General features: G+C 41.1%; 4 protein-coding genes across 5 annotated transcripts in view; all 4 read right to left on the reverse strand.

The window, feature by feature from the left end:
• Positions 1-11,688, reverse strand: part of LOC130076138 (receptor-type tyrosine-protein phosphatase beta-like) — a gene marked incomplete at its 5' end in the record, with an annotated part of 203,089 nt that extends 191,401 nt beyond the window's left edge. Inside the window, 2 exons of the mRNA XM_056241109.1 lie at positions 10,229-10,489; positions 11,409-11,688. Coding sequence (XP_056097084.1) covers positions 10,229-10,489; positions 11,409-11,688 — 541 coding nt within the window. The remainder of the gene's footprint in view (positions 1-10,228; positions 10,490-11,408) is intronic.
• Positions 11,689-12,068: 380 nt separating this feature from the next.
• Positions 12,069-23,891, reverse strand: LOC130076148 (receptor-type tyrosine-protein phosphatase beta-like). The gene is made up of 2 exons (XM_056241122.1): positions 23,635-23,891; positions 12,069-12,524 (listed from the first exon to the last, which is right to left on the reverse strand). The coding sequence occupies exons 1-2, from the start codon at positions 23,843-23,845 to the stop codon at positions 12,148-12,150; spliced, it is 588 nt and encodes a 195-aa protein (XP_056097097.1). The 5' UTR covers positions 23,846-23,891; the 3' UTR covers positions 12,069-12,147.
• A 4,400-nt stretch (positions 23,892-28,291) lies between these two features.
• LOC130076139 (mucin-2-like) lies at positions 28,292-55,392 on the reverse strand. The gene is made up of 4 exons (XM_056241110.1): positions 55,253-55,392; positions 34,095-34,496; positions 29,341-30,749; positions 28,292-28,771 (listed from the first exon to the last, which is right to left on the reverse strand). The coding sequence occupies exons 1-4, from the start codon at positions 55,362-55,364 to the stop codon at positions 28,292-28,294; spliced, it is 2,403 nt and encodes an 800-aa protein (XP_056097085.1). The 5' UTR covers positions 55,365-55,392.
• Positions 55,393-61,469: 6,077 nt separating this feature from the next.
• The window catches only part of LOC130076147 (zinc finger C3H1 domain-containing protein-like), a 63,672-nt gene continuing 53,052 nt past the window's right edge, over positions 61,470-72,089 (reverse strand). For both annotated transcript variants that reach the window (XM_056241121.1, XM_056241120.1), the window contains 6 exons: positions 69,196-69,361; positions 68,965-69,065; positions 68,544-68,645; positions 62,733-62,772; positions 62,449-62,511; positions 61,470-62,371 (listed from right to left, as the gene is read on the reverse strand). In XM_056241121.1, coding sequence (XP_056097096.1) covers positions 62,246-62,371; positions 62,449-62,511; positions 62,733-62,772; positions 68,544-68,645; positions 68,965-69,065; positions 69,196-69,361 — 598 coding nt within the window. In that variant the 3' untranslated portion in view covers positions 61,470-62,245. The remainder of the gene's footprint in view (positions 62,372-62,448; positions 62,512-62,732; positions 62,773-68,543; positions 68,646-68,964; positions 69,066-69,195; positions 69,362-72,089) is intronic.

Here is a 72,089-nt window from a genome sequence, read left to right on the forward strand (position 1 = left end):
CTTTCTAACTAATCTATCTATCTTTTTTCTTTCTAACTAATCTATCTTTCTTTCTAACTAACTAATCATTCTTTTTTTCTAACTAATCTACCTTTTTTCTTTCTGACTAATCTATCCATTTTTCTTTCTTTCTAACTAATCTATCATTTTTTCTTTCTAATTTATCTATCTTTCTTTCTTTCTAACTAATCTATCTATCTTTCTTTCTAACTAATCTATCTTTCTTTCTAACTAATCTATCTTTCTTTCTTTCTAACTAATCTATCTTTCTTTCTTACTAATCTATCTATCTTTCTTTCTAACTAATCTATCTTTCTTTCTTTCAAAATAATCTATTGTTCTTTCTTTCTAACTAATCTATCTTTTTTCTTTATTACTAATCTATCTTTCTTTCTTTCTAACTAATTTATCTATATTTCTTTATTTCTAACTAATCTATCTTTTTCTTTCTGACTAATCTATCCATATTTCTTTATTTCTAACTAATCTATCTTTTTTCTTTCTATTTAACTTATCTATCTTTCTTTCTTTCTAACTAATCTATATTTCTTTCTTTCTTTCTAACTAATCTATCTTTCTTTCTTTCTTTCTTTCTTTCTTTCTTTCTTTCTTTCTTTCTTTCTTTCTTTCTTTCATTCTTTCTTTCTTTCTAACTAATCAATCTTTCTTTCTAACTAATCAATCTTTTTTCTTTCTGACTAATCTATCCATATTTCTTTCTTTCTAACTAAACTATCTTTCTTTCTTTCTAACTAATCTATCTTTCTTTCTTTCTAACTAATCTATCTATCTTTTTTCTTTCTAAGTAATCTATCTTTCTTTCTAACTAATTTATCTTTCTTTCTTTCTAACTAATCTATCTTTTTTCTTTCTAACTAATCTATCTTTCTTTCTTTCTAACTAATCTATCTATTTTTTTCTTTCTAAGTAATCTATCTTTCTTTCTAACTAATCTATCTTTCTTTCTTTCTAACTAATCTATCTATCTTTTTTCTTTCTAAGTAATCTATCTTTCTTTCTAACTAATTTATCTTTCTTTCTTTCTAACTAATCTATCTTTCTTTCTTTCTAAATAATCTATCTATCTATCTATCTATCTATCTATCTATCTATCTATCTATCTATCTATCTATCTATCTATCTATCTATCTAATCTATCTCTCTTTCTTTCTAACTTATCTATCTATATTTCTTTCTTTCTAACTAATCTGTATTTCTTTTTAACTAATCTGTCTATCTTTTTTCTTTCTAACTAATCTATCTTTCTTTCTAACTAACTAATCTATTTTTCTTTCTAACTAATCTATCTTTCTTTCTTTCTAACTACTCTATCTTTCTTTCATTCTAACTAATCTATCTTTCTTTCTAACTAATCTATCTTTCTTTCTAACTAATCTATCTTTCATTCTAACTAATCTATCTTTCTTTCTAACTAATCTATCTTTCTTTCTAACTAATCTATCTTTCATTCTAACTAATCTATCTTTCTAACTACTCTATCTTTCTTTCATTCTAACTAATCTATCTTTCATTCTTTCTAACTAATCTTTCTTTCTTTCTAACTAATCCATCTTTCTTTCTTTCTAACTAATCTTTCTTTCATTCTTTCTAACTAATCTTTATTTCTTTCTAACTAATCCATCTTTCTTTCTTTCTAACTAATCTATCTATCTTTCTTTTTAACTAATCTATCTATCTTTCTTTCTAACTAATCCTTTCTTTCTTACTAATATTTCTTTCTTTCTTTCTTTCTTACTGATCTATCTTTCTAACTAATCTTTCTTTCTTTTGGAACTAATTTTTCTTTCTTTCTAACTAATCTTTCTTTCTTTCTTTCTTACTGATCTATCTTTCTTTCTAACTAATCTTTCTTTCTTTTGTTTCTTACTGATCTATCTTTCTTTCTAACTAATATTTCTTTCTTACTAATCTATCTTTCTTTCTAACTAACTAATCATTCTTTCTAACTGATCATCTTTTCTTTCTTTCTTTCTTTCTTTCTTTCTTTCTTTCTTTCTTTCTTTCTTTCTTTCTTTCTTTCTTTCTTTCTTTCTTTCTTTCTTTCTAAATAATTATCTTTCTTTCTTTCTAACTAATCTTTCTGTCTTTCTTTCTAACTAATCTTTCTTTTTTTCTTTCTAACTAATCTTTCTTTTTTCTTTATAACTAATCTAACTAATCTTTCTTTTTTTCTAACTAATCTTTCTTTCTTTCTTTCTTTCTTTCTTTCTTTCTTTCTAATTATCTTTCTTTCTTTCTTTCTAACTAATCTTTCTTTCTTTTTACCTAATCTTTCTTTTTTCTTTCTTTCTTTCCAACTAATCTCTTTCTTTCTTTCTTTCTTTCTAACTAATCGTTCTTCTGTCTTTCTTTCTTTCTTTCTTTCTTTCTTTCTTTCTTTCTTTCTTTCTTTCTTTCTTTCTTTCTAATTATCTTTCTTTCTTTCTTTCTAACTAATCTTTCTTTCTTTTTACCTAATCTTTCTTTTTTCTTTCTTTCTTTCCAACTAATCTCTTTCTTTCTTTCTTTCTTTCTTTCTTTCTTTCTAACTAATCTTTCTTCTTTCTTTCTTTCTTTCTTTCTTTCTTTCTTTCTTTCTTTCTTTCTTTCTTTCTTTCTAACTAATCTTTCTTCTTTCTTTCTTTCTTTCTTTCTTTCTTTCTTTCTTTCTAACTAATCTTTCTTCTTTCTTTCTTTCTTTCTTTCTTTCTTTCTTTCTTTCTTTCTTTCTAACTAATCTTTCTTCTTTCTTTCTTTCTTTCTTTCTTTCTAACTAATCTTTCTTCTTTCTTTCTTTCTTTCTTTCTTTCTTTCTTTCTTTCTTTCTTTCTTTCTTTCTTTCTTTCTTTCTGTCTTTCTAACTAATCTTTCTTCTTTCTTTCTAACTAATCTTTCTTCTTTCTTTCTAGCTAATCTTTCTTCTTTCTTTCTTTCTTACTGATCTATCTTTCTTTCTAACTAATCTTTCTTTCTTTTGTTTCTTACTGATCTATCTTTCTTTCTAACTAATATTTCTTTCTTACTAATCTATCTTTCTTTCTAACTAACTAATCATTCTTTCTAACTGATCATCTTTTCTTTCTTTCTTTCTTTCTTTCTTTCTTTCTTTCTTTCTTTCTTTCTTTCTTTCTTTCTTTCTTTCTAAATAATTATCTTTCTTTCTTTCTAACTAATCTTTCTGTCTTTCTTTCTAACTAATCTTTCTTTTTTTCTTTCTAACTAATCTTTCTTTTTTCTTTATAACTAATCTAACTAATCTTTCTTTTTTTCTAACTAATCTTTCTTTCTTTCTTTCTTTCTTTCTTTCTTTCTAATTATCTTTCTTTCTTTCTTTCTAACTAATCTTTCTTTCTTTTTACCTAATCTTTCTTTTTTCTTTCTTTCTTTCCAACTAATCTCTTTCTTTCTTTCTTTCTTTCTAACTAATCGTTCTTCTGTCTTTCTTTCTTTCTTTCTTTCTTTCTTTCTTTCTTTCTTTCTTTCTTTCTTTCTTTCTTTCTAATTATCTTTCTTTCTTTCTTTCTAACTAATCTTTCTTTCTTTTTACCTAATCTTTCTTTTTTCTTTCTTTCTTTGCAACTAATCTCTTTCTTTCTTTCTTTCTTTCTTTCTTTCTAACTAATCTTTCTTCTTTCTTTCTTTCTTTCTTTCTTTCTTTCTTTCTTTCTTTCTTTCTTTCTTTCTTTCTAACTAATCTTTCTTCTTTCTTTCTTTCTTTCTTTCTTTCTTTCTTTCTTTCTAACTAATCTTTCTTCTTTCTTTCTTTCTTTCTTTCTTTCTTTCTAACTAATCTTTCTTCTTTCTTTCTTTCTTTCTTTCTTTCTTTCTTTCTTTCTTTCTTTCTTTCTTTCTTTCTTTCTTTCTTTCTAACTAATCTTTCTTCTTTCTTTCTTTCTTTCTTTCTTTCTTTCTTTCTGTCTTTCTAACTAATCTTTCTTCTTTCTTTCTAACTAATCTTTCTTCTTTTTTTCTAGCTAATCTTTCTTCTTTCTTTCTTTCTTACTGATCTATCTTTCTTTCTAACTAATCTTTCTTTCTTTTGTTTCTTACTGATCTATCTTTCTTTCTAACTAATATTTCTTTCTTACTAATCTATCTTTCTTTCTAACTAACTAATCATTCTTTCTAACTGATCATCTTTTCTTTCTTTCTTTCTTTCTTTCTTTCTTTCTTTCTTTCTTTCTTTCTTTCTAAATAATTATCTTTCTTTCTTTCTAACTAATCTTTCTGTCTTTCTTTCTAACTAATCTTTCTTTTTTTCTTTCTAACTAATCTTTCTTTTTTCTTTATAACTAATCTAACTAATCTTTCTTTTTTCTAACTAATCTTTCTTTCTTTCTTTCTTTCTTTCTATCTTTCTTTCTTTCTTTCTAATTATCTTTCTTTCTTTCTTTCTAACTAATCTTTCTTTCTTTCTTTCTAACTAATCTTTCTTTCTTTTTACCTAATCTTTCTTTTTTCTTTCTTTCTTTCCAACTAATCTCTTTCTTTCTTTCTTTCTTTCTAACTAATCGTTCTTCTGTCTTTCTTTCTTTCTTTCTTTCTTTCTTTCTTTCTTTCTTTCTTTCTTTCTTTCTTTCTAATTATCTTTCTTTCTTTCTTTCTAACTAATCTTTCTTTCTTTTTACCTAATCTTTCTTTTTTCTTTCTTTCTTTCCAACTAATCTCTTTCTTTCTTTCTTTCTTTCTTTCTTTCTTTCTTTCTTTCTTTCTAACTAATCTTTCTTCTTTCTTTCTTTCTTTCTTTCTTTCTTTCTTTCTTTCTTTCTTTCTTTCTTTCTTTCTTTCTAACTAATCTTTCTTCTTTCTTTCTTTCTTTCTTTCTTTCTTTCTTTCTAACTAATCTTTCTTCTTTCTTTCTTTCTTTCTTTCTTTCTTTCTTTCTTTCTTTCTTTCTTTCTGTCTTTCTAACTAATCTTTCTTCTTTCTTTCTAACTAATCTTTCTTCTTTCTTTCTAGCTAATCTTTCTTCTTTCTTTCTTTTTTTCTAACTAATCTTTCTTCTTTCTTTCTTTCTTTCTTTCTTTCTTTCTTTCTTTCTTTCTTTCTTTCTAACTAATCTTTCTTCTTTCTTTCTTTCTTTCTTTCTTTCTTTCTAACTAATCTTTCTTCTTTCTTTCTTTCTTTCTTTCTTTCTTTCTTTCTTTCTTTCTTTCTTTCTAACTAATCTTTCTTCTTTCTTTCTTTCTTTCTTTCTTTCTAACTAATCTTTCTTCTTTCTTTCTTTCTTTCTTTCTTTCTTTCTTTCTTTCTTTCTTTCTTTCTTTCTGTCTTTCTAACTAATCTTTCTTCTTTCTTTCTAACTAATCTTTCTTCTTTCTTTCTAGCTAATCTTTCTTCTTTCTTTCTTTCTTTCTTTCTTTCTTTCTTTCTTTCTTTCTTTCTTTCTAACTAATCTGTCTTCTTTCTTTCTTTCTAACTAACTAATCTTTCTTCTTTCTTTCTTTTTTTCTTTCTTACTAATATTTCTTCTTTCTTTCTTTCTTTCTTTCTTTCTTTCTTTCTTTCTTTCTTTCTTTCTTTCTTTCTTTCTTTCTTTCTAACTAATCTGTCTTCTTTCTTTCTTTCTTTCTAACTAACTAATCTTTCTTTCTTTCTTTCTTTCTTTCTTTCTTTCTTTCTAAATAATTATCTTTCTTTCTTTCTAACTAATCTTTCTGTCTTTCTTTCTAACTAATCTTTCTTTTTTTCTTTCTAACTAATCTTTCTTTTTTCTTTATAACTAATCTAACTAATCTTTCTTTTTTTCTAACTAATCTTTCTTTCTTTCTTTCTTTCTTTCTTTCTTTCTTTCTTTCTTTCTTTCTTTCTTTCTAATTATCTTTCTTTCTTTCTTTCTTTCTTTCTAACTAATCTTTCTTTCTTTTTACCTAATCTTTCTTTTTTCTTTCTTTCTTTCCAACTAATCTCTTTCTTTCTTTCTTTCTTTCTTTCTAACTAATCGTTCTTCTTTCTTTCTTTCTTTCTTTCTTTCTTTCTTTCTTTCTTTCTAATTATCTTTCTTTCTTTCTTTCTAACTAATCTTTCTTTCTTTTTACCTAATCTTTCTTTTTTCTTTCTTTCTTTCCAACTAATCTCTTTCTTTCTTTCTTTCTTTCTTTCTTTCTTTCTTTCTTTCTTTCTTTCTTTCTTTCTAACTAATCTTTCTTCTTTCTTTCTTTCTTTCTTTCTTTCTTTCTTTCTAACTAATCTTTCTTCTTTCTTTCTTTCTTTCTTTCTTTCTTTCTTTCTTTCTTTCTTTCTGTATTTCTAACTAATCTTTCTTCTTTCTTTCTAACTAATCTTTCTTCTTTCTTTCTAGCTAATCTTTCTTCTTTCTTTCTTTTTTTCTTTCTAACTAATCTTTCTTCTTTCTTTCTTTCTTTCCTTCTTTCTTTCTTTCTAGCTAATCTTTCTTCTTTCTTTCTTTTTTTCTTTCTAACTAATCTTTCTTCTTTCTTTCTAACTAATCTTTCTTCTTTCTTTCTAGCTAATCTTTATTCTTTCTTTCTTTTTTTCTTTCTAACTAATCTTTCTTCTTTCTTTCTTTCTTTCCTTCTTTCTTTCTTTCTTTCTTTCTTTCTTTCTTTCTAACTAATCTGTCTTCTTTCTTTCTTTCTAACTAACTAATCTTTCTTCTTTCTTTCTTTCTTTCTTTCTTACTAATATTTCTTCTTTCTTTCTTTCTTTCTTTCTTTCTTTCTTTCTTTCTTTCTTTCTAACTAATCTGTCTTCTTTCTTTCTTTCTTTCTAACTAACTAACTAACTAACTAACTAACTAACTAACTAACTAACTAACTAACTAACTAACTAACTAATCTTTCTTTCTTTCTTTCTTTCTTTCTTTCTTTCTTTCTTTCTTTCTTTCTTTCTTTCTTTCTTTCTTTCTTTCTTTCTTTCTAACTAACTAATCTTTCTTTCTTCCTTTCTTTCTTTCTTTCTTTCTAACTAATCTTTCTTTCTTTCTTTCTTTCTAACTAATCTTTCTTTCTTTCTTTCTAACTAATCTTTCTTCTTTCTTTCTTTCTAGCTAATCTTACTTCTTTATTTCTTTCTAACTAATCTTTCTTCTTTCTTTCTAACTAATCTTTCTTCTTTCTTTCTAGCTAATCTTTCTTCTTTCTTTCTTTTTTTCTTTCTAACTAATCTTTCTTCTTTCTTTCTAACTAATCTTTCTTCTTTCTTTCTAGCTAATCTTTCTTCTTTCTTTCTTTTTTTCTTTCTAACTAATCTTTCTTCTTTCTTTCTTTCTTTCCTTCTTTCTTTCTTTCCAGCTAATCTTTCTTCTTTCTTTCTTTTTTTCTTTCTAACTAATCTTTCTTCTTTCTTTCTAACTAATCTTTCTTCTTTCTTTCTAGCTAATCTTTATTCTTTCTTTCTTTTTTTCTTTCTAACTAATCTTTCTTCTTTCTTTCTTTCTTTCCTTCTTTCTTTCTTTCTTTCTAACTAATCTGTCTTCTTTCTTTCTTTCTAACTAACTAATCTTTCTTCTTTCTTTCTTTCTTTCTTTCTTACTAATATTTCTTCTTTCTTTCTTTCTTTCTTTCTTTCTTTCTAACTAATCTGTCTTCTTTCTTTCTAACTAACTAACTAACTAACTAACTAACTAACTAACTAACTAACTAACTAACTAACTAATCTTTCTTTCTTTCTTTCTTTCTTTCTTTCTTTCTAACTAACTAATCTTTCTTTCTTCCTTTCTTTCTTTCTTTCTTTCTAACTAATCTTTCTTTCTTTCTTTCCTTCTAACTAATCTTTCTTTCTTTCTTTCTAACTAATCTTTCTTCTTTCTTTCTTTCTAGCTAATCTTACTTCTTTATTTCTTTCTAACTAATCTTTCTTTCTTTCTTTCTAACTAATCTTTCTTTCTTTCTAACTAATCTTCCTTTCTTTATCTCTTTTTAAACTAATCTTTCTTTCTTTCTTTCTTTCTAACTAATCTTTCTTCTTTCTTTCTTTCTTTCTAACTAATCTTTTTTTTCAGTGAAACCAATCTTTCTGTATATCTATCTAATCTTTCTTCTTTCTTTCTTTCTTTTTTTCTTTCTTTCTAACTAATCTTTCTTCTTTCTTTCTTTCTAACTAATCTTTCTTTCTTTCTTTTTAACTAATCTTTCTTTCTTTCTTTCTTTCTTTCTTTCTTTCTAACTAATCTTTCTTCTTTATTTCTTTCTTTCTTTCTTTCTAACTAATCTTTCTTTCTTTCTAACTTTTCTTTCTTCTTTCTTTCTTTCTTTCTAGCTAATCTTTCTTCTTTCTTTCTTTCTTACTAATCTTTCTTTCTTTCTAACTATTCTTTCTTCTTTCTTTCTTTCTTACTAATATTTCTTTCTTTATCTCTTTTTTAAACTAATCTTTCTTTCTTTCTTTCTAACTAATCTTTCTTTCTTTCTTTCTAACTAATCTTTCTTTCAGTGAAACCAATCCTTCTGTCTATCTAAACAATCTTTTCTTTTCTTTTCTTTTCTTTTCTTTTCTAACTAATCCATCTATCCGACTTCAAACTACTTTAAACTTCTTCAAACTCTCTGGTCCGGCTTTCTCAAGCCAACTTAAAGTTTGTCTCATCAAACTTTTTTTCTAGTTCCTATTTTGCACCCGCGCAAAGCGGACTTTTCCCTCCACAGACGCACGTCGGTTAACTAAGAAATACACTTGCGCTCCCCGGGCGGTTCAGCGCAAAGAGGAGGCGTGTTCCGGCGCAAACTTTCCCTCATGCTATTTTGCTGTTCTATAAAACAATTGCGCCACTGACCAGAAAAAGCCTAGTCTAAAGTCAGTGGCGCGTTGTTCATTATGCTATTTTAAGCGCGCATGCTTGGCCATAATGTAGCGGGTGCACAACGCGCATACACTTTGATTCTCTCATCAACACAGATGCAGCAGTTTTTATTTTTGCAAATCATACATTATAACAAGGAAAAATATTAACACATGAGGGAAATCATTGTGGTGTCCCTGAAAATTTTGTTTTTTTCCTCCCACGCCTGTTTAACCGACGCTGATTTGTATGGGGATGGGAGAAACCCACCCACGATAGATAGATACATATATAGATAGATAGATAGATAGATAGATAGATAGATAGATAGATAGATAGATAGATAGATAGATAGATAGATAGATAGATAGATAGATAGATAAGTCTGATTTGAACGTTGAATTTCTTGTTATTTCTGCATGCATTCTCAGACAGTCAATAAACAGTGCCGTCTGAGGGTGTTACTGCATGAGGGTTTATGCCATAGTTTACAGGTGCACGCAAAACACGCAATACAACGTCACTTCTCTGTCTTTCACGGCCCTGACGAGAACGTTGCTCTCCTCGGCTGTGAACGCTCCTGGCGCGCGCCTGGTAAATCCGCCGTTATAATAGCAATCCGCTATGCAACATGCGCACCTGCTCTTAAAGGGAATGTGAGATGACGCTCTGATTGGTTTATTCCACGTTACGCCCAAACCACACCTATGAATAATGAAGCTACTTCAGACCAACCTCTTTTAGATTTGCGCCAGGCGCAAGAGGCATTTATCCCGCCGGGAAAATAGCAACAGCGCCGGGATCCGCCCACAAAGTTACTTGCGCTTTGCGCTTTGACACTTGCGTTTCAGATCGTTAAAATAGGGCCCCATGTCTGCTAGCACACTCAAGGCGGACATGTTGACAATTTTTGTGTGAATTTGTCCATTAAAGCGCAAGACTTAAAAGAGAACTCAATACTTGAATATTTGAGACCTGTTTCGGATGAGTGTGTACACACACACACACACACACACACACAAAGAGTTCTCTTTCGCATCTTGCTCTTGAATGTTTAAATTGGCAAAGCTTAAATGAGTTTAGTTTAACCACAGCTAGCAGCGTGTGCAGTTCAGGCCTGTGTTCGTGCGCTGACACCTGCGTGATGACGGCGTAAAGGACTGGTCGTGTTCAAGCAAACGGCACTCGCATTGAACAAAGTTTACTAAGAACTACCGGTTTGTTCACGTTTGCTTGATTATCGCTGTTGTAATGTATTGTTGGGGAGCCATGTGGATCCATCAACAGAAACATACATTAGCAGAACTAATATTAAACATTAGCAGTCTGTTTTACGCGTTGTTATTTTCAACAAAGCCGATCATAGATGCGTCATCAGATTTTAGATCAACCGCGGTGAACGTGCGTGCGAACGGTGCGGTTCGATTTTTTCCCGAGAACCGCTACACCCCTGAACCGGAGCCTGATGAAAGCGGCGGAGCGACTCACTGGTTGTTCCTGTGACGTGGGCGGAGCTACTCAGAGCTCCACTATTGGTGGTCACAGTGATGGTGTAGGAGTGTCCAGGCGTCAGGCTGCTAAAGCTGCACCGCTGCACGTCTCCAGCTAATGTCCTTCTGTCCACAGTGGAGTCTGCGTCCCTCAGCAGGACGGTGTAGTCGTCCCACTCGCCCACAGGACGGGTCCACACAGCGCTCAGAGACGTCTCGCTACTGTGACGGAGAGTCAGCGACTGGACGGGCCGGGGAGCTCAACAGAGGAACACAGAGATACATTACAATCTATCTTGCATGGTATTTAGAATACATACAAATGTCATTTACGTCTTTTAGTTTTGACAAAAGATTTAAAGCACCGTTTTTAAAGAGTGCGCATGTGCGAACGTGCTCTATGTGAGAACGAGCCGATGATTGAATCCGGAAATAAAGTTCAAATCTGAAAAAAATGAGAACTAGTCCTCAGATGTTATATCCGTATTTTATAACAAAACATCTAGCATTCATTCGATCTCAAACAGATTAATTGAAAGTAGTTATTATAACCCACACCATGCGTGACATAATTAACCAACGTGGTTGATTGACCAATTTGCGACATTACAGTTTCGGGAAACAATCGGGACTAGCTAGCTGATTTCTTCCACGATACATCGTACTATGATAGTGAAGCAGCGAGTTACAGCGGTGAACGGGGAACACACCCCGGGTCTCTAGATATGGGCACTGTTCAGTGTGATACAGTTAAATATGAGTGAATCTGTTCAGCATGTTCAGTAAGGTTGGGATTCAGCTAGAAAAATAATCTATTCTTCAGTTCTGAAGCATTGTGTGTTCATAGACCAGTCCAATTTATTTTTCCTACTATGGAAGTCAATGAGTCCAGTTAACTGGGTGATTACTGACATTCTTCAAAATATCTTCCAGAAGAAAGAAATTGAGGGTGAGTATATGATGACAGAATTTTTATTTTGAAGTGAACAATTCCTTTAAGTTCACTTAAATGGCCTTTTATTTTAATAATATTACATTATCTGCAAGTACAGTGTTTAAGAAATATACTTATAATACGTGAAGTACACTAAAAGAGCACATTCAACAGAACTAAGCACATTTCTTAGGCCCCTGTTGGCTAGTGCAGTTTCAGTGCAGTGGTTGAATCAGTCACACACCTAGTCTCCCGTGGCAGTCTGCGGTCGAGCTCAGACCTCCGCTCTCCACACTGACGGACGCCCGGTACAGCCGGCCCGGAACCAGAGTCCAGTTAGTGAAGCTGAGCTCCAGCACACTCCTGTCAGCGGTGAGGTTCGCCAGCACAGACGAGCCGTTGAACAGCAGGATCCGGTAGACATCCCAGCTGCCGTCAGGAGGAGACCAGGACAAGCGCAGGAGCTTCTCGTTCAGGGGCTCCAGCTTCAGATGAGCCGCCAGTCCAGGAGCTGATGAGCAACACACACACACACACACACACACACACACACACACACACACACAGAGTGTCTCCGTTTATTTCTGTCTACCAACCACTGGCTCTAACACGCTATGCTCTAAAAACTGTGATGTTTCTAAAACAATAAAATTGTAATTAGAATGTTTTAAACAACGTTTATTTTTAATATTCCAAGAACATTCACCTAATACCAATGACATCAAAAGGACGTTCAGAGAATGTTGTTCTAAGAACATTATGATAATATTCATCTAGTACATTCATCTCTACATTATAAGGATGTTACAAAAATGTTAGCAGAACGTTCATCAAGTAAAAACATCATAAATATATTCCAAGAACATTGTTCCAGGAGTATTTTCTCAACATCATAAGAACGCATATCAAATATTAATAATGTTATCAGAACGTTTCATCTTAACCATTACAAAATGTTTCCTGTTAGTTGACAAGGCAATAAATCATTTGTTATTCAGATATGCATATGTCATACAGTATCTATAGTGGTAAGTGGTTTTAAGTGGTTTGTGTCTGCCAGCATGTGCAATGCACAGCTCGTGCTCATGTTTCTTGCCTGTTCTTGCAGTCGTCCTGCTCTCAGCTGTTCGTTCTCCACTCTTCGTCTTCACCGACACCTGGTAAACGTGTCCGGGTGTCAAGCCTCTGAAGAGCCAGTGAGAAGCGTCTGGAGGAAGGGTGAGGGCCGGGTCAAAGGAGCCAGAGTGAGACAGAAACAGCTGGTAGCTCTCCATGTGTCCGACTGCAGGAGTCCAGACGGCTTCGAGAGAGTCCTGGCTGCCTTTGCTCTGCAGAGTCAATGATGTGACGGGAGCAGGATCTACAGGAATGACAAGAGTAAAAAATGTGACAGAAGCAGGATCTAGAGGAACGACAAGAGTCAATGATGTGACAGGAGCAGGATCTACAGGAACGACAAGAGTCAATGATGTGACGGGAGCAGGATCTACAGGAACGACAAGAGTCAATGATGTGACGGAAGCAGGATCTAGAGGAACGACAAGAGTCAATGCTGTGACGGGAGCAGGATCTACAGGAACGACAAGAGTCAATGATGTGACGGGAGCAGGATCTACAGGAACGACAAGAGTCAATGATGTGACGGGAGCAGGATCTAGAGGAACGACAAGGGTCAATGATGTGACGGGAGCAGGATCTAGAGGAACGACAAGAGTCAATGATGTGACGGGAGCAGGATCTAGAGGAACGACAAGAGTCAATGCTGTGACGGGAGCAGGATCTACAGGACGACAAGAGTCAATGATGTGACAGGAGCAGGATCTACAGGAACGACAAGAGTCAATGATGTGACAGGAGCAGGATCTACAGGACGACAAGAGTCAATGATGTGACAGGAGCAGGATCTAGAGGAACGACAAGAGTCAATGATGTGACAGGAGCAGGATCTACAGGAACGACAAGAGTCAATGATGTGACAGGAGCAGGATCTAGAGGAACGACAAGGGTCAATGATGTGACAGGAGCAGGATCTAGAGGAACGACAAGAGTCAATGATGTGACGGGAGCAGGATCTAGAGGAACGACAAGAGTCAATGATGTGACGGGAGCACGATCTAGAGGGAACGACAAGAGTCAATGATGTGACGGGAGCAGGATCTAGAGGAACGACAAGAGTCAATGCTGTGACGGGAGCAGGATCTACAGGACGACAAGAGTCAATGATGTGACGGGAGCAGGATCTAGAGGAACAACAAGGGTCAATGATGTGACGGGAGCAGGATCTAGAGGAATGACAAGAGTCAATGATGTGACAGGAGCAGGATCTAGAGGAACGACAAGAGTCAATGATGTGACAGGAGCAGGATCTAGAGGAACGACAAGAGTCAATGATGTGACAGGAGCAGGATCTAGAGGAACGACAAGGGTCAATGATGTGACGGGAGCAGGATCTAGAGGAACGACAAGAGTCAATGATGTGACAGGAGCAGGATCTAGAGGAACGACAAGAGTCAATGATGTGACGGGAGCAGGATCTAGAGGAACGACAAGAGTCAATGATGTGACGGGAGCACGATCTAGAGGGAACGACAAGAGTCAATGATGTGACGGGAGCAGGATCTAGAGGAATGACAAGAGTCAATGCTGTGACGGGAGCAGGATCTACAGGACGACAAGAGTCAATGATGTGACGGAAGCAGGATCTACAGGACGACAAGAGTCAATGATGTGACGGGAGCAGGATCTACAGGACGACAAGAGTCAATGATGTGACGGGAGCAGGATCTAGAGGAACGACAAGAGTCAATGCTGTGACGGGAGCAGGATCTACAGAACGACAAGGGTCAATGATGTGACGGGAGCAGGATCTAGAGGAACGACAAGAGTCCATGATGTGACAGGAGCAGGATCTAGAGGAACGACAAGAGTCAATGATGTGACGGGAGCAGGATCTACAGGAACGACAAGAGTCAATGATGTGACAGGAGCAGGATCTAGAGGAACGACATGAGTCAATGATGTGACGGGAGCAGGATCTAGAGGAACGACAAGAGTCAATGATGTGACAGGAGCAGGATCTACAGGAACGACAAGAGTCAGTGATGTGACGGGAGCAGGATCTAGAGGAACGACAAGGGTCAATGATGTGACGGGAGCAGGATCTAGAGGAACGACAAGAGTCAATGATGTGACAGGAACAGGATCTAGAGGAACGACAAGAGTCAATGATGTGGAGGGAGCAGGATCTAGAGGAACGACAAGAGTCAATGCTGTGACGGGAGCAGGATCTAGAGAACGACAAGAGTCAATGATGTGACGGGAGCAGGATCTACAGGACGACAAGAGTCAATGATGTGACAGGAGCAGGATCTACAGGACGACAAGAGTCAATGATGTGACGGGAGCAGGATCTACAGGACGACAAGAGTCAATGATGTGACGGGAGCAGGATCTAGAGGAACGAAAAGAGTCAATGCTGTGACGGGAGCAGGATCTACAGAACGACAAGGGTCAATGATGTGACAGGAGCAGGATCTACAGGAACGACAAGAGTCCATGATGTGGCAGGAGCAGGATCTACAGAAACGACAAGAGTCAATGATGTGACGGGAGCAGGATCTAGAGGAACGACAAGAGTCAATGATGTGGCAGGAGCAGGATCTACAGGAACGACAAGGGTCTTTGATGTGACAGGAGCAGGATCTACAGAACGACAAGGGTCAATGATGTGACAGGAGCAGGATCTACAGGAACGACAAGAGTCCATGATGTGGCTGGAGCAGGATCTACAGAAACAACAAGAGTCAATGATGTGACAGGAGCAGGATCTACAGGAGCGACAAGAGTCCATGATGTGGCAGGAGCAGGATCTACAGGAACGACAAGGGTCAATGATGTGACAGGAGCAGGATCTACAGGAACGACAAGAGTCAATGATGTGACGGGAGCAGGATCTACAGAACGACAAGGGTCAATGATGTGACAGGAGCAGGATCTACAGGAACGACAAGAGTCCATGATGTGGCAGGAGCAGGATCTACAGAAACGACAAGAGTCAATGATGTGACAGGAGCAGGATCTACAGAACGACAAGGGTCAATGATGTGACAGGAGCAGGATCTACAGGAACGACAAGAGTCAATGATGTGACAGGAGCAGGATCTACAGAATGACAAGGGTCAATGATGTGACAGGAGCAGGATCTACAGGAACGACAAGAGTCAATGATGTGACGGGAGCAGGATCTAGAGGAACGACAAGAGTCAATGATGTGGCAGGAGCAGGATCTACAGGAACGACAAGGGTCAATGATGTGACAGGAGCAGGATCTACAGGAACGGCAAGAGTCAATGATGTGACGGGAGCAGGATCTACAGGAATGACAAGAGTCAATGATGTGGCAGGAGCAGGATCTAGAGGAACGACAAGAGTCAATGATGTGGCAGGAGCAGGATCTACAGGAACGACAAAGTCAATGATGTGACGGGAGCAGGATCTAGAGGAACGACAAGAGTCAATGATGTGACGGGAGCAGGATCTAGAGGAACGACAAGAGTCAATGATGTGACAGGAGCAGGATCTACAGGAACGACAAGAGTCAATGATGTGACGGGAGCAGGATCTACAGGAATGACAAGAGTCAATGATGTGGCAGGAGCAGGATCTACAGGAACGACAAGAGTCAAGGATGTGACGGGAGCAGGATCTACAGGAACGACAAGAGTCAATGATGTGGCAGGAGCAGGATCTAGAGGAACGACAAGGGTCAATGATGTGACGGGAGCAGGATCTACAGGAACGACAAGAGTCAATTATGTGACGGGAGCAGGATCTAGAGGAACTACAAGGGTCAATGATGTGACAGGAGCAGGATCTACAGGAACGACAAGAGTCAAGGATGTGACGGGAGCAGGATCTACAGGATGACAAGGGTCAATGATGTGACTGGAGCAGGACCTACAGGACGACAAGAGTCAATGATGTGACAGGAGCAGGATCTACAGGACGACAAGAGTCAATGATGTGGCAGGAGCAGGATCTAGAGGAACGACAAGGGTCAATGATGTGACAGGAGCAGGATCTAAAGGACGACAAGAGTCAATGATGTGACAGGAGCAGGATCTAAAGGACGACAAAAGTCAATGATGTGACGGGAGCAGGATCTACAGGAACAACAAGGGTCAATGATGTGACAGGAGCAGGACCTACAGGACGACAAGGGTCAAAGATGTGACGTGAGCAGGATCTACAGGAATGACAAGAGTCAAAGATGTGACGTGAGCAGGATCTACAGGAATGACAAGAGTCAATGCTGTGACGGGAGCAGGATCTACAGGACGGCAAGGGTCAATGACGTGACGGGAGCAGGATCTACAGGACGACAAGGGTCAATGATGTGACGGGAGCAGGATCTACAGGATGACAAGGGTCAATGATGTGACGGGAGCAGGATCTACAGGACGACAAGGGTCAATGATGTGACAGGAGCAGGATCTACAGGATGACAAGAGTCAATGATGTGACAGGAGCAGGATCTACAGGACGACAAGAGTCAATGATGTGACGGGAGCAGGATCTACAGGAACAACAAGAGTCAATGATGTGACAGGAGCAGGATCTAGAGGAACGACAAGGGTAAATGATGTGGCAGGAGCAGGATCTAAAGGACGACAAGAGTCAATGATGTGACGGGAGCAGGATCTACAGGAACAACAAGGGTCAATGATGTGACAGGAGCAGGATCTACAGGACGACAAGAGTCAATGATGTGACGGGAGCAGGATCTACAGGATGACAAGGGTCAATGATGTGACTGGAGCAGGACCTACAGGACGACAAGAGTCAATGATGTGACAGGAGCAGGATCTACAGGACGACAAGAGTCAATGATGTGGCAGGAGCAGGATCTAGAGGAACGACAAGGGTCAATGATGTGACAGGAGCAGGATCTAAAGGACGACAAGAGTCAATGATGTGACAGAAGCAGGATCTAAAGGACGACAAGGGTCAATGATGTGACGGGAGCAGGATCTACAGGAACAACAAGGGTCAATGATGTGACAGGAGCAGGACCTACAGGACGACAAGAGTCAATGATGTGACTGGAGCAGGATCTACAGGACGACAAGAGTCAATGATGTGACGGGAGCAGGATCTACAGGAACAACAAGAGTCAATGATGTGACAGGAGCAGGATCTAAAGGACGACAAGAGTCAATGATGTGACGGGAGCAGGATCTACAGGAACAACAAGGGTCAATGATGTGACAGGAGCAGGACCTACAGGACGACAAGAGTCAATGATGTGACTGGAGCAGGATCTACAGGACGACAAGAGTCAATGATGTGACGGGAGCAGGATCTACAGGAACAACAAGAGTCAATGATGTGACGGGAGCAGGATCTACAGGACGACAAGGGTCAATGATGTGATGGGAGCAGGATCTACAGGACGACAAGGGTCAATGATGTGACGGGAGCAGGATCTACAGGACGACAAGGGTCAATGATGTGACGGGAGCAGGATCTACAGGAACAACAAGAGTCAATGATGTGACGGGAGCAGGATCTACAGGACGACAAGGGTCAATGATGTGATGGGAGCAGGATCTACAGGACGACAAGGGTCAATGATGTGACGGGAGCAGGATCTACAGGACGACAAGGGTCAATGATGTGACAGGAGCAGGATCTACAGGACGACAAGGGTCAATGATGTGATGGGAGCAGGATCTACAGGACGACAAGGGTCAATGATGTGACAGGAGCAGGATCTACAGGACGACAAGGGTCAATGATGTGATGGGAGCAGGATCTACAGGACGACAAGGGTCAATGATGTGACGGGAGCAGGATCTACAGGAACGACAAGAGTCAATGATGTGACAGGAGCAGGATCTAGAGGAACGACAAGAGTCAATGATGTGACAGGAGCAGGATCTAGAGGAACGACAAGAGTCAATGATGTGACGGGAGCAGGATCTACAGGACGACAAGGGTCAATGATGTGACAGGAGCAGGATCTAGAGGAACGACAAGAGTCAATGATGTGACGGGAGCAGGATCTAGAGGAACGACAAGGGTCAATGATGTGACAGGAGCAGGATCTACAGGACGACAAGAGTCAATGATGTGACGGGAGCAGGATCTACAGGAACGACAAGAGTCAATGATGTGACAGGAGCAGGATCTACAGGACGACAAGAGTCAATGATGTGACAGGAGCAGGATCTAGAGGAACGACAAGAGTCAATGATGTGACAGGAGCAGGATCTACAGGACGACAAGAGTCAATGATGTGACAGGAGCAGGATCTATAGGAATGACGAGAGAGTCATTCAAATCATTGCATTCAGTATCTGTCAGTGTCCCACTTAGTAATCATCATGGATTCGGTATAGTTAGAAAACCTAAACACTCAAAACTCATCCTGTGAAAACAGTTTTGAAATTAGACAGTGCGTTACCATGGAAAAGGTACTTTTAGCAGGCCCCTCCTTCTAGTGGGCGGAGTCATGTTTCAAATGTTGCTAATTTTACTGCACTATTTTATAATCAAATATTTGTCTAATCTTGACGAACCATATCGCCGGAAAGGTTTGATACTCAAGCTTCCATATTTAGCAAGCGGTTTCAGATAGAAGTGATGTTGATTTTACATATTTTATACCGAAAAAAGTTGACCTTTTTTAATAAATTTTTTACTCCTTCGGAATGGTACGAAACGTAAAGGTTTTGGCACATACACACACACACACATCACAGACATGATTCGAAAAGGTTAAATGGTACTGAAAAAAAATAGTCACACTTGTATTATTTGTGTTGTATTGTATTGTATTGTGTGTGTGTGAGAGAGAGAGAGAGAGAGAGAGAGAGAGAGAGAGAGAGAGAGAGAGAGAGAGAGAGAGAGAGTGTGTGTGTGAGTGTGTGTGTGTGAGTGTGTGTGTGTGAGAGAGAGAGAGAGAGAGAGAGAGAGAGAGGGAGAGTGAGTGAGTGTGAGTGTGTGTGTGTGTGTGTGTGTGTGTGTGTGTGTGTGTGTGTGTGCATCATGGGTAATAATGGGCAGTAAACAGCAGGATGTGTAGGCGGGTCGTCTGGTAAAGCAGGAAGGGAGGAGGCGAGCTGAAAATATCCTGGAAAAAGCGATAAAAGAGCTGATGGCCTTTAGGAGTAAAAGTGTGTTTCTGCGTCCTGTGGAACATGGCGACTGTACCGGTGTAAATGGAGAGCACATAAATCACAGCAGGAATTATATAACTGTTCGGTGTAAAAACATTTAAAAGGTGAGTTGTTTAGAATCTGAGTTGTTTACTACCATTTTGACCATCAGGAACGCTGTCTCTTCAAGGACAAGGACACACAGCTCTAGAAGCCTTTGCCTCTGTCTGAAAAAGCTACAGTAACTCAGCATGTGTACAAATATACAGTACAGTAACAGATTTTAAAAAGTTAAGCTCATTTGTAGTCAAATGTGACTCATATTTCATAGAGCAGTAACACTGCACAACCTACACACACCAACCTCACGGAGGACTAGTGCAACACACACGTGGAAGTTGTTGAGTGGCTAAGAATAAGATACTAAGAATATCTGAAAGACAGTCTCAGTTCCTATTGGTTTGACATCCACTCTAAACACGAGTTTGCTCAGATTACAGTCATCAGACATAGAGTCAGAGGTCAGGGGTCAGAGGTCAGGTGTCAGGCTTGACTGGAACGCGATCAGGTGTTAGTTAGTTTTGAAAGCATGTTGGTGGACTGATGAATGGATTCATCTGAGTGTAATAGGAGTAAAGCTACATTTCGCACAAACTCACGTCTTATTTTTCCAACTGACAAATTATTACAAGTTTGAAGTGAGACCAGGTTAAAAAAAGGGTAACACTTTATTTTGATAGTTCACTTTAGAGATCCTACTGACTATAAGTAACTTTGCAACTACATGTCAACGTATTATACTAACCTAACCCTAACAGTCTAATAATACTCTAACGAGAGTTACTTGACATGGAGTTGCAAAGTTACTTGTAGTTAGTAGAATGTCTAAAGTGTAACCAAAAAAAATTGTACACCCCTATATAGAATTAAAATCAGGTGCACAAATTAGTAGAATCAAGTGCAATTATGACATTCTTAAAGAGAAGTGCCACATATTATATAAACCTCAATAAATCAGTCTAGTTCGTAAGCAAAGAAGTTCATCCATCATGCCAAGATCATGTCAAGGAACGTCTCAGAAGGAAGCACTAAGCTTCGATGTTTTTTAACTGTGACTGTTGAGGGAGCTCCTCCCGAAGTCCAGGAGCCTGCAGGGGCCTCCAGAAGCCCGAGCTGTGTCCGCCAGCAGAAGCAAACGCATCCCGATACACAGGAGGACAGGAGGAGGAGGCAGGACTTCTGGAACAATGTGTCCTGGACAGATCGGGTCAAAGGTCGAGTTGTTCAGCCTCACTTCCGACGTCCAAACGTCAAGCAGATCCAGAGAGGAATCAGACGAAAGGAAGGAAATGAAGGGTCCTGATTGGCCAAGTCAAAGTCCAGGGGCCGTTTTTTTTTTTTAATAGACATGATCCGAACTTAAATGGTTGTACTTCAAGAATGATTTGTAATATAGACGGAATATAGACTTGTTTTAAAGAAGACATTTGGCAGATTTTTTTTTTTTTAAAGTGAAACTGAAGTTGAAAGTGAAAGTGAAGTTTGAGTTTATGAGTTTATGTAAAAATCGAATTATTCATATTTTATATCAAATATATATTTTCAAAACATGTTGGACTCTAAAACTACAAGAAAATGAAAGCCAAAAATCTGAACAAGTTGTGTTTCAAATTTTAGGTTGATATCTCAAAAAATGAGCTTTCAGTGAGAGTGTTTGTCTGCAGTACTGAACGCCTCCACTAGAGGACCAGCCTCCATTACTGCCCATATGAGGGCGCCTCCATTTCCAGATGTGTTTTGAGTGATCTGAACCATTATTTCCACAATTTTCATACAAATTATGAAGTAGACATCCTATTCAGAAGTAGTAGTTTGGCAGATTTTGATATGAATTCAACCACTAATAAACACATAAAAAGAACAGACATTTTTTGCTAAAGAAAAAATGTAATGGATGTTATCTTTTGAACTCTTGGCATGAAAAGAAACTGAGTTTACTACCATTCTTTCATGATTTTTCATGTTCATCGCTATTTCAAAATAAATGTGCACACTATAGAGATGCATTTCATGATGGGTTGGTATATCATAATGTATTCTCTTGAAAATGATTTATCCTCTTAGGAATTTCACCATTCAATGTGAATTTACCTGAGAATATTCTTAAATAAGGAAATCTATTCAGTGATTGGTCCATGCCAATGTCGTCATCTAAAATCCCGTTGTGGCACAGCAAGACTGACACATCTCTAAGACTGACACTTAAGATTTAGTCCTACTCTTCACTCACATTACAACTGAGATGCTTGATAACTTACTTTCAAAGCGCAGCTTTGAGTCAAGAATTGTTTTACTCTTAAGTCAATTCCTAGCAGTGTTCTTGTGGGTAATTCTCAGAGGCTTGATAAATACGGGCCCAGATCTAGAAGAAGAAGAAACCCTCCAGTAAACACAGTTCCCCTGTTCACTGTGCCCAGCCCTTCTGAGATCTGTGTGACACGCTTCATGAAGGCTTATAGACGTCTAGGTTCACTGTCAAGCAAATGTACTGAACTTTTGATTTTATACTAGATATATATTTTACAAAATGATTTGAACTACAATTGCTAGAAAATCAAAGTCGTATAGATAAAGATGAAAGCTGCTAAAATGTTTTAAAATAGACTACAATTTTAAAACTGTCTTCACAGAATGAATTTTGAGTTTAATCTTTCGAATGATACCTAATTTATGACTACTACAATATGTAAAATGGTAAAAAGGCAATAAAAAACCGTTAACCGGCTATATATAGAGGAATAGACAAAAAAAATCTTCTACTCAATGTGAGACACTGACAGACAATTATAAGAAATGCCTACATTAGGAATTCTGGTTGAAAATCCTGAAAATGTTAATGTTTTGCTTATACTATAATATACTACAGTATAATTTATATACTATGAGGACAATTGGATTTCTATTCTTGTTTATAGTATATGTATTATAAATTGAGAATTAAAACATGAGGAATATTGTAACTATTCAAAACATTAGGAACTGATTACGTTTTGAGTAACTTTTACCCACACCACGCTTCTTTAATTACCTCAGAATTTAAAAATGTTCTGATAATTTACTCTCCCCCACGTCATCCAAGATGTTCATGTCTGTCTTTCTTCAGTGGAAAAGAAATGAAGGTTTTTGAGGAACACACTCCAGGGTTTCTCCATATAGTGTCTTCAATGGGGTCCAACGGGTCGAAGGTCCAGATGTGAGTTTCAGTGCAGCTTCAAAGTCTCGACACGATCCAGCCGAGGAATAAGAGTCTGATCTAGACAAACCAGCCGACATTTATAACAAAATACACATTTATATACTTTTATCCACTAATGCTGGTCTTGCTCTCGCTGTGATGCGACACACATTACGTAATCAGGGTGAAAGGTCAAGCGGGACGTAGGCGTAAGAACAGACCTATTGTTTACAAAGCGAACGTTTGTTTGTTTGCGAAAGCCATTTACAAAAAAATATTAAATAAAAAGTAAAACAACAATGTCAGACAATTTTGAAGTTGGAGGAGAAAATGAGACCTTTTTGAATCGGAAAACATGTGAGTCGGCGTGACCTTTCAACCGGATTGCGTAATGTGTGTCGCATCACAGCTCGTGCAAGACCAGCTTTAGTGGTTAAAAGTATATAAATGTGTATTTTGTTATAAATGTCCGCTGGTTTGTCTAGATCAGACTCTTATTCCTCGGCTGGATCGTGTCGAGACTTTGAAGCTGCACTGAAACTCACATCTGGACCTTCGACCCGTTGGACCCCATTGAACTCACTATATGGAGAAACATCCTGGAGTGTGTTCCTCAAAAACCTTCATTTCTTTTCCACTGCAGAAAGAAAGACATGAACATCTTGGATGACGTGGTTGTAAATAAATTGTAATTCTGAAGTGCACTACTTTAATGACCGCTGCTCTTACTGTTAACGGGAAAGTTTACGCATAATAATATCTGTTCAGAGACAGACTCACGGGAGAGAAAAGGGTTCATTTCTGTTATCGTCTTTGCAGCTGAACATGCCTTGAGTGAGGAAACTGGAGGCAGAGAGAGAACACACTGTTCTGGGCCAGTGCCAAACGCTTAAAGCACGTCTACAGACGCTCACAGACCCTGTGTGAACGCAGGAGCTTCATCACATCTGTCAGAACAATGTGTTCCAGCGGATCAATGTCAACAAGGAAAACAACCTGAAGAGACACTTCCACACACTTCTGTTCACAGGCACCCTCTGATTCACTACAGCTCTGAAGGAATGTGAGGGTCTTACCGGTTTGAACAGTGATGTTTAAGCGAGCGCCGTCCATCTCAGAAATGATCTCAAACACATAGGTCTCACCGGGAATCAGACCCACTATCCGGCATGTGTACCGGTGCGGTCTCTCCTCGTCTTCAGAACAGCTTGTGAAGTGAGAAGCATCCGTCATGATGAAGCTGCAGGATTTTCCAGGTGTTGTGAAATTGATTACACAATAGTCCATATGAATACTGGCTGCGGTTACGTTCACCAGACACCTGACGGCCTCAATCTGCAATCAACAAACATACAGCAGAATGTTAAAGAGAAACTGATATTGACTAGTACTATGATGATCTTGATAACATTGCTGGAGCTCGAACAGAAGAGCGTGTGCTAGAAATGCCATGGGTTTGATTCCGCATGAATCGATGAAGGGTAAACCTCGAATGTGAATGTGTTGATTGATGTGACTCGTGTGAACGGCAGCACTGATTTCCTGCAGTTTCTTACGGTTACAGGAACACCTGAAGGGTTTCTATTGAAGCTACACCGCCGTTCAAAAGTTTGGGGTCGGTAAGATTTTTAATATTTTTAAAAGAAGTCTCTTCTGCTCTCCAAGGCTGCATTTGTTTGATAAAAAAAAAACAGTAATATTGTTAAATATTATGAAATTTTAAAATAACTGTTTTCAATTTGAATATATAGTAAAGTGTAATTTATTTCTGTGATCAAAGCTGTATTTTCAGCATCATTACTCCAGTCTTCAGTGTTTTTATGATTATTATCAATATTGAAAACAGTTGTGTACAATTTTTTCAGGATTTTTTTGACAAATAGAAAGTTCAAAAGAACAGCATTTATCTGGAACAGAAAGCTTTTGTAACATTAAACACTACCGTTCAAACGTTTGGGGTCAGTAAGATTTTTTTTTTTTAATTAAAAATCTTACAGATCCCAAACTTTTGAAAGGCAGTGTATCAAGCAGCCAATCAGATTACAGTTTGTGATTTTTGCCAGACAGTGTGTGAGCAGTTCGGCAACGTCGACAGATTCCAAAACTACCAATGAAATATGACATATCTATAGTGAACACATCACTGAATCACGTCAGATGCAGGAATTATTTCTTGATAGTATTAAACAAGACTATAGACCATTTTGGAGCAGACGTCACAGTTACGCCACTTGTAGCTGCAGGCACATAGTGGTGGCAGACAAACAGCGGTAACGTCTCGGGTTATTTGACTGTAACCCAGTTCCCTGAAAATGCTTGATTTAAGCGCTATGAGAATATTTGGTAACACTTTATAATAACTACACGCTAATAATCATTAGTTAAGCATGAGTAAACAGCTAATTCATCATTCATAAAGCATTAATAGACATTAATAAGCAGTTTATAAATACAGCTATAAATGCTTTCTTCTTGATTTACAAGCATATCTATAATTTATTTAATAATTGTATTTTCATCCTTTATTAATGATCAATTTATTATTTCTAAATGATTAATTGCATTTTTTATAAACCAGTTATTTAAGAGTTTTCAGTGGTTCACAAGATTACTTAGAACGTGTAAGTAAATGATTAATAAACTATTTAAATGTACATTCATACATCTTATTATTCAGACATATAGTGATGGTTACTTAGTGTGTTAATAAATGCTTTATTAACATGTATTTATGCTGTAATTCAGGGTTAATTCGGGTAGTTATAAAGCATTTAGTAGTGGTCAGTTAACTATGTTTGTGAGCTCATCTAAAGTGAGGACTATTCATGCCTTGTAAAGCATTTATAAAGGAGATTTAAAGGCTGTTAAATATTTCTATGTTCTGTATCACTGTGTTGTGTTTGTTACATTTTACTGTTTAGAAGATTGATGCGCCTTTAAATCTCCTTTATAAATGCTTTACAAGGCATGAATAGTCCTCACTTTAGATTAGCTCACAAAATAGTTAACTGACCACTACTAAATGCTTTATAACTACCTGTATTTACTACATTTACTTACACTTTCTAAGTGATCTTATGAATAACTGACAACTCTTAAATAACTGGTTTGTAAATAATGCTGTACTTCATTTAGAAATTATTAATTGATCATTAACAAAGTATGAAAATACAATTATTAAACGCATTATAGATATGCTTATAAATCAAGAAAAAAAGTGTTTATAGCTGTATTTATAAACTGCTTATTAATGTCTATTAATGCTTTATAAGTGATGAATTAACTGTTTACTCATGCTTAACAAATGATTAATAGCATGCAGTTATTATAAAGTGTTACCGAATATTTTGTGCGTGACCAGCTGTGAATATTTGTGTGCAACACGTCAATGGAATTGACTGAAGTTTAAAAGCCTCGGGCAGTGACGTCATCGGAATGCGGGTGCATCGGAGGCTATACTTAGATGTGCAACAGGTGCATCGGCATGTATAATTTTAGAGCAGTCCTGGGACATCCCTAGTGCGGCAATAAAGCGCAGCATCTCGTTCTCACTTTTTCAGGGAACAGGGTTATAGTCAAGTAACCAGAATGTGTACGAAGAGAGGGTCAGCCTGCCGCATCACAAAAATGCTGCATGGGGCCTCCTAGTAGAATGAGCCCTGATGCCAACTGGAGAAGCTTGACCGCAACATGCTGCATGGGGAAGTCTAGGCAGGATGGCGAGACCAACAGAGCCTGCAAATCCACGATTCTTTTAAAAGAAGTGATAGCTATAAGAAAAACCATCTTAAAAGTCAGAAGTTTATCAGTCGCTGACTCTAGAGATTCAAAGGGGGTCTAAACCAGACCCTCCAGGACTATTGCTAAGTCCCATGAAGGAATCTTGGTTCTAACAGGAGGCCTCAGCCGCCTGGCTCTACGAATGAAGCGGCCAAGCAGAGGATGTTTCCTAAGTGGCACTTGGCAAGCCGATAAAGCGGCCAAATAAACCCTGAGAGTGGCGGGGCATGCGCCTGCTGACAATTTTTGCAGGAAGTCCAGAACTGAAGCATTACGTGTATGCACCACCTTTCAAAGACACCCCATTCATTGGCATAATTTCTCCTAGTGGATGGAGCCCTAGCACTGAGAATGGTCTCTATAACCTCAAGTGAAAGCCCTGTGTCCCTCAGTTGCTACCCTTCAGGGGCCAAACATGAAGATTCCACAGATCGGGCCGGGATGAAATATTGTCCCCAGCGCTTGAGACAGAAGGTCCCTCCTCTCCCCTATCGCCCAGGGGGAGCCGTCGAGGGGAGATATAATCTCGGAGAACCATATTCTGTTCGGCCAACGCAGCGCTATCAGTAAGAGGCAAGACACTTGTTGGCAAACTCTGGCTAGAACTCCCGGAAGCAGAGCAACTGGAAGAGATGCATAGAGGCGCATTCTGGGCCATGTATGCGCCATCGCGTCCAGATCCTGGGGGGCTGGGTGACTCTGAGAAAAGTAGAGGGGACATTGCGCTGTCTGCTGGGAGGCGAAGAGGTCCACCTCTGCTTCGTAAAATATTGACCAAATTTGTTTCACTACCTCGGGGTGGCATTCCATTCCCCTGTTGGTATTTTCTGTCTGGACAGTAAATCTTCTCCCACATTCTGATGTCCAGGGATATAAACTGCTTCGAGTGACAGGAACTTGTCCTGAGCCCCAAAAAAAAATCTGCTTCTCTAGCCCGTTGAGGCGGTGCGAGCGCAGACCACCCTGGTGATTTATGTAAGAGACTGCTATCGTGTTGTCCACCCGCACTAGGACATGGCAGCCTCTCAGCTGCTGGAGGAAGTATTTCAGGGCCAGAAAGACAGCCATCAACTCGAGGCAGTTGATGTGCCAATCGAGCTGAAGACCCTCCCATTCCCCTTGAGCTGGACTACCATTTAAGACCGCTCCCCAGCCCGACAGGGAGGCGTCTGTCGTTAGCATTCTGCGACGGCAAGACGCACCTAGAGTGGGACCCAAGGGCGAGGAACTGGGAGCAACAACTAGAATGGTTGCAAACGGATACTTTGCTAGTATCAGCCAATCGTTGATATAATACAAAATGCGGATGCTCTGGAGTCTCAAAGGAGCCAGCGCTGTGTCCATGCACTTTGTGTATGTGCAGGGTGACAAGGCTAGGTCGAATGGAAGAACCCGATATTGGTAAGCTTTGCCCCCCGAAAGCGAACCTCAGGAACTCCCTGTGTTGTGGCAGTATTTCTATATGGAATCCTTGAGATCAATCGTGACGAACCAATCGTGATGTTGAATTTGCAACACGATCATCTTGATAGTTAGCATCTTGAACTTGAGTGCCTTGAATGAGCGGTTCAAGCCTCGAAGATCTAAAATCGGATGCAGCCCCCCGACCTTCTTGGGAACCAGGAAGTATCTGCTGTAGTAACCGGACCCTCTCTCTGGAAGGGGAACATGTTCTATTGCCCCTTTGACCAGGAGAGATTGCAGCTCTTGTGACAGAAAATGCGCCTGCTCCGTTTCATGGTAGTGGAGTCCACACTGTTGAAACGCGGAGGACGACGAGCGAATTGGATTCTATGACCTTTTTCTACTGTCTTTCGAACCCACACAGAAATACCTGGCAGTATCTTCCGTGCTGCCAGTTCCTCTGAAATGGTTATCAATTTCGATACTTCCCTCTGAAGTGTTGTTGGACAACGTCCAAAATTTCGCTGGAAACCGCTGCTCATCGAAACACTAGACGTGGCGGGGATAGTACAGAGGTTTTGAGGGTTTCAGAGGGTATCGGGAAGAGGCGGGTAGATTTATGCGCCCTGTCCCGAAGGGGGCTACCCCCACAGGGCTGGGCGCAAGACCATCAGGACTTTTTCTTTTTGGAGATAATGGTCCTGAGGTCTTGCCTTTTTGGAGGCTGCTGAAAGTGATGAGCTGGTCCCCAGTCTTGACGAAGGGAGCGCGGCTCGCCACACTTTGTTTTTGTGCCTTACATTTAGAAGGACCGGGGCAAAGCTGGGTGGCCGGCAGCCCCTCCCCCTGAGTGTGGCGAGGAAGGAATTGCACAAAAGCTTCCTCGTGTTTCTTCACCTCCCGAAACCTGCTGACGACTGTGTTCACAGAGTCACCAAACAAGGTGAAAGGTGAGATTGGGGCATCAAGCAGGAACAATCTGTACATGTCCTTGATGCCTGTGCGATTCTGCCACAGGTGCCCCCTGTGCTAGCCAAAGCAACCTTTGAACGGTTCCTTTGAATGTCAGGATCGGAATGCAAAAAGTATAGTCTTCCTTTTTATAGAATGCCATCATTGAAGACACCCTTTGAAGCTAAACGCAGACGTTAATAATGCAAGTCACAGACAGGACTGATGAAATTGATGAGATTAGTCTACCCTTAAAGCATGAATTTGATGTAAACTGTAAGTCTACATAATAAGGACCTCACATATGAAGTTCATAGGGGACATACATACATAGCAGTAACAGCATGAAATAATATTTAAACCTATAACATTTTACATAGATAACTTTTAAAGATAAAATTATCATCTCACAATTCTGACTTTTTTTTCTTCTTTTTTTAAGAATTGTGAGATATAAACTCTAATTTGCAAGAAAATAAAGTCAAAATTGTGAGATATAAACTCAAAATTAACTTTTTAAAATTATTTAATTGCTTGGCTTCCACAGACTGCTACTGCATAACTGTTATTAAGTGCCACAAAAAAAGAATTTCTGTTTGCAAACACAAAACAGGACTATAGGCAGATGAGTGTGGATCAGTGCTCACCGTTGATGTGGCGGCCGCTGTAGGAGTGACTGTAGAGGCCGTAGGAGTGAGTGTAGATGCTGTAGGAGTGACTGTAGACACCGTAGGAGTGAGTGTAGACGCTGGAGGAGTGAGTGTAGACGCTGTAGGAGTGACTGTAGACACCGTATGAGTGAGTGTAGACGCTGGAGGAGTGACTGTAGACACTGGAGGAGTGAGTGTAGACGCTGTAGGAGTGACTGTAGACACTGGAGGAGTGACTGTAGACGCTGTAGGAGTGACTGTAGACGCTGGAGGAGTGAATGTAGACGTTGTAGGAGTGAGAGTAGATGTTGTAGGAGGGACTGTAGATGTTATAGGAGTTAGTCTAGAAGCTGTAGGAGTGACTGTAGACGTTATAGGAGTGAGTCTAGACGCTGTAGGAGTGACTGTAGACACTGAAGCAGTGACTGTAGACGCTGTATGAGTGACTGTAGACACTGAAGGAGTGACTGTAGACGCTGGAGGAGATGATGCTTTAGTGCTGGGTGCAGCAGTGCTGATGATGACCGTGGGAGATCTGCCCATTTCTACAGCTGTACCAGTAGCTGCAGTCACTGATATGAATGTGTCTGTGTCCAGGGCAGGTGTAGATGTGTGCGGGGCCGTCGGAGAGGTCGTGGCACTTGCTCTAGCTCTGGCAGAACTAGTGTCTGTGTCTGGAGCAGATCTAGTATCCGTACTGGTAAGAACTTCAGTAATTGCTCGGGTCGTTCTGGTTTTGAATGGCAACATGGTCTGAACGTCTTTGGTGATCTTTGAGCGTCTGGTTGTGGCATTTGTCCATGCGCCATCTGTGTTTGACACTGGTGAGCTCTCAGTCGATGCGCGATCTGCTTCAGTGCGGATGCTGTTACCTTCCGACGGTCCTGTGTGAGAATCTAGAGCGGTCTGAGCTTCAGTGCTTGCATCGGAGGAAACTAAAGGCTCAGTATCCGTTGTGGAGAGTGTGAATCCTTCCTGAGAAAACGGAGGGTTATGGGTCTGCTCCAAAACATCTGAGCTCACGTGAAGCCTGTTCTGGGTGAAGTTCTGAGGTACATGAAGGGTTCTGGTCTCCATCAGAGCAGTGGAGGACACATCAGTGTCCTCATAGGGTGATTCTGTCTCCAGCATTTGAGTGAAGTTCTCCTTCAGGTCTGTTTCAGCTGTTAATGCCGTCAGATCACCTAGACCAGTGGTGGTGGTCCGTTTCTCGTAGGGTGATTCTGTCTCCAGCATTTGAGTGAAGTTCTCCTTCAGGTCTGTTTCGGCTGTGAATGCCGTCAGATCACCTAGACCAGTGGTGGCGGTCCGTTTCGTTCTGCTTCTGACAGTGTGCTGGGTCATGAGAGGGACTGTCCGAGTGGTGATTTCCCCTGTGGATATCACTGTTGAAACTGTGGATGGGCCTGATGGAAAGAGATTGATGTTAGCATTATGCAGCATGTGTTTTTCAAACATAAACCATAATGAAGTTGATGGGCACCAAATGGTAATTCCTTTATTCACAGTTGTTGTGCATTTTTAGCATTTTTTCTAAAATGGTGCAAAAACAATGGAAGTTTAATTAAAGGTATAAAGGAATAAAAAAGGTAATTTCGACTTTATATCCCACAATTCTGACTTTTGTTTCTCGCAATTCTCAGAATTGTAAGATAAAAAGTCACAATTATCTTTTAAAATGTTTTATTCTGTGAGGGAAACAAGCATCCATAAAATCCAGCAAGTCCGAATCATGGAAAAAAAACGCCTCAGTTGCGACTATGACCTCAGTTCCCTGAAGAGGGAACCAGACGCTGCGTCGACTGATGCTGTGGTAATGCTTTGCGTAATGACATCTTGAAGCACATATGAAATCAGTCCAATGGTGTGGTGGAACGTCAGTGGCGGGTGACGTCACAAACCAGGAAACTATAAAGCCTGCCCAAAACAAAGCAGCGCTAGCTTCATAAAAGTCTGAAGTAAGTCACTGACAGGCACGTAGGAGATATGGCAAGATATTTTTTCGTCTCGTTCCCTCTTCAAGGAACCATGGTTACAGATGTAACCGAGGCGTTCCCTTTCAAGGGAACTCGCGCTGCGTCGATCGACACCCTGTAACGGCGAACCGGCAGGGATCGACCAAACTGCTCTAGGAACCTTCTCGGAGGGGGCAGGAATACCAGGACCACTACATTTCCAGGTGGATTCTGAGATATGTGCTCACCGGAGACCGCTGCACCCCCGAAATACTCAAGGTGGAGGGGACCGAAGGACATCGGGCACCGTGTAATGAGGTGTTAACCGCTCTATTTCGGGGGGGGACTGCCCTGATTGGCCTGACCCCTCGGACGTCAGGACCTTTTCCCCGCAGCCTTAGACCCGTCAGATATAATGACCGTCCTCAGATCTGTCTTACCCTTTGAAGGTTGTGGTTGAGAGTGCTTTACCTGTCCCCAATTGTTTTGAGGGGGAGCAAGAGAAGCAACACTGTTTTTCAGTGGCACGGTGTGAGGAGCTGGCTTTAGATGTTTCTTTTCATATCTCTCATGGAGATATGAGAGCGACGGGGGAGGAGCTTCTGGAAAGCAGCCACCTGTTTGTGACAGGGGTACATCCATAAGGACGTTCTTGTCTTTTTCCCTTATATTACTTAGATTGAGCCACAGATGCCTCTCAGTGGCCACCAGGGCTACCATAGAGGCTGATGGTTTTAGCCGTCTCCTTGGTGGCCTTGAGAGATAGATCTGTGATTCGCAAACTGCGTCAGGGCCAATATCACCGCCCTCATACATATCTCCTAATAATTCAGCTTGGTAGGCTTGCAACAGCGACATAGTGTGAAGGCATGCTGCAGCTAGACCAGCAGCTGAATAAGCCTTATCCACCAAAGCTGAAGTCATTCACCTTCTTGGTAGGTAATACCGGGGCCTTTAGGGAAGATTCTGATTCAGAGGAGAGATAGCTCGCGAGCGTCTCTTTCACCTTTGGCATCTTGCCATAACCGTGCTCTTTATAGTTCATTATAGAGGAATAGTGTGATGTTTGTGAACTTTACACTCTATGTGACACTGGTTTAAAAACGGTAGGCCCCGGTGTTGAGGTTGTGTACGAATCTCCTGCTTATCAGCTGGCCATTCAATGCTTAATCTGGCCACAGCTCTAGTTACAACCTCAATAAGCTCCTTATAAGCATGAGACGAGTCATCAGTATCTCGTGCTTCGACACTAACAACATCTAATTCCTCAGAACTAGATAGTTACTGTGTCGGTGCCTCAACTAGGGTGGAGGGAACCACAGCGCGTGCTTCCAAACCCTGGAAAAGGCACTGGATCTATCAGGTGAGGGCAGAGATAAGGCTGGGGCCTGTCTATAACCCTTCTGATAGAGCCATTTGCAAACCCCAAGTCTGAAGTCGCCGCTGTGCCTTGGCAGCAGCTGGACCCGTGCCCTGGGGAAGGCGAGCCTGAGCGTCCTCGTGAAAGAATGCTAGGCGTGATCGGAGCGTCCGCATAGGAAGCACATCACAGCCCTCGAGCGCCGACTGCATGCTTCTCACCCAAACAAGCAACACAAAGGTTGTGTGTGTGTCCACCCGTAAGATAACGAGGGCAGGACTGCACACACACTCTAAACTGCTGCTTGCTCACCATTGTTTCTGATATATATGAGACAGTACAACACCAAATAGACAGATACAGTTTCCCACAGAGCGCTTACTGAAGACACAAAAGCTAGCGCTGCTTTGTTTTGGCCAGGCTTTGCAGTTTCCTTGTTCGTGACATCACCTGCCTCTGACGTATCGCCACACCATTGGACTGATTTCACATGTGCTTCAAGAAGTCATCACGCAAAGCGTCTCCACAGCGTCAATCGACACAATGCGAGTTCCCTTGAAAGGGAATGACATTTCTTGCACATTGAAATACCCAGTGAGTGGTGCTTAAAACATGTTCTAGCAACGTTTTATAACCTGGGATGTTGTATGTAACGTGGCAGTTCAGAAATGAGTGATGCTAAAAATGTAATGCTCCATAGCTTTTGAAAATAACATACCAACCTACACTAAACCTAACCGATAGTGCAAACGTGAGATAAAATACACATGCTGAAGTAACCTTGCCACTTGATCTGCTTCTACTTTGAGCTCTTTTCTGGTGTTTCAACCTCAAAATCTCATAGTTTACAGGTCATAACATAGTTGTGCAAGAAAATGCCTGAGTCTTTATTAATTGTGTGAAAAGGAATAAAAGTCATTTCAGCTGAAAACGGCAGTGATTTGTATGTATAGGTACATCTGTGGAGTTTTAGCGAAAATTTAGGTAGAGGCTCGTTTCCAATGACACGAGTTGAAACCTGAATGTGCTTTTAACAATATGGACAGCATAAATACATACATTATATTATTAAACTAGTATTATATAAATACATCAAGGTACTGTTAGTAACCTCACTGATTACTGTACTGTATTATACTGTAGGCCTGATCACTGTTTGATCATGCCAAATGCCAAAAGCAAGTCAAATCAGCCTAAATGTTACTTCTAAAGGCACGTTTCAGCCACAGAATTTTTTTTAAACAATTCTCTCAGAATTGCACGTTTATTTCTCACAATTCTGACTTTTTTCTCGCAATTGCGAGTTTAGATGAACTCAGAATGGCAAGATAAAAAGTCAGAATTGCGAGAAAAAAATAGCAATTACTTTTTTTTACTCTGTGGTACAAGCTTCCATAGACATAAGTGAAGTTGTGATGGCAGGAAAGTCAGCTGACCTGTGTCGGGGCAGAGAGACGCGGTCACCCGTCGGCCCTCAGAGTTCACCGTCATCATAGACCAGTTGGAGTAGCTCTGCTTGGAGCGCACCACCACCCGCATACCCTGCTTCTTCAGGAACAGCCGCGTCTCTGCCAGTCCGAAGACCCCTGGGCTGTCGTAACACGTCCACGCGGGTGCTGTGTGGCAGTCGCTGAGCTTGACCAGCCGAGCGTGGTGCGGGACGGCGGCGCTCTGATCGGACCATAGGCACCGGGACAGCAGCGTGTGGTTGAGTCTCCTGTCGCCGGTCCAGATCCACTGCTGAGACGGGTCGCTCTCATCACACATCCTCAGCACCACCACACTCACATGCGCGCTCAGACACAAGCCTTTAGTAGTGTGTGCGATCAGAAAGCCACCTGCCAGGAGAGAAAACGATTGATCATCTGAGTAACTCGCTAACACTTTGCAATATGGGTGCACTAATATGCATTAATTCATGCTTAAAGTTTCCCTGTAGTCAAAAATGTTATCCCTTAAAACTCATCTTTAATCACCAAAATTATGTATTTTAATGTTTTTCCTTGAAAAAAATTCTTCATGGTTTAAAATATCTTGAATGTAACTCGACACCCTTGCCTCATTTAGTATTTGTGGTTCTATGAATATGCAAATAAGCCCCGCCTCCACTCACTCACTCAGCTCAGAGATCCACTGGTTGACGATCACACGTTGATCTGATTGGTTACAAGGTAGTTTGTGACGTCAGAAACACCAGCGATTTCAAACCGGTGCTGCGTCTCAATTCGCCTACTTATAATACGCCCTAAAATGATGTTCTCTTTTGGTGAAGAAAAAGTAGACATAAGCTTTGCAACAAACTATCACGTCATACAATTGCGTCTTTAACGGTAGCTCTCTGTCGCATCCTGTCACAGTAAACAATCATCTAGTCACAGTTAACATTCTCCACATTTCATTTATTTTCATGCCCTACTGTATCGGAGAGAAATGCAGAAACTGATCTGCAGTCGCGGGTCTTTCATGCAGAGACTCATATTAAATAATGATGCATTTAAAAGTTAATGCCCAAAAGGATCTTTATAAAAGTCCGCATTGTTATTGCAGATGAAATTTAACACGGATAACATTAAATAAATATTTTTTTGTATCAGGTTAAACCTTGATTATTAATCACTCAAACCTTTATCTAAACCTCTCACCGTCAGTCGCGCATATCCGCCATGTTTTGTAGTTTTTTAACACTTTTAACACTTAAACACTTTTACTTGTGTTTTTAGTTCCTCCTCCAAAGTGCAATGGGTTGTGGGTAATATTAGCTGTTATAGTGAGCACGGATCCACCCTTAAAAAATCCACCTAAAATGTTAGACCATCAGGGGACTTCTGGCATAGGCCTATACTCTTTTCAACATACTTTGGGACACACTTATTTTAATCTCACATTAGGATGTATAGTATGGACATTAGGATGTATAGTATGGACATTAGGGTGTATAGTATGGACATTAGGGTGTATAGTATGGACATTAGGATGTATAGTATGGACATTAGGATGTATAGTATGGACATTAGCATGTATAGAATGGACATTAGTATGTATAGTATGGACAATAGGATGTATAGTATGGACATTAGGGTGTATAGTATGGACATTAGGGTGTATAGTATGGACATTAGGGTGTATAGTATGGACATTAGGGTGTATAGTATGGACATTAGGATGTATAGTATGGACATTAGGATGTATAGTATGGACATTAGCATGTATAGTATGGACATTAGCATGTATAGAATGGACATTAGTATGTATAGTATGGACAATAGGATGTATAGTATGGACATTAGGGTGTATAGTATGGACATTAGGATGTATAGTATGGACATTAGGATGTATAGTATGGACATTAGGATGTATAGTGTGGACATTAGGATGTATAGTATGGACATTAGGATGTATAGTATGGACATTAGGGTGTATAGTATGGACATTAGGATGTATAGTATGGACATTAGGGTGTATAGTATGGACATTAGGATGTATAGTATGGACATTAGGGTGTATAGTATGGACATTAGGATGTATAGTATGGACATTAGGGTGTATAGTATGGACATTAGGGTGTATAGTATGGACATTAGGGTGTATAGTATGGACATTAGGGTGTATAGTATGGACATTAGGGTGTATAGTATGGGCATTAGGATGTATAGTATGGACATTAGGGTGTATAGTATGGACATTAGGATGTATAGTATGGACATTAGGGTGTATAGTATGGACATTGAGACCGTGTTTTTGAGATTGTCTTTGGTTCACTGCAGTTTTAAGCAGAAAATACTCAGCAATGCTGTCGACTTATGAACTTACACATGGTTTGTCTTAAAGTATATTAAACACACCACATACAGTAGACACATAAACTACATTAAACACTGGATGTTCACCACAGAGGGACTTTAACTAACGCACAGATTATTGTCTGACTCATCAAGAACTGATACTGCATCAGACACTTTCTGTAATAAGCCTACTGACTGAATCTCTTCACAACCTCATAGCAATCAATAACAGAAGTTGTTTATATCATACACACACACACACAAGTTTTAGATTGGTAAGATTTGTAATGTTTTTAAAAGTAGTCTCTTCTGCTCACCAAGGCTGTGTTTATTAAAAACAGTAATATTGTGAAATACTATGACAATTTAAAATGACTGTTTTCTATTTTAATATTTTAAAGTGTAATTTATTCCTGTGATAAATCATAACTCCAGTCATCAGCGTCACATGATCCTTCAGAAATCACTCTAATATGATGAATTGATGTTCAAGAAACATTTATGATTATTATCAGTGTTGAAAACAGTTATTTACATTTTGTTTCTGAATTCTTTGATGAATAGAAAGTTTAAAATAACCGCATTTATTTAAAATAGAATATTTTGTAAGATTATAAATGTATTTACTGTAACTTTTGATCAATTTAACTCATCCTTGATGAATAAAAGTATTGATTTCTTTTATTTATTTCCCCCAAAAATAAAATAAATTCTTACTGACCCCAAACGTTTGAACGGTAGTGTTTAATGTTACAAAAGCTTCTATTTCAGATAAATGCTGTTCTTTTGAACTTCATATTCATCAAATAATCCTGAAATAAGAATGTAAAAAACTGTTTTCAACACTGATAATAATCATAAATGTTTCTTGAGCATCAGATCATCATATTAGAGTGATTTCTGAAGGATCATGTGACACTGAAGACTGGAGTAATGATGCTGAAATTCAGCTTTGATCACAGGAATAAATTACACTTTACTGTATATTCACATAGAAAACAGCTGATTTACACTGGAGTAATATTTCACAATATTACTGTTTGTTGTATTTTGAATCAAATAAATGCAGCCTTGGTGAGAAGAGACTTGTTTTAAAAACATTCGAAATCTCACCGATTTAAAGCTTTGGAGCAGTAGTGTATGTACAGTATATACTGTGCCTATGACCCAGGCTTGTGTCCTCTGCAGTGGACATTATATTTCAGTGGAGGACTCTGACACCGTACACTTCATCTCTGGGTGTCCTGTGAAGAGCCGGCTCAGAGATATCAGAGATAGCAGATGTTTGCGGTTTCACCGGGACAACATCTCCTCCATGGTCTTAAAAATGACTGACATTACTTTAGTGCTCAAATGCAGCACTCTTATGGAAATATGATCATATATTATTTAGATATTTCTAATCAAAATATGAATTTATGTTACAAAAAAGAGCATTGATGTCATACATGTCCACTCACTGTAGAGACACCAGGACTTAAGCATGTTTATTAGGCGTTTTGGGAGACACAACAAGTGAACAGTGAAAAAAATTAAACATCAATATTCCTATGAAATACTAGATATTATTATGAAAATGTTGCCAATTATTTCTCCCATTATTACACTTCTTTTTTCATTAGAATTTGCCCCAAGAACACAATAATATACATTAGATAGAGTGTACAGACACATTGTATTGAATGGGACTACACACGTATGGCCATTTTACCCACATATTGCATAAAGTAAAATGGTATATCAATTAATTCCAGTATACAACATACACTGTAAAAAAATGTCTAACCTACCTACTCAAAATTTTCTGAAATCGCCTAGTATGAATTAATACATATTAGTACACTCGTATTGAAAAGTGGGTAACACTTCCTTTTACAGTACAGTACTTACGTGTACTTACAGTGTACTTACCTAGAAAGTACTGGCTAATATAAGGTAAGTACATGGGTTAGGGGTAGGTTCAGGGTTAGTACCTAGTTATTACTAGGGTGGCCATACGTCCGGATTTTAAGCCCCCTGTCCGGCACAGCCTCAAGCCTGACACTCATTTGTCCTCCTTTTTGGAGTTGCGCTGAATTGTTTAAAAAAATGGCCACCCTAGTTATTACCCAGTAATTGTAATTACTATAATAAGTACATAGTATGTCCATGAGTAACAGGACTGTAAAAGGAAGCGTTACGGAAAAGTGTTACTAATATCTCTGAATATTATCTCAATCCTGGTGAAGATTGTCATAATATCGTAACATAAATGTCCAACTTCATCATTTTGGTCACCTTGTGGTAAAGAAAGTCTGAGTTGAGAAAGTCTTATAGATTCCATCACAATAATTTCACGAACATCAGCCAATATAGGATCTCTATAGTGTGTGTTTACAGATGTTCTGCATATTTAGAAGCATTCAGAAGGAGTTTTCCATTCCACTGCGCTACTTTTAGATGTTCTGTGTAGCGGCGCTAGATGGACGTGTTTGACCGCTGCGCTCTCGAGGACGACACAGCGTCTGTTTCCCGTCCCCTTCCACTAGTGTTAGCGCTTCAAATCAGAAAAATCACGACTAGTGTTAGCGCTTCACATCAGAGAAATCACGACTAGTGTTAGCGCTTTACATCAGAGAAATCACGACTAGTGTTAGCGCTTTACATCAGAGAAATCACGACTAGTGTTAGCGCTTCACATCAGAGAAATCAAGACTAGTGTTAGCGCTTCACATCAGAGAGATCACGACTAGTGTTAGCGCTTCACATCAGAGAAATCACGACTAGTGTTAGCGCTTCACATCAGAGAAATCACGACTAGTGTTAGCGCTTCAAATCAGAAAAATCACGACTAGTGTTAGCGCTTCACATCAGAGAAATCACGACTAGTGTTAGCGCTTTACATCAGAGAAATCACGACTAGTGTTAGCGCTTTACATCAGAGAAATCACGACTAGTGTTAGCGCTTCACATCAGAAAAATCACGACTAGTGTTAGCGCTTCACATCAGAGAAATCACGACTACTGTTAGCGCTTCACATCAGAGAAATCACGACTAGTGTTAGCGCTTCAAATCAGAAAAATCACGACTAGTGTTAGCGCTTCACATCAGAGAAATCACGACTAGTGTTAGCGCTTCACATCAGAGAAATCACGACTAGTGTTAGCGCTTCACATCAGAGAAATCACGACTAGTGTTAGCGCTTTACATCAGAGAAATCACGACTAGTGTTAGCGCTTTACATCAGAGAAATCACGACTAGTGTTAGCGCTTCACATCAGAGAAATCAAGACTAGTGTTAGCGCTTCACATCAGAGAAATCACGACTAGTGTTAGCGCTTCACATCAGAGAAATCACGACTAGTGTTAGCGCTGCACATCAGACAGATCACGACTAGTGTTAGCGCTTCACATCAGAGAAATCACGACTAGTGTTAGCGCTTCACATCAGAGAAATCAAGACTAGTGTTAGCGCTTCACATCAGAGAAATCACGACTAGTGTTAGCGCTTCACATCAGAGAAATCACGACTAGTGTTAGCGCTGCACATAAGAGAAATCACGACTAGTGTTAGCGCTTCACATCAGAGAAATCACGACTAGTGTTAGCGCTCCACATCAGAGAAATCACGATTAGTGTTAGCGCTTCACATCAGAGAAATCACGACTAGTGTTAGCGCTCCACATCAGAGAAATCACGACTAGTGTTAGCGCTGCACATAAGAGAAATCACGACTAGTGTTAGCGCTGCACATCAGAGAAATCACGACTAGTGTTAGCGCTTCACATCAGAGAGATCACGACTAGTGTTAGCGTTTCACATCAGAGAAATCACGACTAGTGTTAGCGCTTCACATCAGAGAAATCACGACTAGTGTTAGCGCTCCACATCAGAGAAATCACGACTAGTGTTAGCGCTTCACATCAGAGAAATCACGACTAGTGTTAGCGCTTCACATCAGAGAGATCACGACTAGTGTTAGCGCTCCACATCAGAGAAATCACGACTAGTGTTAGCGCTTCACATCAGACAGATCACGACTAGTGTTAGCGCTTCACATCAGAGAAATCACGATTAGTGTTAGCGCTTCACATCAGAGAAATCACGACTAGTGTTAGCGCTTCACATCAGAGAAATCACGATTAGTGTTAGCGCTTCACATCAGAGAAATCACGACTAGTGTTAGCGCTCCACATCAGAGAAATCACGATTAGTGTTAGCGCTTCACATCAGAGAAATCACGACTAGTGTTAGCGCTTCACATCAGAGAAATCACGACTAGTGTTAGCGCTGCACATAAGAGAAATCACGACTAGTGTTAGCGCTCCACATCAGAGAAATCACGACTAGTGTTAGCGCTGCACATAAGAGAAATCACGAAAAGTGTTAGCGCTTCACATCAGAGAAATCACGACTAGTGTTAGCGCTTCACATCAGAGAAATCACGATTAGTGTTTGCGCTTCACATCAGAGAAATCACGACTAGTGTTAGCGCTTCACATCAGAGAAATCACGATTAGTGTTAGCGCTTCACATCAGAGAAATCACGACTAGTGTTAGCGCTCCACATCAGAGAAATCACGACTAGTGTTAGCGCTGCACATAAGAAAATTAACGACTAGTGTTAGCGCTTCACATCAGAGAAATCACGACTAGTGTTAGCGCTTCACATCAGAGAAATCACGACTAGTGTTAGCGCTTCACATCAGAGAAATCACGACTAGTGTTAGCGCTTCATATCAGAGAAATCACGACTAGTGTTAGCGCTTCACATCAGAGAGATCACGACTAGTGTTAGCACTTCACATCAGAGAAATCACGACTAGTGTTAGCGCTTCACATCAGAGAGATCACGACTAGTGTTAGCGCTTCACATCAGAGAAATCACGACTAGTGTTAGCGCTTCACATCAGAGAGATCACGACTAGTGTTAGCGCTTCACATCAGAGAAATCACGACTAGTGTTAGCGCTTCACATCAGAGAAATCACGACTAGTGTTAGCGCTTCACATCAGAGAAATCACGACTAGTGTTAGCGCTTCACATCAGAGAAATCACGACTAGTGTTAGCGCTTCACATCAGAGAAATCACGACTAGTGTTAGCGCTTCACATCAGTGAAATCACGACTAGTGTTAGCGCTTCACATCAGAGAAATCACGACTAGTGTTAGCGCTTCACATCAGAGAGATCACGACTAGTGTTAGCGCTTCACATCAGACAGATCACGACTAGTGTTAGCGCTTCACATCAGAGAAATCACGACCAGTGTTAGCGCTTCACATCAGACAGATCACGACTAGTGTTAGCGCTTCATATCAGAGAAATCACGACTAGTGTTAGCGCTTCACATCAGAGAAATCACGACTAGTGTTAGCGCTTCACATCAGAGAAATCACGACTAGTGTTAGCGCTTCACATCAGAGAAATCACGACTAGTGTTAGCGCTTCACATCAGAGAAATCACGACTAGTGTTAGCGCTTCACATCAGAGAAATCACGACTAGTGTTAGCGCTTCACATCAGAGAAATCACGACCAGTGTTAGCGCTTCACATCAGACAGATCACGACTAGTGTTAGCGCTTCACATCAGAGAAATCACGACTAGTGTTAGCGCTTCACATCAGACAGATCACCACTAGTGTTAGCGCTTCACATCAGAGAAATCACGACTAGTGTTAGCGCTTCACATCAGACAGATCACCACTAGTGTTAGCGCTTCACATCAGAGAGATCACGACTAGTGTTAGCGCTTCACATCAGAGAAATCACGACTAGTGTTAGCGCTTCACATCAGAGAAATCACGACTAGTGTTAGCGCTCCACATCAGAGAAATCACGACTAGTGTTAGCGCTTCACATCAGAGAAATCACGACTAGTGTTAGCGCTTCACATCAGACAGATCACGACTAGTGTTAGCGCTTCACATCAGAGAAATCACGACTAGTGTTAGCGCTTCACATCAGAGAAATCACGACTAGTGTTAGCGCTTCACATCAGAGAAATCACGACTAGTGTTAGCGCTCCACATCAGAGAAATCACGACTAGTGTTAGCGCTTCACATCAGACAGATCACGACTAGTGTTAGCGCTTCACATCAGAGAAATCACGACTAGTGTTAGCGCTTCACATCAGAGAAATCACGACTAGTGTTAGCGCTTCACATCAGAGAAATCACGACTAGTGTTAGCGCTTCACATCAGACAGATCACGACTAGTGTTAGCGCTTCACATCAGAGAAATCACGACTAGTGTTAGCGCTTCACATCAGACAGATCACGACTAGTGTTAGCGCTTCACATCAGACAGATCACCACTAGTGTTAGCGCTTCACATCAGAGAAATCATGACTAGTGTTAGCGCTTCACATCAGAGAAATCACGACTAGTGTTAGCGCTTCACATCAGACAGATCACGACTAGTGTTAGCGCTCCACATCAGAGAGATCACCACTAGTGTTAGCGCTTCACATCAGAGAGATCACCACTAGTGTTAGCGCTCCACATCAGAGAGATCACCACTAGTGTTAGCGCTTCACATCAGAGAAATCATGACTAGTGTTAGCGCTTCACATCAGAGAGATCACGACTAGTGTTAGCGCTTCACATCAGACAGATCACGACTAGTGTTAGCGCTCCACATCAGAGAAATCACGACTAGTGTTAGCGCTTCACATCAGAGAAATCACGACTAGTGTTAGCGCTTCACATCAGACAGATCACCACTAGTGTTAGCGCTTCACATCAGAGAGATCACGACTAGTGTTAGCGCTTCACATCAGACAGATCACGACTAGTGTTAGCGCTCCACATCAGAGAAATCACGACTAGTGTTAGCGCTTCACATCAGAGAAATCACGACTAGTGTTAGCGCTTCACATCTGACAGATCACGACTAGTGTTAGCGCTTCACATCAGAGAAATCACGACTAGTGTTAGCGCTTCACATCAGAGAAATCACGACTAGTGTTAGCGCTTCACATCAGAGAAATCATGACTAGTGTTAGCGCTTCACATCAGAGAGATCACGAATAGTGTTAGTGCTTCACATCAGAGTAATCACGACTAGTGTTAGCGCTTCACATCAGAGAAATCATTACTAGTGTTAGCGCATCACATCAGAGAAATCATGACTAGTGTTAGCGCTGCACATAAGAGAAATCACGACTAGTGTTAGCGCTTCACATCAGAGAAATCACGACTAGTGTTAGCGCTTCACATCAGAGAAATCACGACTAGTGTTAGCGCTTCACATCAGAGAAATCACGACTAGTGTTAGCGCTGCACATAAGAGAAATCACGACTAGTGTTAGCGCTTCACATCAGAGAGATCACAACTAGTGTTAGCGCTTCACATCAGAGAAATCACGACTAGTGTTAGCGCTTCACATCAGAGAAATCACGACTAGTGTTAGCGCTTCACATCAGAGAAATCACGACTAGTGTTAGCGCTCCACATCAGAGAAATCACGACTAGTGTTAGCGCTTCATATCAGAGAAATCACGACTAGTGTTAGCGCTTCACATCAGAGAAATCACGACTAGTGTTAGCGTTTCACATCAGAGAGATCACGACTAGTGTTAGCGCTTCACATCAGAGAAATCACGACTAGTGTTAGCGCTTCACATCAGACAGATCACGACTATTGTTAGCGCTTCACATCAGAGAAATCACGACTAGTGTTAGCGCTTCACATCTGACAGATCACGACTAGTGTTAGCGCTTCACATCAGAGAAATCACGACTAGTGTTAGCGCTTCACATCAGAGAAATCATGACTAGTGTTAGCGCTTCACATCAGAGAGATCACGAATAGTGTTAGTGCTTCACATCAGAGTAATCACGACTAGTGTTAGCGCTTCACATCAGAGAAATCATTACTAGTGTTAGCGCATCACATCAGAGAAATCATGACTAGTGTTAGCGCTGCACATAAGAGAAATCACGACTAGTGTTAGCGCTTCACATCAGAGAAATCACGACTAGTGTTAGCGCTTCACATCAGAGAAATCACGACTAGTGTTAGCGCTTCACATCAGAGAAATCACGACTAGTGTTAGCGCTGCACATAAGAGAAATCACGACTAGTGTTAGCGCTTCACATCAGAGAGATCACAACTAGTGTTAGCGCTTCACATCAGAGAAATCACGACTAGTGTTAGCGCTTCACATCAGAGAAATCACGACTAGTGTTAGCGCTTCACATCAGAGAAATCACGACTAGTGTTAGCGCTTCACATCAGAGAAATCACGACTAGTGTTAGCGCTTCACATCAGAGAAATCACGACTAGTGTTAGCGCTTCACATCAGAGAAATCACGACTAGTGTTAGCGCTTCACATCAGAGAAATCACGACTAAAGTTAACGCTTCACATCAGACAGATCACGACTAGTGTTAGCGCTTCACATCAGAGAAATCACGACTAGTGTTAGCGTTTCACATCAGAGAGATCACGACTAGTGTTAGTGCTTCACATCAGAGAAATCATGACTAGTGTTAGCGCTTCACATCAGACAGATCACGACTAGTGTTAGCGCTTCACATCAGAGAAATCACGACTAGTGTTAATGCTTCATATCAGAGAAATCACGACTAATGTTAGCGCTTCACATCAGAGAGATCACGACTAGTGTTAGCGCTTTACATCAGAGAAATCACGACTAGTTTTAGCGCTTCACATCAGACAGATCACGTCTAGTGTTAGCGCTTCACATCAGACAGATCACGACTAGTGTTAGCGCTTCACATCAGAGAAATCACGACTAGTGTTAGCGCTTCACATCAGAGAAATCACGACTAGTGTTAGCGCTTCACATCAGAGAAATCACGACTAGTGTTAAAGCTTCACATCAGACAGATCACGACTAGTGTTAGCGCTTCACATCAGACAGATCACGACTAGTGTTAGCGCTTCACATCAGAGAAATCATGACTAGTGTTAGCGCTTCACATCAGAGAAATCACGACTAGTGTTAGCGCTTTACATCAGAGAAATCACAACTAGTGTTAGCGCTTCACATCAGAGAAATCACGACTAGTGTTAGCGCTTCACATCAGACAGATCACGACTAGTGTTAGCGCTTCACATCAGAGAAATCACGACTAGTGTTAGCGCTTCACATAAGAGAAATCACGACTAGTGTTAGCACTCCACATAAGAGAGATCACGACTAGTGTTAGCGCTTCACATCAGAGAAATCACGACTAGTGTTAGCACTCCACATAAGAGAAATCACAACTAGTGTTAGCGCTTCACATCAGAGAAATCACGACTAGTGTTAGCGCTCCACATCAGAGAAATCACGACTAGTGTTAGCGCTTCACATCAGAGAAATCACGACTAGTGTTAGCGCTTCACATCAGAGAAATCACGACTAGTGTTAGCGCTTCACATCAGAGAAATCACGACTAGTGTTAGCACTTCACATCAGAGAAATCACGACTAGTGTTAGCGCTTCACATCAGAGAAATCACGACTAGTGTTAGCGTTTCACATCAGAGAAATCACGACTAGTGTTAGCACTTCACATCAGAGAAATCACGACTAGTGTTAGCGCTTCACATCAGAGAAATCACGACTAGTGTTAGCGCTTCACATCAGAGAAATCATTACTAGTGTTAGCGCTTCACATCAGAGAAATCACGACCAGTGTTAGCGCTTCACATCAGAGAAATCACGACTAGTGTTAGCGCTTCACATCAGACAGATCACGACTAGTGTTAGCGCTCCACATCAGAGAAATCACGACTAGTGTTAGCGCTTCACATCAGACAGATCACGACTAGTGTTAGCGCTTCACATCAGAGAGATGACGACTAGTGTTAGCGCTTCACATCAGACAGATCACGACTAGTGTTAGCGCTTCACATCAGAGAAATCACGACTAGTGTTAGCGCTTCACATCAGAGAAATCACGACTAGTGTTAGCGCTTCACATCAGAGAAATCACGACTAGTGTTAGCGCTTCACATCAGAGAAATCACGACTAGTGTTAGCGCTTCACATCAGACAGATCACGACTAGTGTTAGCGCTTCACATCAGAGAGATGACGACTAGTGTTAGCGCTTCACATCAGACAGATCACGACTAGTGTTAGCGCTCCACATCAGAGAAATCACGACTAGTGTTAGCGCTTCACATCAGAGAAATCACGACTAGTGTTAGCGCTTCACATCAGAGAAATCACGACTAGTGTTAGCGCTTCACATCAGACAGATCACGACTAGTGTTAGCGCTTCACATCAGAGAGATGACGACTAGTGTTAGCGCTTCACATCAGACAGATCACGACTAGTGTTAGCGCTCCACATCAGAGAAATCACGACTAGTGTTAGCGCTCCACATCAGAGAAATCACGACTAGTGTTAGCGCTTCACATCAGAGAAATCTCGACTAGTGTTAGCGCTTCACATCAGAGAAATCACGACTAGTGTTAGCGCTTCACATCAGAGAAATCACAACTAGTGTTAGCGCTTCACATCAGACAGATCACGACTAGTGTTAGCGCTTCACATCAGAGAAATCACGACTAGTGTTAGCGCTTCACATCAGAGAAATCACGACTAGTGTTAGCGTTTCACATCAGAGAGATCACGACTAGTGTTAGCGCTTCACATCAGAGAAATCACGACTAGTGTTAGCGCTTCACATCAGACAGATCACGACTAGTGTTAGCGCTTCACATCAGAGAAATCACGACTAGTGTTAGCGCTTCACATAAGAGAAATCACGACTAGTGTTAATGCTTCACATCAGAGAAATCACGACTAGTGTTAGCGCTTCACATCAGAGAAATCACGACTAGTGTTAGCGTTTCACATCAGAGAAATCACGACTAGTGTTAGCGCTTCACATCAGAGATATCACGACTAGTGTTAGCGCTTCACATCAGAGAAATCACGACTAGTGTTAGCGCTTCACATCAGACAGATCACGACTAGTGTTAGCGCTTCACATCAGACAGATCACGACTAGTGTTAGCGCTTCACATCAGAGAAATCACGACTAGTGTTAGCGCTTCACATCAGAGAAATCACGACTAGTGTTAGCGCTTCACATCAGAGAGATCACGACTAGTGTTAGCGCTTCACATCAGACAGATCACGACTAGTGTTAGCGCTTCACATCAGAGAAATCACGACTAGTGTTAGCGCTTCACATCAGAGAAATCACGACTGGTGTTAGCGCTTCACATCAGAGAAATCACGACTAGTGTTAGCGCTTCACATCAGAGAGATCACGACTAGTGTTAGCGCTTCACATCAGAGAAATCACGACTAGTGTTAGCGCTTCACATCAGAGAAATCACGACTAGTGTTAGCGCTTCACATCAGACAGATCACGACTAGTGTTAGCGCTTCACATCAGAGAAATCACGACTAGTGTTAGCGCTTCACATCAGACAGATCACGACTAGTGTTAGCGCTTCACATCAGAGAAATCACGACTAGTGTTAGCGCTTCACATCAGACAGATCACGACTAGTGTTAGCGCTTCACATCAGAGAAATCACGACTAGTGTTAGCGCTTCACATCAGAGAAATCACGACTAGTGTTAGCGCTTCACATCAGAGAAATCACGACTAGTGTTAGCGCTTCACATCAGAGAAATCACGACTAGTGTTAGCGCTTCACATCAGAGAAAGCACGACTAGTGTTAGCGTTTCACATCAGAGAAATCACGACTAGTGTTAGCGCTTCACATCAGAGATATCACGACTAGTGTTAGCGCTTCACATCAGAGAAATCACGACTAGTGTTAGCGCTTCACATCAGACAGATCACGACTAGTGTTAGCGCTTCACATCAGAGAAATCACGACTAGTGTTAGCGCTTCACATCAGAGAAATCACGACTAGTGTTAGCGCTTCACATCAGACAGATCACGACTAGTGTTAGCGCTTCACATCAGAGAAATCACGACTAGTGTTAGCGCTTCACATCAGAGAAATCACGACTAGTGTTAGCGTTTCACATCAGAGAGATCACGACTAGTGTTAGCGCTTCACATCAGAGAAATCACGACTAGTGTTAGCGCTTCACATCAGACAGATCACGACTAGTGTTAGCGCTTCACATCAGAGAAATCACGACTAGTGTTAGCGCTTCACATCAGAGAAATCACGACTAGTGTTAGCGCTTCACATCAGAGAAATCACGACTAGTGTTAGCGCTTCACATCAGAGAAATCATGACTAGTGTTAGCGTTCACATCAGAGAAATCACGACTAGTGTTAGCGCTTCACATAAGAGAAATCACGACTAGTGTTAGCGCTTCACATCAGAGAAATCACGACTAGTGTTAGCGCTTCACATCAGAGAAATCATGACTAGTGTTAGCGCTTCACATCAGAGAAATCACGACTAGTGTTAGCGCTTCACATCAGAGAAATCACGACTAGTGTTAGCGCTTCACATCAGACAGATCACGACTAGTGTTAGCGCTTCACATCAGAGAGATCACGACTAGTGTTAGCGCTTCACATCAGACAGATCACGACTAGTGTTAGCGCTTCACATCAGAGAAATCACGACTAGTGTTAGCGCTTCACATCAGAGAAATCACGACTAGTGTTAGCGCTTCACATCAGAGAAATCACGACTAGTGTTAGCGCTTCACATCAGACAGATCACGACTAGTGTTAGCGCTTCACATCAGAGAAATCACGACTAGTGTTAGCGCTTCACATCAGAGAAATCACGACTAGTGTTAGCGTTTCACATCAGAGAGATCACGACTAGTGTTAGCGCTTCACATCAGAGAAATCACGACTAGTGTTAGCGCTTCACATCAGACAGATCACGACTAGTGTTAGCGCTTCACATCAGAGAAATCACGACTAGTGTTAGCGCTTCACATAAGAGAAATCACAACTAGTGTTAATGCTTCACATCAGTGAAATCACGACTAGTGTTAGCGCTTCACATCAGACAGATCACGACTAGTGTTAGCGCTTCACATCAGAGAAATCACGACTAGTGTTAGCGCTTCACATCAGAGAAATCACGACTAGTGTTAGCGCTTCACATCAGAGAGATCACGACTAGTGTTAGCGCTTCACATCAGAGAAATCACGACTAGTGTTAGCGCTTCACATCAGAGAAATCACGACTAGTGTCAGCGCTTCACATCAGAGAAATCACGACTAGTGTTAGCGCTTCACATCAGAGAAATCACGACTAGTGTTAGCGCTTCACATCAGAGAAATCACGACTAGTGTTAGCGCTTCACATCAGAGAAATCACGACTAGTGTTAGCGTTTCACATCAGAGAAATCACGACTAGTGTTAGCGCTTCACATCAGAGATATCACGACTAGTGTTAGCGCTTCACATCAGAGAAATCACGACTAGTGTTAGCGCTTCACATCAGACAGATCACGACTAGTGTTAGCGCTTCACATCAGAGAAATCACGACTAGTGTTAGCGCTTCACATCAGAGAAATCACGACTAGTGTTAGCGCTTCACATCAGACAGATCACGACTAGTGTTAGCGCTTCACATCAGAGAAATCACGACTAGTGTTAGCGCTTCACATCAGAGAAATCACGACTAAAGTTAGCGCTTCACATCAGACAGATCACGACTAGTGTTAGCGCTTCACATCAGAGAAATCACGACTAGTGTTAGCGTTTCACATCAGAGAGATCACGACTAGTGTTAGCGCTTCACATCAGAGAAATCACGACTAGTGTTAGCGCTTCACATCAGAGAAATCATTACTAGTGTTAGCGCTTCACATCAGAGAAATCACGACCAGTGTTAGCGCTTCACATCAGAGAAATCACGACTAGTGTTAGCGCTTCACATCAGACAGATCACGACTAGTGTTAATGCTTCACATCAGAGAAATCACGACTAGTGTTAGCGCTTCACATCAGAGAAATCACGACTAGTGTTAGCGCTTCACATCAGACAGATCACGACTAGTGTTAGCGCTTCACATCAGAGAGATCACGACTAGTGTTAGCGCTTCACATCAGACAGATCACGACTAGTGTTAGCGCTTCACATCAGAGAAATCACGACTAGTGTTAGCGCTTCACATCAGACAGATCACGACTAGTGTTAGCGCTTCACATCAGAGAAATCACGACTAGTGTTAGCGCTTCACATCAGAGAAATCACGACTAGTGTTAGCGCTTCACATAAGAGAAATCACGACTAGTGTTAGCGCTTCACTTCAGAGAAATCACGACTAGTGTTAGCGCTTCACATCAGTGAAATCACGACTAGTGTTAGTGCTTCACATCAGAGAAATCACGACTAGTGTTAGCGCTTCACATCAGACAGATCACGACTAGTGTTAGCGCTTCACATCAGAGAAATCACGACTAGTGTTAGCGCTTCACATCAGAGAAATCACGACTAGTGTTAGCGCTTCACATCAGAGAAATCACGACTAGTGTTAGCGCTCCACATCAGACAGATCACGACTAGTGTTAGCGTTTCACATCAGAGAAATCACGACTAGTGTTAGCGCTTCACATCAGAGAAATCACGACTAGTGTTAGCGCTTCACATCAGAGAAATCACGACTAGTGTTAGCGCTCCACATCAGACAGATCACGACTAGTGTTAGCGTTTCACATCAGAGAAATCACGACTAGTGTTAGCGTTTCACATCAGAGAAATCACGACTAGTGTTAGCGCTTCACATCAGAGAAATCACGACTAGTGTTAGCGCTTCACATCAGAGAAATCACGACTAGTGTTAGCGCTTCACATCAGAGAAATCACGACTAGTGTTAGCGCTCCACATCAGACAGATCACGACTAGTGTTAGCGTTTCACATCAGAGAAATCACGACTAGTGTTAGCGCTTTACATCAGAGAAATCACGACTAGTGTTAGCGCTTCACATCAGACAAATCACGACTAGTGTTAGCGCTCCACATCAGAGAAATCACGACTAGTGTTAGCGTTTCACATCAGAGAAATCACGACTAGTGTTAGCGCTTCACATCAGAGAAATCACGACTAGTGTTAGCGCTTCACATAAGAGAAATCACGACTAGTGTTAGCGCTTCACTTCAGAGAAATCACGACTAGTGTTAGCGCTTCACATCAGAGAAATCACGACTAGTGTTAACGCTTCACATCAGACAGATCACGACTAGTGTTAGCGCTTCACATCAGAGAAATCACGACTAGTGTTAGCGCTTCACATCAGTGAAATCACGACTAGTGTTAGCGCTTCACATCAGAGAAATCACGACTAGTGTTAGCGCTTCACATCAGACAGATCACGACTAGTGTTAGCGCTTCACATCAGAGAAATCACGACTAGTGTTAGCGCTTCACATCAGAGAAATCACGACTAGTGTTAGCGCTTCACATCAGAGAAATCACGACTAGTGTTAGCGCTCCACATCAGACAGATCACGACTAGTGTTAGCGTTTCACATCAGAGAAATCACGACTAGTGTTAGCGCTTCACATCAGAGAAATCACGACTAGTGTTAGCGCTTCACATCAGAGAAATCACGACTAGTGTTAGCGCTTCACATCAGAGAAATCACGACTAGTGTTAGCGCTTCACATCAGAGAAATCTCGACTAGTGTTAGCGCTTCACATCAGAGAAATCACGACTAGTGTTAGCGCTCCACATCAGACAGATCACGACTAGTGTTAGCGTTTCACATCAGAGAAATCACGACTAGTGTTAGCGCTTTACATCAGAGAAATCACGACTAGTGTTAGCGCTTCACATCAGAGAAATCACGACTAGTGTTAGCGCTTCACATCAGAGAAATCACGACTAGTGTTAGCGTTTCACATCAGAGAAATCACGACTAGTGTTAGCGCTTCACATCAGAGAAATCACGACTAGTGTTAGCGCTTCACATCAGAGAAATCACGACTAGTGTTAGCGCTTCACATCAGAGAAATCAAGACTAGTGTTAGCGCTTCACATCAGAGAAATCACGACTAGTGTTAGCGCTTCACATCAGAGAAATCACGACTAGTGTTAGCGCTCCACATCAGACAGATCACGACTAGTGTTAGCGTTTCACATCAGAGAAATCACGACTAGTGTTAGCGCTTTACATCAGAGAAATCACGACTAGTGTTAGCGCTCCACATCAGACAGATCACGACTAGTGTTAGCGCTTCACATCAGAGAAATCACGACTAGTGTTAGCGCTTCACATCAGAGAAATCACGACTAGTGTTAGCGCTTCACATCAGAGAAATCACGACTAGTGTTAGCGCTTCACATCAGAGAAATCACGACTAGTGTTAGCGCTTTACATCAGAGAAATCACGACTAGTGTTAGCGCTTCACATCAGAGAAATCACGACTAGTGTTAGCGCTTCACATCAGAGAAATCACGCCTAGTGTTAGCGCTCCACATCAGAGAAATCACGACTAGTGTTAGCGCTTCACATCAGAGAAATCACGACTAGTGTTAGCGCTTCACATCAGAGAAATCACGACTAGTGTTAGCGCTTCACATCAGAGAAATCACGACTAGTGTTAGCGCTTCACATCAGAGAAATCACGACTAGTGTTAGCGCTTCACATCAGAGAAATCACGACTAGTGTTAGCGCTTCACATCAGAGAAATCACGACTAGTGTTAATGCTTCACATCAGACAGATCACGACTAGTGTTAGCGCTTCACATCAGACAGATCACGACTAGTGTTAGCGCTTCACATCAGAGAAATCACGACTAGTGTTAGCGCTTCACATCAGAGAAATCACGCCTAGTGTTAGCGCTCCACATCAGAGAAATCACGACTAGTGTTAGCGCTTCACATCAGAGAAATCACGACTAGTGTTAGCGCTTCACATCAGAGAAATCACGACTAGTGTTAGCGCTTCACATCAGAGAAATCACGACTAGTGTTAGCGCTTCACATCAGAGAAATCACGACTAGTGTTAGCGCTTCACATCAGAGAAATCACGACTAGTGTTAGCGCTTCACATCAGAGAAATCACGACTAGTGTTAGCGCTTCACATCAGAGAAATCACGACTAGTGTTAGCGCTTCACATCAGAGAAATCACGACTAGTGTTAGCGCTTCACATCAGAGAAATCACGACTAGTGTTAGCGCTTCACATCAGAGAAATCACGACTAGTGTTAGCGCTTCACATCAGAGAAATCACGACTAGTGTTAATGCTTCACATCAGACAGATCACGACTAGTGTTAGCGCTTCACATCAGAGAAATCACGACTAGTGTTAGCGCTTCACATCAGAGAAATCACGACTAGTGTTAGCGCTTCACATCAGAGAAATCACGACTAGTGTTAGCGCTTTACATCAGAGAAATCACGACTAGTGTTAGCGCTTCACATCAGAGAAATCACGACTAGTGTTAGCGCTTCACATCAGAGAAATCACGACTAGTGTTAGCGCTCCACATCAGAGAAATCACGACTAGTGTTAGCGCTTCACATCAGAGAAATCACGACTAGTGTTAGCGCTTCACATCAGAGAAATCACGACTAGTGTTAGCGCTTCACATCAGAGAAATCACGACTAGTGTTAGCGCTTCACATCAGAGAAATCACGACTAGTGTTAGCGCTTCACATCAGACAGATCACGACTAGTGTTAGCGCTTCACATCAGAGAAATCACGACTAGTGTTAGCGCTTCACATCAGACAGATCACGACTAGTGTTAGCGCTCCACATCAGAGAAATCACGACTAGTGTTAGCGTTTCACATCAGAGAAATCACGACTAGTGTTAGCGCTTCACATCAGAGAAATCACGACTAGTGTTAGCGTTTCACATAAGAGAGATCACGACTAGTGTTAGCGCTTCACATCAGAGAAATCACGACTAGTGTTAGCGCTTCACATCAGAGAAATCACGACTAGTGTTAGCGCTTCACATCAGACAGATCACGACTAGTGTTAGCGCTTCACATCAGAGAAATCACGACTAGTGTTAGCGCTTCACATCAGAGAAATCACGACTAGTGTTAGCGCTTCACATCAGAGAAATCACGACTAGTGTTAGCGCTTCACATCAGAGAAATCACGACTAGTGTTAGCGCTTCACATCAGAGAAATCACGACTAGTGTTAGCGCTTCACATCAGAGAGATCACGACTAGTGTTAGCGCTTCACATCAGACAGATCACGACTAGTGTTAGCGCTTCACATCAGACAGATCACGACTAGTGTTAGCGCTTCACATCAAAGAAATCTGCTTTACAATCACTGATGAGAGATTTATTATTCTGAGAGATCATTTTAAGATCAGCGATTGTAAAGCAGAATTCTCTGATTATGAACAGCTGAAGGTTAATTTTGAAAATTGAGAGATTTATTGTGTTGAGATTGGCAAGATTAAAGTTTAAAGTAACTATTCATCATATATTGATGTATACAGTATGACATCATATGTTAATATAATATAATAGCACCATTAATAAAAACATTATACAAGTTAATTAAACTACTCAGTAACTTATGAACACTCAAAAATGATTATGAAAATATAAAAAATAAAAAGTAATGACATTGCTAACAACTATAATGTACATTATAATGATAATGAATGTAATAATGTAATTAGTTGTTATGAATGTACATACTGTTAATGTGATGATCAGTTCAGCTACCCTGCAATAGTTTCAACAGTTCAAAGCAGATTTTCGATACGTTATGCCCTAAATTAATACATGATTAACTAACTTTATTTTTTCTATGTACATTTCTGAAATGCACTTTCTGTAAAGCTGCTTTGAAACAATATGTATTGTGAAAAGCGCTATACAAATAAATTTGAATTTAATTTTCCCTAAAACCAGAAAATTCAACGAGCCAGAAGAGTACAGATTGATATATTAATACTCACTCAAAGCAGAAAACCGCTCCAGTGTGAATAAGAGGAGAAAGAGCGTCCCCATGTTCCTGGCTGTGAGTTTCTCTGACCAACTGAGGGTTCGAGCGCTCCGGAGGAAACTCATTCAGGGGAAGGAAAAGTCATGACCGGCGTTTCCTTCTATTCAACAGTGTGAGGCGAGTGACAGTACAGGGATCTCACACGCCTCAGCCTGGGCACATCATGACACGCACGCCACCTTGGCTGGAATGAGGGCCATTAAATATTAGTATATGAAGTTGAATCTGTGTTGACAACTGGTCTCTGCTACGCATGTTCGAAATATTATACAATATAATGGAAGTTCAGTCCAGTTGAAGACATGCAGAGATTTCTGGAAGACCTTCAGATCCTCGGAGATCTCCATTACCTTCAGGAAATACAATGGCTGAGCACACATTCCACCTCACCACAACACACACACACACTTTATATACTTTATTTGATTCCACATTACACGTTTATTTCATTTAGAATCAAATTTTTTGAATAATCCAACAGAACAAATCAGCACATTGTTATGGATACACACACACACACGGCCTTTGCTGACGAATTCAGTGTATCAAACGTATTTAATGAAAAACATGCGTTAACTGTGATAGCTCCTGTTGTGTTGTGTTTAACAGGGCTTATAGGCACAGATTGGGTTTGAGTGAGCACCTGCTTTACAACATCAGACATCAGTAAAGGCACAAAAAGATATTTGAACTAATTAGTTTTAAGGATCCCACTTTTTCCCTGGTATTGATTCCGAACACAGGATCTCAGTTGACAGAGTACAGGACAGGAGTCCAGGACATTTTGCCTATTCATGAAGCCGACTGTTGATTGTTCAATAGCTAACCCAGGACACTGCGTGGGCTGTTGCGGCCGATCTGTTTGTGGATTATACATCCGCCTCATGTTGGAGTATATCGGAGGATTCTTGGCATTCTTGGTCCCTCTGGATCTTGGTCTTCCCTCCGGAATATGCTCTACTATTAAAGCCGGGTACACACTTCACGACTAGCCGAACATTCCAAGACTGAACTGAATACACTGACAGACGGGTTGCAACGACTGCTGCAGATTTTAAACAACAACTGTGAACACCGACTGAAAGCAACTCTCTCTGACCTGGCGTGTTTGGGCATGATCAGTCATAAGTATCAAATCACATTCATAATCGGCCTTAAAGTCGTTAGTGTCCCATGCATAAACAACACTGCTGAGATTCAGGCATTTAGCAGATGGGACTAAGATTTTTTTTACTATTTTTTCATCCATCCCTTCATTTATTCATCTAAGTTCTTTTTTTTTACTGAACGATTGTTTCCCTATTTTGTGTGTAGCCTCAACAGTATACTACGCTGAGTGTTACACATTGGTGGGCCGTAAGGGGACGTACTATTATCTTCCCTTATTGTATTTTTAACTATGGAGGAAACAGATAATAACGTCTCGGTTACTTGCGTGACCTTCGTTCCCTAAAATAACGGGAACAAGTATTGCGTCTTTGCTAGACACTATGTGGAAAACTCCTTTTTCTTCCAATTCTGAAGCCTTTAATTCAAAAGTGCAGTGCCTACTGGCAGAGCGGCGATCTGAACGCGCGTATCGGCTGCTCAGTGGGAACTGCAAGAACCTATGGCGAGGCAAACCAATCCTGGCACATCCCGCCAGGTGAGCGCAGAGCACACGAGAAGTGGCAGGGCGACTGCCTATAAAGAAGCTAATTTCGCCATAGGAATCAGGTATAATTCGACTGAAGCGACGAACGCCAGTCGTGAAGCGACATAGCATTGCCATCTACACAATACTCGTATCCATTATCTCAGGAAACCGAGGTTACGGAGGCGTTCGCTTTCGAAATGTTTACTCGTATTGTGTCTTTGCTAGATGCTATGGGGAATCAATCCAACACTGTCATGCTATGTGAGCAGAAGGACATGTACTGAGGCCCTAGCCTGGAGCGCTCCGTTGAGGGTCCCTAGACAGTCAGGGTAGGGAAGGGCAAGATATGCCTACAAAGAAGGGCTCGGACTGAGGTCGGAGCCTCTGGAGGGGTAATTAAACTAACAGAGATTGTTTAGCGTCAACATCACGCGCTTGCACCCCTGCTGGCGAGGTCGACTAACAGCAGATGGAGAGTATGCTCGGTAATCCACTGCTTTTCCTGCAGTACCTGGATGTCAACGTTGAATTTACTGTCGAATTTGAACCACTGAATTTGTGGAAGCGAATTAAAATGGACCGAGAATTGCCTGTTGAATATTATAGGTTCTGTTTTTAAACAGTTTGAATATTTTGGAAGTGAAATATGAAAGCATGTTTTCTTTTTCCAATATCGATATGAACAATATAAAAGCCAAAATTCTCCTCTCAAACGGATCCTGGAGGAGAGACTGTACCGAGTTAGAGTTGGGAGTCATTTTGTTCGCCATTGTCATACAGTAAAAATGGCGCCCTAAGACTCGTCCGGACTGAAGGAGTGGTGCGCATGGAGCTAAAAGAATCGCCCATAGCGGACTAGATTTGAGCTCGCTGATTGGCTACAGTTTATGCCAAACATTTACATCTTAAATCAGATTGGCTAAGCCGCTCCACAGCGGTTTCTCCAGCGCCCCAGAGCTGAAGACACGTGCAGACAGCTGTAGAAAAACCAGACGTGTAGAAAAAACAGACATTTTGAATTTCTATTTTATTTTTCACATATAGTGGGTGCATTTAATTTCTCAAACACACAATTATTGACAATTTGTATACATGATTGATTTATGTATTTACTTATTGCGTGTGGCTCATAAACTGTGGTCTGGCTCACGGCGCCCTCTATTGGCCAGCCGCCTCTGGGTTGGCCAATATTGATATTGATTTATTGTCCAGCCCTAGTGTAAACCACAACAAACACTTTAGCATGCTAAAACCAAGATCATCAGCAGTGCAATGTCACCTCTTCAGCTATTGAGTACTGTACTTAAGTATGCTTTTTCAGTATCTGTACTTGGTAACGCTTTAAATTACAGTCCGCAAAGTACTGTGTAATTTAGACGAATTTACAGTGTAACTTTCGGTAATTATAGTGTAGTGTACATATAAAGTACTTTGTGTAAGTATAAGGGAACAACTTGTAATGTTTGGGGAATAAAGGGGTAACACCCAGGAGAATTAACAAATTATTTATGGGCCATTCTACAGAATTTGTGTAAAGTCAGAGTTGGAAACATCTTGAAATTCTTTTGTTTTTTCCCACAAATTTAGCATGTTTGCAAATTGTATAATATCCAGGGTATGCTTTTCTAGTAATTGTGCAGTTAATTCTCATATTGTTTTTTCAGAAAATGCTGGAATATTTCCCTTCTCCCCAAATTTGTCACTACCGAAACACAATTTTAAATAATTTATTAAGAAGGCTTATAATGACCTATTCAAATTTTGTTTACATCTACCTTAGAAATATATATTTTTTCTATTTAAAAAAATATATATTTTTACAAGTTAAATCAATAAAGATTATAATTTTAATAATATTTTAAGTGTAATTTATGAGATTTGTTGTATTTTGAACCCAATCTTTCTTTGTAGAAGGCATAAAGTTTATCGTACTGATTTCAAAGTTAAGGATTCATTAGTTTGAATATGCATTGAACCAAACACTATCATTCATAACATCTTATTTGATAATTCAATATACTTTATTTTTGACAAAACAACCCATGTTACGGTAGTGACTGCACATTTGTGGTAGTGACCACAATACTTAAGTTTGCCATGTCTGAATCAGACTGTCCACATTTGATGTTAATATAAATAAATAACTATGATGCACATATGCAGTCAGTACATATAGCAGACACACATCTGACAGTGAATATCTTATAAGAACACCTAGAGCTATTCTATACTTTGGGTCTTGAGGTGCAAGTGAGAAGAGCTATGCTCATAGATTTGTCTTCCTAAAAAACAACAATTTACAATGTAGACTGTTTCAGAACCACTTTGTTTTATTTTCACATTTTCAAGATTTTATTTATGAGTCATTCAGATAAATCTCCAGAACCACTGAACTGTGTGTGTGTGTGTGTGTGTGAGACATGTTCTATAGTTGCTGATTTTTGCTCGTGTTCCCCCTTGTCCCCCAGTGTGTGTGTGCACTGGTGTCTGATCACCCTCACTGGGAGTGCTAGGGGGTGTGGAAGCCCTGCAAAATGTCTCCACCTCTTTTTGTCTTTTCTCCATCATCCTGTGTCTTTTCCTCCATGCTTTTCTGACATATCTTTGCTCCCAGTCAGATAATTCACTGATACTCTTCAACTTTCCTTCTTCCCTTCGTTTCTTATTTCTTTCTCTTTCAAGTATTCCTCGTACGTCACTGGGTCTTCCCTCAACCTGTTTGAATTCTCTCTGTCTCTCTGTTGTAGTTTTTTTTTTTTTTTTTGGCATGTTGGTGTTTTATGTCATTCTCCCTGTCAAGTTAATCATAGAAATTAACATTACTGACAACAACCTTACACCTAAGCTAACGTTAGTAGTATCATGGACTGCAACCTTAAGTAATTGTAACCTCATCATATTACAGAATTTTAACAGAATCTTGCATACTAAAACACTAATAAAACACACTACAGTAGTAATTATTTGCATAACTGTACTAAAATGTAGTTTATTCCTACAAATAAAGGATTATGTTTTCCCTTTTGTCACAACCGAAACTTCAAGACATGTTTCGGTTGTGACTGTTTTGGTAGTGACAATTTTAGTTACGTTTGAGCCTAGCTCGAAGATGCTAATCAGCACATGGTTAGCAATCACTGGTCAGAACAGTTGAACACATATAACTAAATTTTATGGAATAACATCCAAAAAAGTTCTCTCAATAGCAGAGAAAAGTAGTTTGGTAGTGACATTCCGTAAAGTTACACACATTTACCTCAAAATGATGGGGTCAATCTCCTCCCCATAGAGCACATGAGAGAGAAGGACACAGGGATATTCGCTGATCAAACATGCAGGGGTGTGGTTGAAATCAGTCTCAGCCCAACAACATGACATCATGACTTTGCGTAAACATACACGCCACTTTCAATTCAAGTGGCGTGTTATCTATACGCATTTTGAGCTATCCGCGTGTATGTCCACGCCGAAATCTTTTGCGTGTATGTCTACGCCGTTAAATGTCCGAGTGATTCCGCGTGTATGTGTACGCCGTTAAATGTCCGAGCGAAACGAAGCAAAATCTATATCTACATCTGTGGAGCGATATTTATTTTCCTAGGATGGTAGGAGAACACTCATAAATGGTATTAACCCCAGTGACGGGTAGGTTTAGGGACGGGGTTGGGGTAGGTCATATATTTATATATACATAATACAGTAATATAACGTTAAGTCAAAGGCGTTGATAAACACGCTGAAAAGCGATTATGCGTGTTAATAGCACGCCAAAAATGGAAATACGAATTGGCGTGTCATACATACGCCATTTCATGAGATCAGCCAATGGACTACAACGGCGCTGCCAGACTAAGACAATGCATTTGCCCACCCATCTAAATGTAGGAGACAGTGAATACCCCCAATTTAAAAAAATGGTGGTGTTCCTTTACCTGTAACAGAGGTCTGACTACTTCCCACTCCGTTTCGAGCAATTCATTGATTTATGTTGTTAAAGAAAGAGAAGCTTTTTTTTTTTATAGATCGAATCAAATGCTTCTTTATTGCCTTTGTTATACGTCACTATATTGCTCGAAATAAAAAAAATATTTAAAAAAAGGGACACAAAACTGTGTTTTTGCTCACCCTCAAAAAGTGATTTTAACATGATATATAAAAATATCTGTGTGATATTTTGAGCTAAAACTGCACACACACACTCTGGGGACATCAGACACTTGTTCTGCATCTTGTGAAAAGGGCATTATACCACCGCTTTAATCTGGACCTTCTGGACACACACTGTTGCATTATTCTCCAGTTGTCTCTGTAAAGCTGCTTTGAAACTCTGTTGTATGCAGTGCTGTATTCATAAAGCTGACTTGTCTTGCGTTACAGCATGCACACACTGTTCTCTCTTTTGTAAAGGGATGCATTTCCTCTGTCCATATGTTCTTCGAAAGCACACATCAGTAAAAGCCGTTTATTGTGTTAATGTAAATGTAAAGGCTTTATGCCAGAGCAACTACACGCTCAATAAACACACAACACTGTATTTATGTACAAAATAATTTAATAGAAACATCGTTCAATTATAAATTGAAAGAAAAAAACAGGTGTAAGATTATCATTCCTGCAGAATACGTTAATCAACGTGCGTGTGTGTGTGCATATATACACACACACACACACACACGCACAAACACATACAAACATGGATTTTTTAATTTGTGCAGAAACAGCATTACATGAACAGTTGAATGAGGTGTTTTGGCCAGTCCATGACTACAGACACGAGTCGAGAGTTTGGCAGTCTGTGGAGAAGTGTCATCGACACACCGACACTGGGAGCCAAACACAATACTTCCAATAACAGCCATTAATCCATGGTTGGAGAGGGAGTAGAAAAACAACAACAAAAAACAAAAGAAAAGAAAAACACTTGGTGCGGAGCCCTTAAACTCTCCAGCGGAGTTCATACTCTTCACGAGACATGGTCGAGACGCCATGAGAAGAAACAACAAACTATATAGAGAGGAAGGAGGCAAGCCCCCTTAAACAGTCACAGTCCGTCAACAACTATGACGACGTTAAAGAAAAATACGTCAAATTAAAAATGTTAGTGTACAAATGGAACACGCAAATCAAAAGCAACAGGTATCGGCAACAGAGTTATACTTACGTACATGATGTCAAAAGACGCCCAAATACTGGATAATTGGCAGCTCAGTGTCTGGACTGGGTTCTGCTCGTAACACTGAGTATGATCTGTGAGTGTGTGTGTGTGTGTGTGTGTGTGAGAGAGTCTGGCTGGGCTAGTGTGGTGTCGTGTCACTCGCTGTGGCTCGGCTCTAACCCTAGCGGCTCACTCAGACTCACTCCCACCTCTTGGCACTTGTCAATTATTTTTTTCAGTGTGTCAGTTTTACCTCCTTCTGCCGCCTCGAAGAGCAAACACTGCGGAGAGAGAGAGAGAGGGTGAGGGTGTGTTAGAGAAACACACGGCACTGAGGTGTGTATGTGTGTGTGTTTACATCTTTCCAGAGAGCAGCACACAGGGGCAGTTTCTGGAGCGCCTGCTGGTAGAGCCGCCGGACCTGCGAACGTGCCGATCACAGCACAAACACACCAGACAGAACACAGTCAGTTCACACACACACACACACACACTCCGCTTGTCTGTCACAGGTATGCCTTTTAAACTCTTACATATATTCGTGCACTGAGCATACCCTGCAGAAAGAACAATAGATTGATCAAAGCTCCACAGAATGGGTCACTGTATGAGGAATGACCTGACCTCTGAACTCTCACTCACCTCTGCTCGCTGCCTCTGCTCCTTCTCAACCGCAATCGCTCTGGCAAGAAATATATTGACAGTCAAACACTTCAATTCTGTCCAAATGAATGGACATCACATTCAGCATATGTCACTCATGCAGACGTGCCTGACCCTGGGTCAGTTCAAGCAGAACTCAACACTACGACAGCATTACACACTCCATATGTACAGGGAAACACCCTAGACACGTGACCAACACCGCAAACACCAACAGCTCTTAAACACCACTGGGGTCAGGAATCTGATACTTGTTATAAAATTACAATTCTGATTCCTCTTATCGATTCCTCTGTGAGCATTTCAATATGACTTTAAACCATTCGAGAGCGAGAGACTCTGTTCTCTGTATTGTTCACAGATGTGTATCAGTTTTATTGGATCCATGCAGATCTTAAAGTGACAGCACTCATATTCCTTTGTTTTTCTTTAGCTTATTGGAATTTAAATTAGAAATCGATAAAATTCAAATGATTCCCAACCCTACACATCCCTAATCCCTAAAGAGAAGCTCTTCAGGGTCACCAGGCAGAACCCAACCCTGCTCCTGGAGGCCGAGCTCAGCTCAAACACACTGCACAAGCTCTTCAGGGTCACCAGGCTGAACCCAACCCTGCTCCTGGAGGCCGAGTGCAGCTCAAACACACTGCAGAAGCTCTTCAGGGTCACTAGGCTGAACCCAACCCTGCTCCTGGAGGCCGAGTGCAGCTCAAACACACTGCAGAAGCTCTTCAGGGTCACCAGGCAGAACCCAACCCTGCTCCTGGAGGCCGAGTGCAGCTCAAACACTGCACAAGCTCTTCAGGTTCACTAGGCTGAACCCAACCCTGCTCCTGGAGGCCGAGCTCAGCTCAAACACACTGCACAAGCTCTTCAGGGTCACCAGGCTGAACCCAACCCTGCTCCTGGAGGCCGAGTGCAGCTCAAACACACTGCAGAAGCTCTTCAGGGTCACTAGGCTGAACCCAACCCTGCTCCTGGAGGCCGAGTCCAGCTCAAACACACTGCAGAAGCTCTTCAGGGTCACCAGGCAGAACCCAACCCTGCTCCTGGAGGCCGAGTGCAGCTCAAACACTGCACAAGCTCTTCAGGTTCACTAGGCTGAACCCAACCCTGCTCCTGGAGGCCGAGTCCAGCTCAAACACACTGCAGAAGCTCTTTAGGGTCACCAGGCAGAACCCAACCCTGCTCCTGGAGGCCATGCTCAGCTCAAACACTGCACAAGCTCTTCAGGCTCACTAGGCTGAACCCAACCCTGCTCCTGGAGGCCGAGCTCAGCTCAAACACACTGCACAAGCTCTTCAGGCTCACTAGGCTGAAACCAACCCTGCTCCTGGAGGCCGAGTGCAGCTCAATCACACTGCACAAGCTCTTCAGGCTCACCAGGCTGAACCCAACCCTGCTCCTGGAGGCCGAGTGCAGCTCAATCACACTGCACAAGCTCTTCAGGTTCACTAGGCTGAACCCAACCCTGCTCCTGGAGGCCGAGCTCAGCTCAAACACACTGCACAAGCTCTTCAGGCTCACCAGGCTGAACCCAACCCTGCTCCTGGAGGCCGAGTGCAGCTCTATCACACTGCACAAGCTCTTCAGGCTCACTAGGCTGAACCCAATCCTGCTCCTGGAGGCCGAGCTCAGCTCAAACACACTGCACAAGCTCTTCAGGGTCACCAGGCTGAACCCAATCCTGTTCCTGGAGGCCGAGCCCAGCTCAAACACACTGCACAAGCTCTTCAGGCTCACAAGGCTGAACCCAACCCTGCTCCTGGAGGCCGTGCTCAGCTCAAACACACTGCACAAGCTCTTCAGGCTCACTAGGCTGAACCCAACCCTGCTCCTGGAGGCCGTGCTCAGCTCAAACACACTGCAGAAGCTCTTCAGGCTCACTAGGCTGAACCCAACCCTGCTCCTGGAGGCCGAGTGCAGCTCAAACACACTGCACAAGCTCTTCAGGGTCACCAGGCTGAACCCAACCCTGCTCCTGGAGGCCGTGCTCAGCTCAAACACACTGCACAAGCTCTTCAGGCTCACTAGGCTGAACCCAACCCTGCTCCTGGAGGCCGTGCTCAGCTCAAACACACTGCACAAGCTCTTCAGGCTCACTAGGCTGAACCCAACCCTGCTCCTGGAGGCCGAGTGCAGCTCAAACACACTGCACAAGCTCTTCAGGGTCACCAGGCTGAACCCAATCCTGCTCCTGGAGGCCGTGCTCAGCTCAAACACACTGCACAAGCTCTTCAGGCTCACTAGGCTGAACCCAACCCTGCTCCTGGAGGCCGAGTGCAGCTCAAACACACTGCACAAGCTCTTCAGGGTCACCAGGCAGAACCCAACCCTGCTCCTGGAGGCCGAGTCCAGCTCAAACACTGCACAAGCTCTTCAGGGTCACCAGGCAGAACCCAACCCTGCTCCTGGAGGCCGAGTCCAGCTCAAACACACTGCACAAGCTCTTCAGGGTCACCAGGCTGAACCCAACCCTGCTCCTGGAGGCCGTGCTCAGCTCAAACACACTGCACAAGCTCTTCAGGCTCACTAGGCTGAACCCAACCCTGCTCCTGGAGGCCGTGCTCAGCTCAAACACACTGCAGAAGCTCTTCAGGGTCACTAGGCTGAACCCAACCCTGCTCCTGGAGGCCGAGTGCAGCTCAAACACACTGCACAAGCTCTTCAGGGTCACTAGGCTGAACCCAACCCTGCTCCTGGAGGCCGAGTGCAGCTCAAACACACTGCAGAAGCTCTTCAGGGTCACTAGGCTGAACCCAACCCTGCTCCTGGAGGCCGTGCTCAGCTCAAACACTGCACAAGCTCTTCAGGGTCACTAGGCTGAACCCAACCCTGCTCCTGGAGGCCGAGTGCGGCTCAAACACTGCACAAGCTCTTCAGGGTCACCAGGCTGAACCCAACCCTGCTCCTGGAGGCCGAGTGCAGCTCAAACACTGCACAAGCTCTTCAGGGTCACTAGGCTGAACCCAACCCTGCTCCTCGCGGCTGAGTCCAGCTCAAACACTGCACAAGCTCTTCAGGGTCACTAGGCTGAACCCAACCCTGCTCCTGGAGGCCAAGCTCAGCTCAAACACACTGCACAAGCTCTTCAGGGTCACTAGGCTGACTTCCAACGGGATGAATCCGTCTCCAGAGGGCCCTTCAGACCGGAGCGCTCATGGCCGCTTTATATTGAAGGGTTATTCCTCAAAATGAAGTGCTCTGAGTTAAGGATTGCGAAGGGTAAAACAGACCGACACTTCACTCCCATGATTCTTTGGACAGGCAAGCAGGTCAACTGTGCGATGACAACGGCTCCATTAACTGGCTTGGCAAGACGACAGAAGTGCGTTCCAGGATCAGTTTCTTGGTCCCCCTTCCTCTCTCTGGAGTATAAACCCTGGGAAGGGATGCAGGGTCAGATAATAGCCGTGTTTACACACACACACTCTTTACTGGTAAATTACCGGTAACAGATCATGTGCGAACAGGTTCTTGGAACAGAATTGGTTCCGTCAATTTTCCAGTAAGGGAAGTTGTAACATTACCAGTAAATGACCGGTATATGCGATGTGTGAATGCAGATTACCAGTATTTTGCCCGTACGCGCTGACGTAAGGAGGGATTTGGGCCAATCAGAAGCCATTGAAAGAGCAATGGATCGGGGCCATTCATTAAATGATGACGCAGATGACACGTTTACTCAGCACTGTTTACAAATGTCTCCAAATGGGAGTGATACCGAAAAGAATACGCTTTTGGTTTGTCATGAGATTTGTCAACAACTTAGAGGAACAGTTAGTGATACTGTCATGTATGATGAAATAACTAGCCTTCTTCAGGAACAAGGCACACACTTCCGGTTAATGACAATCACAGTTTACCAGTGTTCTGGAGCTGAAGTGTGAATAGTATGTTACTGGTCAAAAGCCAGAACGCAGTTGCTAGAGTGAACAGCACATTTGTGAATTTGCAGGTAAAGTAATTCTGGCAATTTTACGGTAATTTACAGTGACTGCTGTGTGAAAGGGCTAAGACATTAGTTTACCCAATAAAGACAGCAACTCCTCTAGCTGACTCAAAACAACTCAACTCGTGTGGTTTTACTGTGTTACTGAGGGGAATGTTTGGATGAGATTCATTAGAATCTCGCTGGCCTCATCAAATAAATATTTTAAAGTTGAGACTTTGAATGAAGCTGTCTAGTGAGACACTGGTAAAGTGATAGACCATGCAGCCCTCCTTCAGAGAGAGCCCTCCATAACCCTACAGTATGAGTACGGAAGATGCCAGCCAGTCACTGTGGTTTGCAGCTAGCCCTCGCTCTCTTGAGACGGTCAACATCTTGCGTTTCAGGGCTGAGCCCCTGATGTCCAGTAATGGATGTAGGCAGGGGTGAATTGGGATTTTGGGGATGGGGAACCCTGAAAACGGTCAAACCCCGTGTATGAAACTTATATCATGCAAAATTGCTTCTGCATATCACGGGATTCCAGTCAGAACCAGGCGAGAGAAGGAGAGTGTGATGCGAGTGTTATCTAGTCCTCAACTGACTAAAGGGAGCCTCAATGCCATCATTTACTCAACCTCACCTCATCCAGACCTGTACAGGTTCAAAACCCCAGGGTTATTAAAGGCCTGTTCATACCAACACCAATGGTTCCACACGAAAATCCTGTCCCATTTCTGCATGAAAATGTCTGGCAGATAATCTGAATGAAAATGCAGATTCACACTCACATCTGGTGCAATTCCAGAAGCCCAGAAATACCCTGGTTTATTGTGGGACCCAGAGCACTACGTAACTCTTCGTTCCTGACGCTTCTCCAGAAGAGGAAGGTCAAACAGTATTGACTTATTTTAAAGTCCTCCAGTGGTGAAAATCCAGCTTTTAATGAAGTTTATATGTCTATGTGGTGTTTTTAATACGCTTTAAGACACGCCATGTGTAAATTCATAAGTCGACAGCATTGCTGAGTATTTTCTCCTTAAAACTGCAATGAACCAAAGACAGTCTCAAAAACACGGTGTGAAATCGCTGGTGTTTCTGACGTCACAAACGTCCTTGTAACCAATCAGATCAACGTGTGATCGTCAACCAGTGGATCTCTGAGCTGAGTGAGTGGAGGCAGGGCTCATTTGCATATTCATAAAACCGCAAATACTAAATGAGGCAAGGGTGTCGAGTTACATTCAAGCTACTTACTTTCAAGGAAAAAGCGTATAAATATGTAATTTCGCTGATCAAAGATAAGTTTTAAAGGATAAAATTATTGACTACAGGGACTTTAAAACAACAGTTCAGATTTTTTAATTAGTTATGAGCCTCCGTCTAATCACTAAACCAGGAGCCAGGATTCTCAGGCTTTGGGATATCAGAGCATTGGCTGCTCCGCTAATAACCTCGCTAGGTCAACTCAGCTGAGGCTTGTGAACCAGTCAGGCTCATCTTCTGTTGGCAATGCAGGAGACAGCGAAGACCAAGCTAACAGCGAGGCTGTGATTCAAACCACCAGTCTTATGCTATCAGAAGCCAGCCACGCGTGAACGCTTACACTCACAGGAACAGGGGGTGTGTCTTAAGGAGAATTCATATCATGTGACCTCATGGGTCTTTACCTGTACATATGGAATATATAAGGTGGAGGGAAAGTCTCAATTTGATAGAAAACATTTGAAAAATGACTCGGTTTTTATCAAAACAAGCTACGCTAAAGAGGTGGAGCTACACCAAAAACTTAAGAATATAATCTCATTAGGACACACAGAAGCATTTTAGCTAGATGTATTTGGAGCTCATGAACTTACATTTTCCAGAAGGCCAGACAGGTTGGGACGCTACTGCACAACATTCTGCTTTGCAATTTAAAATGTTCAACATTGCCATCCTGCCATTCCTGCTGCAGCAACCTACACAAGGACAATTAACACTAAACTCCAGGACATTAAAGTGCCTTCAGAAGCTGTGGCTTGTATCCAGTGACGCCTATTGACTAAGTTAAAGAATAAAACAGTTCCCCATTACAGAGAAGACAGAGTTTAAAACTTCAGTGAAGGGTTAGGGTAACCCTAACCTTAGAAATATTTACACCATACAGATGATTAAAACAAAAACAAGTAATGGTATCTGAGGGAAAGATACACGTGTATATAATGGGAAATACTGGAACTTTTCACAAGCTTCAGGTCAGAAACCATCAGAATAAATCCAAGCAAGTCATCTGATTACCTTATGGCCAGTTCAGTATTGGTTGGCATGATATGCTGAAATCTTTCCAGGAGAAGGGAATGTTGGGATTGAGGGAAACATCCCAAACAGAAGGATATGACCTGCAATGCACACAGCACAAAATACAAACACACTACCATCTACCCTGACCGACAGCAGTAAAACCCATATACACCCTTAAGAAGCGTGGCATGCGGGTGTGTGGCTGGAGTGAGCCTCCTGGGGGCGTACCTGGTTGTGGAAGCTGAAGCTGCTCCAGTACTGCGAGGAGCTGAAGGGCAGGGTGAGTCTGGTGGGCACGGTCTCCAGACAGCGGTGCACCAGACCCGTGAACATCTTTAGCTCACGCACACTCGGCTGCTCACCCATCATCTTACTGCTGGAGAGGGACAGATAGCTGAGGAGAGGGCACAGGCGTTAGCAGAGGACACACACCACTGTCTGCACACACTGAGAAACAACACTTTCATGTAGGGGGAAACAGATAACCAATAATTCTGTATATTTGGAAGCCGATAACTGATATATTGGCCGATACCAATAATTCTGTATATTTGGAAGCCGATAACCGATATATTGGCCGATACCAATAATTCTGTATATTTGGAAGCCGATAACTGATATTTTGGCCGATACCGATAATTCTGTATATTTAGAAGCCGATAACCGATATATTGGCCGATACCAATAATTCTGTATATTTGGGAGCCGATAACCGATATATTGGCCGATACCAATAATTCTGTATATTTGGAAGCCGATAACTGATATATTGGCCGATACCAATAATTCTGTATATTTGGAAGCCGATAACTGATATATTGGCCGATACCGATAATTCTGTATATTTAGAAGCCGATAACCGATATATTGGCCGATACCAATAATTCTGTATATTTGGGAGCCGATAACCGATATATTGGCCGATACCAATAATTCTGTATATTTGGAAGCCGATAACTGATATATTGGCCGATACCAATAATTCTGTATATTTGGAAGCCGATAACTGATATATATTGGCCGATACCGATAATTCTGTATATTTGGAAGCCGATAACTGATATATTGGTCGATACCAATAATTCTGTATATTTGGAAACCGATACCAATAATTCTGTATATTTGAAAACCGATAACTGATATATTGGCCGATACCAATAATTCTGTATATTTGGAAGGTGAAAACTGATATATTGGCAGATACCAGTAATTCTGTATATTTGGAAGCCGATAACCGATATATTGGCCGATACCAATAAATCTGTATATTTGGAAGCCGATAACCGATATATTGGTCGATACCAATAATTCTGTATATTTGGAAGCCGATAACTGATATATTGGCCGATACCAATAATTCTGAATATTTGGAAGCCGATAACTGATATATTGGCCGATACCAATAATTCTGTATATTTGGAAGCCGATAACCGATATATTGGTCGATACCAATAATTCTGAATATTTGGAAGCCGATAACTGATATATTGGCCGATACCAATAATTCTGTATATTTGGAAGCCGATAACTGATATTTTGGCCGATACCGATAATTCTGTATATTTGGAAGCCGATAACCGATATATCGGCCGATACCAATAATTCTGTATTTTTGGAAGCCGATAACCGATATATTGGTCGATACCAATAATTCTGTATATTTGGAAACCGATAAATGATATATTGGCAGATACCAGTAATTCTGTATATTTGGAAGCCGATAACAGATATATTGGCCGATACCAATAATTCTGTATATTTGGAAGCCGATAACTGATATATTGGCCGATACCGATAATTCTGTATATTTGGAAGCTGATAACCGATATATTGGTTGATACCAATAATTCTGTATATTTAGAAGCCGATAACCGATATATTGGCCGATACCAATAATTCTGTATATTTGGGAGCCGATAACCGATATATTGGCCGATACCAATAATTCTGTATATTTGGAAGCCGATAACTGATATATTGTCTGATACCGATAATTCTGTATATTTAGAAGCCGATAACCGATATATTGGCCGATACCAATAATTCTGTATATTTGGGAGCCGATAACCGATATATTGGCCGATACCAATAATTCTGTATATTTGGAAGCCGATAACTGATATATTGGCCGATACCAATAATTCTGTATATTTGGAAGCCAATAACTGATATATTGGCCGATATCGATAATTCTGTATATTTGGAAGCCGATAACTGATATATTGGTCGATACCAATAATTCTGTATATTTGGAAACCGATACCAATAATTCTGTATATTTGAAAACCGATAACTGATATATTGGCCGATACCAATAATTCTGTATATTTGGAAGCCGAAAACTGATATATTGGCAGATACCAGTAATTCTGTATATTTGGAAGCCGATAACCGATATATTGGCCGATACCAATAAATCTGTATATTTGGAAGCCGATAACCGATATATTGGTCGATACCAATAATTCTGAATATTTGGAAGCCAATAACTGATATATTGGCCGATACCAATAATTCTGTATATTTGGAAGCCGATAACTGATATTTTGGCCGATACCGATAATTCTGTATATTTGGAAGCCGATAACCGATATATCGGCCGATACCAATAATTCTGTATTTTTTGAAGCCGATAACCGATATATTGGTCGATACCAATAATTCTGTATATTTGGAAACCGATAAATGATATATTGGCAGATACCAGTAATTCTGTATATTTGGAAGCCGATAACAGATATATTGGCCGATACCAATAATTCTGTATATTTGGAAGCCGATAACCGATATATTGGCCGATACCGATAATTCTGTATATTTGGAAGCTGATAACCGATATATTGGTTGATACCAATAATTCTGTATATTTGGAAACCGATAACTGATATATTGGCAGATACCAGTAATTCTGTATATTTGGAAGCCGATAACTGATATATTGGCCGATACCAATAATTCTGTATATTTGGAAACCGATAACTGATATATTGGCCGATACCAATAATTCTGTATATTTGGAAGCCGATAACTGATATATTGGCCGATACCAGTAATTCTGTATATTTGGAAGCCGATAACCGATATATTGGCCGATACCAATAATTCTGTATATTTGGAAGCCG

The sequence above is a fragment of the Rhinichthys klamathensis genome, unplaced genomic scaffold (assembly GCF_029890125.1).
Source record: "Rhinichthys klamathensis goyatoka isolate OS25496 unplaced genomic scaffold, OSU_Roscu_1.1 h1tg000630l_1, whole genome shotgun sequence".
Classification (NCBI taxonomy): Eukaryota; Metazoa; Chordata; class Actinopteri; order Cypriniformes; family Leuciscidae; genus Rhinichthys; species Rhinichthys klamathensis.

Excerpts from the sequence above, each read along its gene's own strand:
- LOC130076139 (XM_056241110.1), bottom strand. The coding sequence starts at position 55,364 with ATGAGTTTCCTCCGGAGCGCTCGAACCCTCAGTTGGTCAGAGAAACTC. Across the intron at positions 30,750-34,094 it reads GTCTCTCTGCCCCGACACAG|GCCCATCCACAGTTTCAACA; the intron begins GTCAGCTGACTT and ends TCTTTCCATCAG. Across the intron at positions 28,772-29,340 it reads CAGCGGCCGCCACATCAACG|CACAGGGGGCACCTGTGGCA; the intron begins GTGAGCACTGAT and ends TGCTTTGGCTAG.
- LOC130076148 (XM_056241122.1), bottom strand. The coding sequence starts at position 23,845 with ATGGACTATTGTGTAATCAATTTCACAACACCTGGAAAATCCTGCAGC. Across the intron at positions 12,525-23,634 it reads AAACATCACTGTTCAAACCG|ATCCTGCTCCCGTCACATCA; the intron begins GTAAGACCCTCA and ends TCATTCCTGTAG.